This window comes from Taudactylus pleione, unplaced genomic scaffold (genome assembly GCF_031769625.1).
Source record: "Taudactylus pleione unplaced genomic scaffold, aTauple2 ptg000211l, whole genome shotgun sequence".
NCBI classification, from domain to species: domain Eukaryota; kingdom Metazoa; phylum Chordata; class Amphibia; order Anura; family Myobatrachidae; genus Taudactylus; species Taudactylus pleione.
The window spans coordinates 4,941,130-5,013,218 of NW_028284613.1; the positions used below are offsets into that span (position 1 = coordinate 4,941,130).

General features: G+C 43.7%; 1 protein-coding gene across 1 annotated transcript; it reads left to right on the forward strand.

Annotated features, from left to right (window-relative positions):
• The first annotated feature begins 23,042 nt into the window (after positions 1-23,042).
• On the forward strand, positions 23,043-44,737 carry ZBTB33 (zinc finger and BTB domain containing 33). The gene is made up of 2 exons (XM_088478198.1): positions 23,043-23,209; positions 38,948-44,737. Exon 2 carries the CDS (start codon positions 38,950-38,952, stop codon positions 41,017-41,019), a length of 2,070 nt encoding a protein of 689 aa, XP_088334324.1. The 5' UTR covers positions 23,043-23,209; positions 38,948-38,949; the 3' UTR covers positions 41,020-44,737.
• Positions 44,738-72,089: the final 27,352 nt, after the last annotated feature.

Sequence of the window (72,089 nt, forward strand, 5' to 3'; positions counted from 1 at the left end):
ACCTGCCATGCTTATGCCAAACCTGGCTTGTTTTCTTTCTTTTTTTTTTCAATTAAAATTTTAGTTTCCATATTTTTAAATGTTTTTTTTATAACCTTTTATATTTCAGTCATGGCTGGTAGCAAGGAATACTGGACAGGATTTCTGGAGCTGTACCAAGCCAATGAGTGTCTGTGGAATTTAAAGATGAAAGAATACTCAGATCGGGGCTTGAAAAGCAAGGCATATGACAAGCTGCTGGAGTATTGCAGGATCATGAAGAAAGGTGCAACCACTCAGTGGGTAAAGCAGAAGATAAATAATTTCCGAACCACGTTTCTGCGGGAGCACACAAAATCTGAGAATGCCAAACGTTCAGGAGCAGGGGCAGATGAGGTGAAGAAACCAACATTATGGTATTATGACATTCTGTCCTTCGTCATGTCAAAAGAGCCGGAGATTGGGTCTGTTAGCTCACTGGATGAGGACGTGGAGGAGGTTCCTCCTGTTGAAGTATCGGAGACTCCTGATTCCGTAAGTAGATAGATTATTATATGGTATTTTACTTATTTTTTGGAACGTTTAAATTTAGTTTACAGATTTAATGTAATGATGTTGGTACCACTAGAAATTTTTTTTTTTTTTCAACCGCAAACGACATTTTCTCCAGCAAGTTTTTTGTTTTTTTTTAAATAGATAATACTTTTTTTTATCTCTCCTAGCTTCATCCAACAGAGGAAGTGGATCCTGGGCCTCCGGCCAGTGAGCTAGTGGAACTTGAAGCGAGCACTGTGGAGGCACCACCATCACCACCACCTCCCCAGCCACCGGCCAAGAAGCAGAGGTTGGGTGGCAAGGCGGTGCAAGCCTCAAGTTCCAGACTGAGTTGGGCTGAACATTTTTTAACACGTGCTGAGGAGGTTCTTCAGACGAGTTAGGACGATTTTACAGTTTTTGGACTCAACATGGGCAATGAGTTGAGGAAGATAAAGCCCCGAACCCAACATCTTTGTTGGGTTCGGGGCTTTATCTTTGGGGTTATCTATCATGGTATAGCAGATGAGGTTGATGAAACCACGATAATAAGCCCATACATACCCCAGCAAAGTGTTCCCACGGAAACCTGTACCAGTCACCTCCTTGCGCCGATTCCCCTAAATCCTCCTCTACAAATCTCTCCCCATTCAGCGACGGGATCCCATATGCAATCTTCCAGGCCCTTCCTCATTTGGCCTTCACTCTGCTGATGGGAGTGCATTGGCCACCCTTGCCCATGACGAGTCCTAATTTTTTTACACACGTTTTTTATGGCATGATTATTTAATCATTTTTAGCCCGATTTCTCCTTCTCTTTTGCCAGGATGTTGGACACTTGGTCATAATATCATAATGTTGGACTTTCTTCACCTTATTTTTGCCCTTGCTTCAGAATGTTTGGCATTCCATATTTTGTGTTGTCTTCCGCTGACATTGTTTGGAATATTATTCTATCTTCTGCTTTACCCACTTATGGTTTATTTGTTTATTGGCCCCTGCAATACTTCAGCAGCAGCTGATGAAGCCTTGTTGCCCCAATCTGAGTATTCTTTTTTTACAAGGCACTCATTAGCTTGGTACAACCATGAAAATCCTGTCCAGTATTCCAGGGCTATTTCATTGTTTTCGATAAATAAACGAAAAAAAATTTTGGAATGTATAAAATTGTCTGTCTTTATTTTGTAACATATTTTATTTAAATGTTTTTATGTAAACTATTAATGTCTAAGGAATGTAAAAATAAAATAAACAAATTGAAATCAGTGACCAGACAGTGGGGCAGATTCAGACCTGCTTGCGAGCACACAACGCTTGCAAGTACATTGATGTTCCCCCTCTGCGCATGTGCATCCCAGCAATGGGCACTCCGTTGCTCGGGGTCTCACACCAAAACGGGCCGGCTGTCGTTCTTGAACGACAGTTTGCACCATTTTGGAAGCGGCAAGGGGGGGGGCTGTTCAAACGTCGGCGTTTTTCAAGGAAAGCTGAACGTTTGTGGGCGGCTACACTTACATTGCGACTGATGTCAGTGGAGAACTCCCGGCTCATTTTGAGCCGAAAGCTCACTGCAGCTTGCAGGAACGAGACCCTACCACAAAAGTTTAGTTGCAAGCCCCGATGGTCATCATCCTGGCCACTCGCTAAAGCTGTGGGTGGTCACCCACAGGTTAATGAGCGCACAGGAGGCCAGGTTAAAAAGCATTCACAAAACAAATCGGAAGAGCACAAAAAATTACAATTTAATTTGAGGGTGAAAAAAAACATTGTTGGGGGACAAAGTTAAAAACTAGCCAACTTGACTCTGGGGGGTTGGCCAAATATGGACCAGGTTTTTTTAATAATTGCATCTGGTTGCGACAGGGGGGATTTTCCTTTTTTTTTTTAAAATGACTTTACGAACTTAAAATTTACTGATCCCTAATTTCAAGTTCCCCAAATATGATGCCCATAGTTTTATTATCCTTATAATAATAAAATTAGTAATGCTCTTCTGCTTCACCTTCTTCAAAGCCACATTGATGCACCTGGCGCTGCTATTAGAAACCCTGTCTTCCTTCAACAGATAAACACGGGGGCACCCATAGTAATCCTCTATGTCTACACATCTTTAGGGGGGTCCATAGAATATTTTTCAAAAATTCACACTGTGTTGTATCTGTTAAAAAAAGCTAAAAAAAATTACAAAAAAATTATATAGGGCCCCCCAAAAGCCAAACCAGCCCCAGGCTTGGCAGCCAGTGGTGGTTTCTAAAAATACGGGGAACAAAATGTGTAGGGTTCCACCGTATTTTAGAAAACAACACCAGGCTGCAGGGACCAGTTCTGGTTTTAAATAGAGGATTAAATAAATAAAATGTGGGGATCCCCCTATATTTAAGACCTGCACCAGACCCAACTGACTGGGGTGTAATGCCACAGGCCAGGAGCCCCAATCACCAGGGCTCACGGTCCAAAGCATTAGCACCCCATGTCAGTCAGTGCAAGCCGGTGATCTCGGGGGGAGTCGGGGACCCCCCAAAGAAAGGTCCCCCCTCCCGAGCACCCCAGGCTTACGCTGAAGCCCGGGGCTCTTCCCCATACCCCTGGTTCGGTGAGTATGGGGGTAATGGGGGACCAAATAATGTAAGACTATTGTACTTTACAGAGGAACGACAAGTGTCAGCATGCCTGCCATTTTGCACTTGTGGAACTACAAGTGCCAGCAGATATGCGGCACTTGTAACTTCACTGTAAAATAAATAGTTAAAAAACGCAAAACATAAACACCGTGTCCACTATAACTTTATTACAAACACCTACCCATTCACACATACTTACCTATACCAGATGGATTATCCATAATGAATGGCCCTGCCAAAATAAAAAAAAACATACTGATCTATGGCCCTCATTCAGATGCGGTCGGAGGATGCAAGCGGTCGCTCAGAAACTGGGCAGCCGCTTGCATCCTGACCGGCCACCTCTGTTTCGGTCGTTAGGCTGTGGGTTAACACCCACAGCTCTAATGACCGCTAGGGTGATGGTCGCGATGGTCATTGACCATCGCGACCATCGGGGCTTACGATGAGACCCTAGGATAGGGTCTCACTTGTCGTAAGCCCCGGAGAGCTTCTGGCTCTGTCAGAGCCGGAAGCTCTCCACTGACATCACTAGTGATGTCAGTGGGGCCTCCCCCAAATGGTAGGTGTTCCCATGGGAATGCCTCCGTTTTGGCTGCCACCCCCCTGGCCCGCCTTCCAAACGGGGCAAGCTGTCAATCAACATCGACAGCTCTCCCCCTTTGGAAAGAGACCCGCTACGACCGGCGCTGTCGGTCATAGTGGGTCTCACACATGCGCACGAAGGAGCCGGCTCCCTCGCGCGCATGCGCACTAGACAAACATCGAGGCGGCCGTGCGGTTGTAGACTGTACGGCTGCCTCTGAATAAAGCCCTATATCCTTGCACTGGTCTCCGTAGCATCCCCGGGACTTGGCAAAACAAAAAACCTACTCTATTTACCAGACGGACACAGGATGTGTATGTGTGGGTGAGTCACACCACGTGGGAACTGGCATACGCCGGAGCCAATCAACGGGCACTCTACAGTCAGCACGGCCGCTGATTGGCTGACGGGACTGCAAAACCCCGATCAGTCCCGTCAGCTGGCATTCGGGAGGGATGTGCATGTGTGTTTTTCCCAAATTTATAGACACAGTTTACCATAGGGGGACTATCTGAAAGCTGCATGGGGGGACCCGCAGTGTTGCACCCCAAAATCCCAAACTGCACTTTTTAATGCCTGCTATTCATAGGCGAGACTTTTCCACCTATTACATTGCATTAACTTTCCGCGTAGGCGGAAAGTCTTTCTAATTGAATACGGGTTAAAATGAAAACAGGCAAAAATGACTTCGTCATTGCTAAATTACCGCCAATACGGACTTAATGCCTCAAATAGAATACGGGCCTTAGGGTGTTAATGGTTTGCACCTAGGGCCTGATTCAGACCCACTCGTGAGCGGCTGTCCGCTCGCAAGTGGGTCGATGGTGTGCACTGAGCATGCGCATGACGGAGGGAGCTCCGTCGTGCGCATGCGCCAGATGCGACGAGCGAAGGACTTTCCTTCGCCCGTTGTGTCTGATCAAAGGGGGCATGCTGTCGATGTTGAGGCTGGTTGTTGCCGGCAGATGATATATATAAAAATCAGGTTGGCAACATCTGTCGGCAGAATATTCGCACGTTTGAATACTTATACGTGTATCAGTAAGGTCAGCAAAAACTGTAGGCAGATTGTTGCTCTAAACGAAGTCTGGGTATTTGTGAATGCAGTCTCCTTCTCCTCCACTTTCCTCACCACCTCAGAAGAGGAACGCAGTATCAGAGTGACAAGTATCACAGATTGCAGTATTATAAGGTAGGAAAATGGTGACTTACCTGACCTTGTAGTCTGCTGGTCCTGTATCAATCTTTGTCCATAATCACTGCATGTGAGTGTATGGGAGGAGACTATGTAGTAAGGATGACTGAGTAATTAATAATAACTGTTTATTCAACAGTATAACAAAGGAAGAAATACCCTTCAAACAGGGATTGATAATTAAAAATCACAAATGGGTATAGGTGAATGTCCCAACGCGTTTCATCTCATTATGAGACTTTTTCAAGGGCAAAATGGTGCTTGTGCTCTGGGAATAATCTGGCAGGTTTTTTTGGGGGGAAAAAAATTGACAGTAGGAAACTGTTTGAATGACATCCTTATATAAGATAAAACTTAGTGACCAAATAGTGTATCGAAAAACAACCACTTAGCAAGGCCAGAATAATGGTGGGGGAGAGGGGTGGTTGTACATGGGCCCCCAAACACAGAGGTTCCCCAAACTAGCGGCTCATGTCTGCACCTGCCACTAGTGTCCCCTCTGCTTGTGTGGGGAGCACAGGCCACACAAACAAAAGATTACATACACCCAGCCACCAGCTGCCCCACAATCCAGCTTCTCCCAGAAACTGATAATGGGAAAGACGTCATGAAATTTCAACCATACTGTAGTGCAAGAGAAGAGTTGAGTTTTGCAGCGGTCATTTACATTTGTGTCAATTGTGCAATTAAGGTCAGTTTATGTGAACATTTTTTTTGATCTGTGTGATAGGGGGCACTGTCATTGCATTAGGGGGGTGCAAAAACAGGCATCACATGATAGGGTGGCCACTATAGGCCTAACTGTATAGGGGGGCCATTTCATGGGGGCACAGTATAGGAGGGGGAAAAAATACTGTGGGCACTGAATAGGGGGGACTACTACTGGGGGCACTGCAAAAGGATCACTAGTACTGGGGGCAATGCATAAGGTGGCCTACTATTGTGGGTACTATATAGGGGTGGAATACTACTGTGGGTACTGCATAGGGGGTACTAATAAAGAAGGCACTACTTATTAGGGTGAACCATGACTAGGGACATTGCCAAAAAAGGGCCACATGTTCTGTTGTTATTCAGGTGATTGGAAATACAACATATTTCTTTTGTGGCTCTGCCGTAAGGCTGCATGGGGGTTCCCTAACATTTCTAACCCCCAAACAAAAATACAGCACTTTTTGCATAACTCCATTGATACACAAAGGAATTAATGCATTTTTAGTGCAAAGAGTTACCTCACAACATAATTATCTAAAGTTAATTAATATGTGGATACATTTTGAAAGTGAAAATTACGATCACCAAATAAAGTTTACCACACAAAAACAAAAAAAACAATACTTTGCCAAAAAAAAGCCTCAGTGTGTCATTACATGCAATTAAGTTAGTACAAAAATTACTAATCTAAATTACCTTTAAGTAATGAGGGCCTGGTATATGGCCTTGCACGTCTCCGGTATGATGACGCCCAAAGCCTGTGGTGAAATGAGGGAACCAAATTTCAGGTCAGCCAAGGATCTTCCGGTAGCCAAATATCGTAAGGTAACCACCAGCCTCTCCTCAGCCGATATGGCCCTCCTCATATTTGTATCCTGTCGCTGGATAACAGGAGTCACAAGCCGCAGCAACTCCTGGAAGACGACATCGTCCATCTGCAAGAAATTCCGGTAGTCATCCGGATTATTCTCATGGATTTCCATCAACAAAGGCATATGGGACATGGTATCCCTCCGCAGTAGCCACTCCTTTGTCCAGCAAGAGCGAGGCCTCCTCCTCCTCCTCTTGGCCCTCTCCCTCTCAGACAAAATTGTGACTCCTGCGTAGGCCACCATCATTCGCTGATGAATGGATTCCATGTCACAATTGCACAATAAACACACTTTGTAAAAGGCAAGCCAAAAACAAAGCGGAGCAAATTAGCAATGCAATGATGTTTAGCTGGTATAAACCAAACCAAACTAGCCACAGAGCAAGAAATGCAAAGTTTTAAAATGGCCCCCACCTTTTTATTCCCTCAGGGTAGCCACACCCACCAAATCACACACACACCTGTCAATCATTGTGGTTGGACCAATCATTCTCATTTGATTTACCCTCATTAAAATAGTATCAGATTTGTCCAAAATCGTTCAAATCGTCCATCGTTCATAAAAATCATTCAAATCGTTGACAAAATCGTTGACAGAATCGTTCCAATCGTTCAAAAAATTGCTCAAATCGTTGAACGATATCGTTAATCTGACAAATCTGACCATTTGTATACTCCTTTAGGATACAGAGTGAAAATTGATAAGGTGCCAGCCAATCAGCTCCCAACTGTCATTTTTTAAACACAGCCTGTGAGCTGGCAGTTAGGAGCTGATTGGCTGACACCTTATCACTTTTCACTCTGTCTCCTAACACTGCTTAGTAAATAGACCCCAGAGACTGAGCGTGTCCAGTGATATGTCAGTCAAGTGACGCAGATTGGACGACAGATCGTGCGATAGATCGTTAGTGCCAAAACATGAATGATCTGCACAAAATCATGTATGATATTGGCTATTCTTGCCTGCTGTAGTCAAGATCTGAAGACGCGAAGTACAACCAGTGTCGGACTGGGGCATGAAGGGCCCACCAGGGAAATACAATCTCAGAGATCCACCAAGAGGCATGGCCAGTTGCTGGAAGGGGTGTGGCCAAGAGAGGAGTGGCCAGCCATTATAGGAGCGGTATTTTATAGTATATAAAGACAAAAAATTACCCTTCAAATAAGTTCAGTATCACTTATACTACTGTATTTAAAAGAACTACAGAGATAAAATGTGTATCAATCACCATAAAAAAACTTTATTTATACTGATAAACATATTCATGAATGACTAGAAAAATATAAAATAACAGAAAATTAAACAGCAGCATTTGAATATCAGCACATATATTAACCTTCATATCTGTTGTATCTCACAGTTATGGACATATCTTTATTTAGTTTAAATCTGAATGTTTGATGCAAACAACAAAAAATAAATAAATACAATTCCTTGATACTGAAACATCACCGTATATAGCAATAACTTTAGAAATCAGTAAACAACCTTTATAGTGACAAACATATGCATGAATAAATATATAATTATAAATAAGAGAAATTGAATCTTCAGTGTATAAGTGATACCACATAAACTAAATAACTTGTGATTCACAGATATGAACATATTTTTATTTAGTTTAACATAGAACATTTGATGCAAACTCAAATAATATACCTCAAATTCTTTGATATTCAAAATTCACACTACACAACAAATTAAATAACTTTTATAATGACAAATGTGAATAAATACAAAATATAATTATAAATAACAGAAAATGAAACATCAGTGTTTGAATGACATACATTAGCCATCGTAACTGTTGTAACTCACAGTTATAAAAACAATTTTATGTAGTGTAAGACCAAGAAAATTTTTTGCAAACAACACAATATAACTCAAGTACCATGATTTTTAAACTTCACCCTACACAGCTTTCAGTTTAAAATACATGTAAATAAACATGTTGTATTGCATCAAAAGGATTAGCAAAATACCCGTGTATACTTCCTCCTTCAAATTTTTAAGTAGTATTGCTGAAGTCTTATACTGTAGGTAACAGTAATTACAACTTAAAGAAGCAGCTTTTGGAGAAGGGAAGATGAGCGTGCAAATGTGACAATGATCTCATCAAATACAAAGCTGCCAGCAATGTCCCTTTCAATTAGGGGTGAGTGGGTTCGGATTTCTGAAATCGGAACCCCCCTGAGCCCCCCCGATCTGAGGCCGATCCGAGTCAGGCTCGACTTTTCCCGCCTGACTCGGATCTGAAATCGAGGCAAAACGTCATCATCCCGCCTTCCGGGTCTCGCGGGTTTTGGATTCTATATAAGGTACCCGCGTCGGTGCCATTTTCTCACTCGGCTGTGGACAGTGAAGAGGGAGGGTGGGAGTTAGGGCTGGCTGGGCTGTGTAGTGTAGTGTAGTGTTGTGCTGTGCTGCGCTGTGCTGTGCTGCTGTTGTCCATAGGGGCTGTGTCCACTCCTCCAAAGTCCATAGGGGCTGGCTGTGTTGTGCTGTGCTGCTGTTGTCCATAGGGGCTGTGTCCACTCCTCCAAAGTCCATAGGGGCTGGCTGGACTGTGTTGTGCAGTCAGTTGTCCATAGGGGCTGTGTCCACTCCAAAGTCCTGTGCAGTGTCCCAGTCCTAAAGGGGTGCTGTAGTGTTGTCCAGGGGGTGCTCTGTCCATCAGAGGTGCTCCGCCCAAGTGCTAAAAAAAAAAAAATATTTTTTCTGTGTTTGTGAATTGTGTGCGCAGTAGCCGCACATGCATCAACAAAGTAGTGACAAACATGCGCCTGTGTCATAAGTAAAGGGCCGGCTGGCTTGACCATTAAAGGGTGCTGTAACCCCCAAAGTGCACTCCAAACAAAGTAAAAAATATATTTTCTGTGTTTTGTGAATTGTGTGCACTGTGGCTGCACGTGCATCAACAAAGGAGCAGCGCCAAGCGTGCGCCTGTGTCCCATAAGTAAAGGGCCAGCTGGCTTGTCCGTTAAAGGGTGCTGTAACCCCCAAAGGGCACTCCAAACAAAATAAAAAAGTATTTTTTTTTGTGTTGTTGAATTGTGTGCGCAGTAGCCGCACGTGCATCAACAAAGTAGCGCCAAGCATGCGCCTGTGTCATAGGTAAAGGGCCGGCTGGCTTGACCGTTAAAGGGTGCTGTAACCCCCAAAGTGCACTCCAAACAAAATAAAAAAATATTTTCTGTGTTTGTGAATTGTGTGCACTGTGGCTGCACGTGCATCAACAAAGGAGCAGCGCCAAGCGTGCGTCTGTCTGTTAAAGGGTGGTGTAACCGCCAAAGTGCACTCCGTCTCCAACAAAAATAAAACATTTTCTTCTGTGTTTGTGAATTGTCTGCACTGTATGTGCATCCTCAAAGCAGCAGCACCAAGCGTGCGTCTGTCTGTTAAAAGGTGGTGTAACCCCCAAAGTGCGCTCCACAAAGAATAAAGAATTCTTCTTTTTTTTCTGTCTTTGTGAATTGTGTGGGCTATAGCTGCACGTGCATCAACAAAGGAGCAGCGCCAAGCGTGCGCCTGTGTCCCATAAGTAAAGAGCTGGCTGGCTGATTTCTTAAAGGGTGGTGTAACCCACAAAGTGCACTAGTCTCCAACAAAAATAAAAAATTATTTTCTATGTTTGAGTGCGCCTTAGCCGCACGTATATATCAATAGAACATAAATGGAGGACCAAACTTTCTCCAATAAAAATAAAATAGGGAAAGATCAAGAACCACTTCCTCCTAGTGCTGAAGCTGCTGCCACTAGTCATGACATAAACGATAACATGCCACATGCCATCAACGTCATCTTCCAAGGCCGATGCCCAATGTCATAGTAGAGGGCACATACAATCCCAAATGACAAAGTTCAGGAAAATGACCTTGAAAAAAACATTTAAATCATCTGAGGAGAAACGTAAACTTGCCAATATGCCATTTACGACACGGAGTGGCAAGGAACGGCTAAGGTCTTTCCCTATGTTCATGACTAGTGGTTCAGCTTCACATGACGATGGAAGCCCTCCTCCCGCTAAAAAAATCAAACGAGTTAAGCTGGCAAAAGCACAGCGAAGAACTGTGCATTCTAAGAAGATATCACAAATCCCCAAGGAGAGTCCAAGTGTGGTAGCGGTTGCGATGGCTGACCTTCCCAGCACTGGATGGGAAGAGGTGGCTCTTTCCACCATTTGCACGCCCCCTTCAAGTGCTGAAAGGAGCACCCACAGTCCACTTGCTGATATGCAAATTGAAGATGTCACTGTTGAAGTACAACAGGATGAGGATACTGGTGTAGCTGGCACTGAGGAGGAAGTTGGCGAGGAGGATTCTGATGGTGATGTGGTTTGTTTAAATCATGCTCTGGGGGACACAGTTGTTGTCCATGGGATGATAAAGCCCATCACGGTCATACCTGGGCAGAAGACCAAACATTCCACCTCTTTGGTCTGGCAATATTTCTATCCAAATCCAGACAACAACTGTCTTGCCATATGTACCATATGTAAAGGTGAAATAAGTAGGGGTAGGGACGTTAACCACCTAGGAACATCCTCCCTTATACGACACCTGCATCGCGTTCATAAAAAGTTACTGTCAAGTTCAGAAACTTTGGCTAAGACCGTAAGCAGTCCAGGGACACCTAAATCCCGTTGTCCTGTTGTATCCAAGCACCTGCAAACCACACCGTCAACTCCCTCCTCATCAATTTCCTCCTTAGTCAGGATCGGAAGTAGTCCTGCAGGCCATGTCACTGGCATGACTGACTCTCCTATCTGGGATTCCTCCGGAGGATCCTGCATTGCTACGCCTCCTGCTGCTGCTGTTGCTGCTGCTGGGAGTCGTTCATCATCCCAGAGAGGAAGTAGGAACACAACTACTTTTACTAAACAATTGACCCTCCAACAGTCCTTAGCGAGGAGGATGAAGTACAACAGCAGTCATCCTGAAGCAAAACGTATAACTGAGGCCTTGACTGCTATGTTGGTGTTAGACGTGCGTCCGGTATCTGTCATTCGTGCAGTGGGATTTAGACAATTGATGGAGGTAGTGTGTCCCCGGTTCCAAATCCCGTCTAGATTCCACTTCACTAGGCAGGCGATACCGAGACTGTACAGAAACATCAGAAAAAGTGTCCTCAGTGTCCTGAAAAATGCGGTTGTACCCAATGTCCACTTAACCACGGACATGTGGACAAGTGGAACAGGGCAGACTAAGGACTATATGACTGTGACAGCCCACTGGGTAGATGTATCACCTTAGGCAGCAACAACAGCAGCGTCACCAGTAGCAGCATCTCAGAAACGCCAGCTCGTTCCAAGGCAGGCTACGCTGTGTATCACCGGTTTCAGTAAGAGGCACACCGCCAACAACCTCTTAGAGAAACTGAGGGAAATCATCACCCAGTGGCTTACCCCACTTAGACTCTCCTGGGGATTTGTGATATCTGACAACGCCACCAATATTGTGCGGGCATTACATCTGGGCAAATTCCAGCACGTCCCATCTTTTGCTCACACAATAAACTTGGTAGTGCTGAATTTTCTGAAAAGTGACAGGGGCGTGCAGGAGACGCTTTGGGTGGCCCGAAAAATTGCTGCCCACTTTCGCCATTCAGCGACTGCGTGCCGAAGACTGGAGTGCTAGCAAACACTCTTGAACCTGCCCCACCATCACCTGAAGCAAGAGGTTGTGACGCGGTGGAACTCAACCCTCTATATCAGTGATTCCCAACATCGGTCCTCAAGGCACACTAAGAGTCCTGGTTTTAGTGATATCCATGATTGTGCACAGATGGTTAAATCAATATAACTGAGGTACTAATTAAGTCACTTGTGCTCAAGTATGGCTATCCCTAAAACCTGGACTGTTAGTGTGCCTTGAGGATCGTAGTTGAGAACCCCTGCTCTATATGCTTCAGAGGATGGAGGAGCAGCAAAAGGCCATTCAAGCCTATACATCCACCTATGACATAGGCAAAGGAGGGGGTATGCACCAGACTCAAGCGCAGTGGAGAATGATTTCCGTGTTGTGCAAGGTTCTCCAGCCCTTCGAACTTGCCACACGTGAACTATGCCAGCTTGAGTCAGGTCATTCCCCTCATCAGGCTTTTGCAGAAGCAGCTGGAGAAAGTGAAGGAGGAGCTAAGATGGAGCGATTCCACTCGGCATGTGGGACTTGTGGATGAAGCCCTTCATTCGCTTTGCCAGGATTCCAGGGTGGTCAATCTGTTGAAATCAGACCACTACATTTTGGCCACCGTGCTCGATCCTAGGTTTAAAGCCTATGTGGTGTCGCTCTTTCCGGCCGACACAAGCCTGCAGAGGTGCAAAGACCTGCTGGTGAAAACACTGTCAGCTGAGTGGAACGTGACACGTCAACAGCTCCTTCTTCATTTTCTCCAGCAACTGGGGCTTCCAGGAAAAAACTTAGGTATCCTAAGCAACCCGCTGGCGGTGATTCAGGGCAGGCAGGACCAAGTTTGGACATCTGGTCAGGACTGAAGGACCTGGCAACAATTTCTGACATATCTACTGTCACTGCATATGATACTGTCACCATTGACAGAATGGTGGAGGATTACATCGGTGACAGCATCCAAGTAGGCATGTCAGACAGTCCGTACCTGTACTGGCAGGAAAAAGAGGCAATTTGGAGGCCCCTGCACAAACTGGCTCTATTTTACCTGAGTTGCCCCCCCTCCAGTGTGTACTCCGAAAGAGTGTTTAGTGCAGCCGGGAACCTTGTCAGCGAAAGGCGTAGAAGGTTGCTTCCACAAAATGTGGAGAAGATGATGTTCATAAAAATGAATTACCAACTCTTCCAGGGAGACCAGCCTCCAGAACGTACAGAGGGACCTGTGGTGGCGGATACCATCGGGGACGAGTTAATAGTCTGTGAGGATGAGGATGTACACAACACTGAAGAGGGTGAGGAATCGGTGGATGAGGAGGATGAGGACGATATCTTGCCTCCATAGAGCCAGTTTGTGCAGGGACAGATTAATTGCCAGCTTGTTTTGTGGGGGCCCAAACGAACCAATCATTTCAGCCACAGTCGTGTGGCAGACCCTGGTGCTAAAATGATTGGTTTGTTAAAGTGTACATGTCCTGTTTATACAACATAAGGGTGGGTGGGAGGGCCCAAGGACAATTCCATCTTGCACCTCTTTTTTTTCTTTGCATTATGTACTGTTTGGGGCCTAGTTTTTCAAACTGCCATCCTGTCTGCCACTGTAGTGCACTCCTAGATGGGCCACGTGTTTGTGCCGCCCACTCGTGTTGCTTAGCATAGCCTTTTGGACATAAAAACACTATTGTGAGGTGTGAGGTGTTCAGAATAGACTGGAAATTAGTGGAAATTAAGGTTATTGAGGTTAATAATAGCATAGGAGCAGAAAAACCAACACATTCTGTGATTTTAGCTGTTTTTATTCTTTTTTTTTTTTTTTAAATACAGATCCAAAACACAAAACCCAGAACCCAAAACACGGAAGGGTGGTTTTGGCAAAACCAATCCAGATCCAAAACACGAAGAAAGATCCAGATCCAAAACCAAAACACGAAAAGTGGCCGGTGCACACCCATACTTTCAATATTGAGAAGCAGAAATTATTCCAACAGTTCCTGGCCTATCATTGATCGCAGTCGATTTTTTACTATTTTAAGCTTCAGAAAAAACTCTTTCACAAGACACCTGTATGCAAGCTAATGTAAGTAGAGTTTTGTAAACTACAAACAAATTTGTATATGCAGCTGAGTGTAAATTGTGATTATATAAAAGCCGGTAGCAGCATGTTAGGCAGTTTTCACAGGCCATATTTTTCATATACAAGCACATTGTTTCCTCCTCATCATTTTCTTCTTCAGTAACACTTGTTATTTCTGGATAATCTGGATTTTTAAGCACAGAATAATTTTGCACAAAATTTACAAGCTCTACTTTAAGTTGAACAATGTCTACCTCAGCCAAATCGCAACTGTTCTCAGAGCTTCTGTTGGGATCTCTCTCTGACCCTGCTTCACTCGGGCATTCTGCATTGGGTCAAAGTAGGTTAAATCCCGAATGAGGCTTTCATTTTTTGAAAACCTTCTACCAACACTCACTAGTGCTTGATCAAGTACAACATAAATTGTCTGAATTTCAAAACCTTTTAGGGGGTCTTCTATAGGCTCATCCTGAGATAACTCACCAGGCATCATTTTTTTCCTTGTTCTCCTTTTTTCTGGCAAACGTTTTTGGACTTCTGCACTAACAGAAAGCCCTTCAAGAGAACTATCCACTTTTTCAGTAAATGCATTTACTAATCCATTGAGTTTGGAAAAAGATGTTCTAAGCTTTTGAAGCAGACTTTTGGCATTGCCAACCATTCGCCAAGCCTGTAATATATCCAGGCCAGCAGTCTGCAGATAATCTGAAACTGGAGTCACAATTTCAAAGATTTGCATGAACAGAAATGAGACAAGTAGTGTTTCATATCTTGTCCAACCGTGAAGCAAGTACTTTGCCTCACTAATAATTTTACTTTCAAACTGTGGAGACAGTGAAATGTACTCCAGGCAATAAAGCAAGATGCTGTACAATTCATTAGATTGGTCAGAAAATGAACCAAAAATTGTACTTAATGCCCTTGGTTTGCTCCACCAGCGTGTGTCACCAATTTTCTTTAGCCTGGGAAGTTTTTTCTGCCCATTTCACTGTTTGGAGACCTGTTCTGTCCACACAGATAATCTTTGTAAGACTCAGAGAAAAACATGCTGTTTTCTCTAAAAGACCAAATAATGACTTTACTGGAGTAACACATTGAGTAATATCTACAATATCTACAATTACCAAATTGAGAATGAGTGTAACACCAAGTGTAGACAGACTTACAGGATTCATTTTTTATGTGTGCCTGTAATCCATTGAAGCACGCACTCATGTTAGCAGCACCGTCAAAAGAGCAACCAATAATGTTACTTATGGTCAGAGAGAACATCTCTAGTCGCTCCTTTAGTACCGAAAATAATGCTGCCCCAGTTGTACTTTTAACATCAACTAGACCAAAGAGTATTTCAGAAACCATACCATCTTTGTTATACAATAATATAATGCTGCATTGTTCCACAACACCATTATCCTGTGTACTGTCCATTTCTACACTGAATTTAACAGCATCTTTTACATCCTGGCTGATTTTCTGCTTTATCTTCCCATGATTCTTATCAACTTGTTAATTGTGGTTTTGCTCAAAAATGTTACCAGTCCACCCCTCCCTATACTCTTTTGATGGCGTCTTTTCCTGGCCTTGCTTTTTGCTGAGCTTGCTCTATCTATTTTTCAAGAACAGCATCATATTTGCTCAGAAGCAGAACTAACTCGAGAAAGTTACCGTGGTTGACTTCATTGTTCAGTAATGTATGAGCAGCCTCATCCTTCCCTCTATAAGCAAGGCATTGCTTAGCAATATATAAGATGATGGCAATCAATCGACTGATTACCATGCGATTGTGCTGTACTATTTCTCTTTTTTTGTTAGCCAAATTGACATTAATTAACGTTTCTATGTCACTTTTTTTTCTGCAGCTAAGTATTCATGTGCAGCTTCTTGATGCTGGTTAGATTCTTCATGTTTCCTAACTTTGTCATACACATGGTCTTTATGAACCTGCCAGCCAAAAATAAAATTACTTTTCCGACTGCTACAAAAGGCCATACATGTCGAACAAAACATTTTTTGTCTGTCAACACAATAAGACAGCCATTTCCTCTGAATGGCACTTCCACCAGGTACATGTCGATAGTAGACCTTATGAGCGCTAAAAGGCCATGTATGAGTAGCATCTGAGGATGGCTGAATGGGATGAGCTCTCATAAAATTTTATTTTACAGAAACACTGCATAATGCTTCCAACAAAAACATTACATTTTTCACCTAATGATGGAAGAGGTGAAACCAATATCTCACATTCTGCTGAGCTGCCTGTATCGTCACCATGGGTTTCAGTGACACTGGCACCACCAATGTTTTCTTCTAAGGATTCTGGGTCACTTAATGTAGTTGATGGCCCCTCATCTGCACTAGATACTGTTGCTGAAGCTTCCTTCTGCAATGTTCCTTCAGGGACATTTTGAATGGTTAAGTCCTCTGGCTCTGTAGTGATGTCCTTTGGTTGCCATAGCTACTTTTGGCCTGGCGCATTTCCTGCTTCCCTCAGACTCTTTTGTGATGCCTGCAGTCTCTTTACAGAGCCACTTTTATATTTTTTCTTTTTAGCCACCTCCTCTCTTTTGTCATCTGAAGACGAACTTCTCTTTGAAGACATTTTACAGTGCCTACCAATAATACAAACAGTGATTTTGTCATATCTAATGGGCATTGAAGATTGATGCACTCTATGCAGATTGTACCAATGCTGTTCCCCAAAATATGCATACTAATTATTCATATCTTCTAATTATCCAAATCATGCCATTTTATAAATTTGTTAGACTCAATCTTAATGTTAATTATGCCGCTTTGCTATAATCACAAGATTACCAATATACCCATACCTCCATATAATGCAGCCATCCCATATGATGACCACAGAGAATCTATTATAATGACCACACAACCTAGCTCATAAAAGAAAACCATCCTATAAAACCATAATAGTACACATATCACTGCCAACATGGTATTCCTTTCAATGATGGAAATTCCATTTTAAGGGTATTATGTGGCTGGGGTTTACTAGTGTAACCTTTTTCCAGTGTGCCCTCAGGTAGGACATGCTCTACCTTGTAGTTCCACAACAATGCATCGGGCTTGCGACGAGACCCTTGTGGTAGGGTCTCGTGGCCGCAAGCCCCAGAGAGCTTCTGGCTCTAATAGAGCGACAGAGCACCCGTCGCTAGCCAGGTCTCGCGCATGCGTACGATGGAGCCGGCTTCGTCGTGCGCATGCCCAGTGGGCAAACATCGACCTGGTTGCGAGCGCTCAGCGCTTGCGACCGGGTCTGAATCAGGCCCATAGAGTGTAAGCGCCACTGGGCAGGGATTGATGTGAGTGACTGCAATATTCTCTGTAAAGCGCTATGGAATATGTGTGTGTTATATATATGTTAAAATAACTAAACTGACACTGGGGACCATTATATTTCTTCTTTTGAAAGCATTATATTTTATTTGTAAACTTTTTATTTTTTTTCCCCATAGTATTGGGATCCTTAAATTATCTATATAAATTTTAAACATAGTATATGCAAAAAAGAATATGTGACAATAAAATAAAGGCAATTGGCAATTTTTATACTTAATTCTGTATACATATTTAATCATTTGAACAAGTGTCAGGGGCATAGCCAGAACTTTGTAGGCCTCATAGCAACATTTTTAAGGGTCCCTAGAAACACCTCTCTCCACAGCAGTTGGTCATTTTATGTGCTATAGTATTGCCTTTGTTAATTGTCCCATGGTAGTGCCCTAGTTCATTTTATGAACTATTTGGTTTCCCAGTTAATGTTATGCCGCATAGTCGTGCCCAAGTTCACAGTGCCCAAATGTTATTTTGTCACATTGTAGAACCCCAAGTTAACTATATGTTACATTATACTGCTATCAGTACACATGACAAAGTGGGTCTGATTCAGCAAGGATCGCAGTTGCTAATACGCATGCAATCAGCCGATTGTTGCGTACTGCGCATGCATAAGTATCACAGTGCACGTGAGCAAACTAGCTATTGCAGTCGGGACTGTGATTACAGAGGCTATGCAGACCCAAAGCAGAGTGATTGACAGGAAGTGTCATTTATGAGTGGTGACGGGGGAGGTGGTCGGGCAAACGCAGGTGTGCCAGTGCGTTTCAACAGCGTGCATAAATTATTAATTGCGTAGCCTTATGCAGCCATAGCACTGATAGCATGCGTGGCTGTTAGCAATATCTGAGTAAGGTCTGGGCTTGTGCAAGTGTGCATATGGGTCCGATCTGCTCATCAGAGCAGATCTCCCAGGCAAATTACATACACAGATCCATGAGACAGCTGGCATGGAACAGACGCTTTGCAGAAAAATAAGCCGGTTGAGCAGAAAGAAGACTATTTTTACTAGAAGGCCTTTGAAAAATTCACATGACCATTGTGACTAAATGCGTTAGAAGGCGGGACCTGTTATCATGCTGCTGCTCTTGCACTAACGTTTCACCTAGACTGCAAGCAGGTGGTCATTGTACACAGCTATTGCCGCTAGCAGCTATTGCCGACTCTGCTTTTAACAAGCCTACACTGCATAGTGAGATGCTGTTATCCACCGGACAACTCTGACATTGAGGGGTAATGGTGTAAAAATCCAGTGGAGACCAGGTTCTTATTGTACAGAAGAATTGGAAACGGAATATATACAAGTGGACTAAAATCAGTGACTATTACCATAAGACTTAATTTTTGCACACTGATGGGACATATGATACTATTTAACCTGCACCCCAACCAGAGCGCTATTTAACTATTTATATTCTATGTGATCTGAAGCTGCCAGGCTGTAGGTGACACTGGCTGCTTGCATTTTTCATAACCAGCCAAGAAAATATAAATCCATTAATTCCAATCATTACCAACCTTATTGGCTTAAGAATAAGATGTCTTCGAGTCTGCTGGTTGTGACTGTGGTCCGTTGATGCTGTGTCCCAGGCTCCTCTCTGTGTCTGCGCTCCTCCCCCTGCTGATGTCATCAATGGAAGCAGTGTGCAGCTGCTGTCAATCGCAGTCTTCACAGATGGATCAGCCCGCCTCTTCCCACCCCCTCCCGCACCCCGCCCCCACCACTGCTGGCATCAGTGTATGCAGGTGAGCATGAGCAACAAGTGGTAAGCAAGATGCCCGCCCCCTCCAGCCCCCCCCCTCCTCCCGCCGCCGCATACAGACAGGACAGTCACAGGCAGCGGAGCTTAGGAGGGAGGAGCCTGTGATAAGCTCCGCCCCATGACGTCGTCACCGCTGATTCCGAATGAAGGAAATGGAATCAGTGGTTAGAAGCCCCGCAGTTCACCACGTACCGCCCGCTGCCTGCTGCACACAGCCCGCCGCAGCACATCACCCGCGGGTCGCGGCTGCCGCTGTCCTCCCCCCGAACACCCACCAATCACCTTCCACAGTTTAAAAAATACAGCGCCAGTTACCGGAGCTAAGCCACGCCCTCCCGCAATAGTGGGCATGGCTATAAATCACCGGGGCCCACCGGGGAATACCCCGAATCCCCGGCAGCCCAGTCCAAACCTGTGTACAACCCAGGATACGCATCGGCATCGTTATCGCGAGTAGACACTCATTATTTGGATATATTTTAAACGATTTGTTGTTCCGATGCGTCGAAATCGGGCAAGTTGTGCAAATTATCATTTAGTGTGTAGGCAACTTTTGCATCCGAATTCTTGACAAAAAATAAATATGTAAGATGTTGCAGTACAGTACTTCTCCCATAATGAGTCCATCACAAATGAATGATTGGTCAGAGTGTAGAAGCTGCCATGGTTGCTTCTACTGTGGCATACTCATATGTTAAAATGGTAAAATAAAAGAGATAAAGAACTCTATATACAAATGTGTCCACATACACCCAGCATCAATATGCCATATGAGGCGAAACGATCAGCATGAATGAGCCACTCCAAGAGATATAGCTTACCATTTTCTTTACATTTTACGTCTTATTCGCATCACAGATGTAGCAAAACACCTCTCAAAGTATACTACAGACACTGGGCTGCAACTTTAACTGCACAGTTTTAAACATGTACAAAGTAGCAGATGAAGCACAACGGAACTTGGTGTGAGAAAGAGCCGTAACTGCTGCCTCCTAGCACTTTGTACAGATTCAGACTCATTGGCACACAGATGTACAAATGTTGCACATCAAATTGATCAGTGCACTCTATCAAAGTAGTTTTGTTACTTCCTGTTGTTTTATTTGTGCAAATAAAATGTACATTTTCAGCTAAAAATATGCTTGGCGTGGTTAAGTCACCTGGGACCTGGCACGCCGACAGGGGCTGTTTGGCGCAACTGAAGCCAGAGTGTATGAAGACATCTGTAATAATGCGCTATGACCAGTCCCCCCCCCCCTGCCCCAACAGCTTCCACACCAGAGACATAGGGCCGTATTCAATTTGAGGAGTTAAGTCCGGATTCGCGGTAATTTACCACCGATGACGTCATTATCGTCGTTTTAGTTTTACCCCGTATTCAATTTGAAGGACTTTCCGCCTAGGCGGAAAGTCAATGCAATGTAATAGGCGGCAAAGTATCGCCTATGAATGGCAGGCGGTAAAAAGTGCAGAATTGGGTTTTGGGGTGCAACGTTTCAGGAACCCCCATGCAGCCTTCAGACAGTCCCCCATAGGTAATCTGTCTCAAAAAAAATTTACTGCGGAGACCAGTGCCAGGATATAGGTGAGCATGAATATTTCTTTGCAGAGCCATTGATTAAGGATATCCTACTGGACAAGGGGACAGACACATCTGGTATAGGTAAGTATGTGTGAATGGGTATGTGTGTGTAATAAAGCTATACTGTCACGGTGTGTGTGTTTTGTCTTTTTTTATTTTACAGTGAAGTTACAGGTGCCGCATGTCTGCTGGCACTTGTTGTTCCACAAGTGCAAAATGGCACGCATTCTGGCACTTGTAGTTCCACTGTAAAACACAATAATTTTACATTATTTGGCCCCCCCCATTACCTCCATACCTACCAAACCAGGGGTATGGGCAAGAGCCCCTGGCTTCAGTGTAAGCCTGTGGTGCTCGGGAGGGGGGGGACCCTTCTTTGGGGGTCCCAGACTCCCCCGAGATCACCGGCTTGCGCTGACCGATTTGGGGTCCTAATGCTGTGGACCTGGAGCCCCGGTGATTGGGTCTCCAGGCTGTGGCATTACACCCCAGTCGGTTGGGTCTGGTGCTGGTCTTAAATATAGGGGGATCCCCACTTTTTTTTACCCCTATATTTAAAACCAGAACTGGTCCCTGCAGCCTTGGGTTGGTTTCTAAAGTACAGTGGAACCCTACACATGTTTGTTCCCCATATTTTTAGAAACCACCACTGACTGGCAAGCCTGGGGCTGGTTTGGCTTTTGAGGAGGAACCTTATGTCATTTTTTTTGTAAATTATTACCCCGCTTATTTACAGGTTAAACAAAACGGGAATTTTCGGGAAATATTCTAGGGACCCCCCTAAATATGTGTAGACATAGGAGATCACTATGGGTACCCCCATTTTTAACTCCTGAAGGAAGTCGGGGTTTCAAATAGCCGTGGCAGGTGCATTTTTGCAGAATTTTAAAAGAAAATACGTTTTGGGACTTAAAAATATGCTAGTACCCATTTTCATTTACCCCAAATTTGATGGGACCATTTTTAAAAACGAAAAAAAATAAGCTATATACTCTTCTGCATCACTTCTTCAAAGTCGGGAAAAAAACCACCTGCTGCAGCTATTTAAAAACCAGACTTTCTTTCGCAGCCAAAAACGGAGGTACCCATAGTGATCCCCCATGTCTGGACATCAAAAGGGGGGTCTTAGGATTATTTCCTGAAAATTCACGATTTTTTTATGTCGATCCAAGTAACACCGGTCACGTTTTCGCCTACTTTCAAATTGAATACGGGGATACGTGGGCACGCGCGCGATACTTTAACGCCTACAAAACAGGCGAAGGCAGTGTTAAGTCTGGGCCGCGTTAAATTAACGCGGCTCAGCTCAAATTGAATACGGGCCATAGATGGGACGGACCTGGAGAGGAGAACCCTGCAGCAATGGCACAGGGTAAGTAAATTGGGACGGGGCGGACCTGGACACAGCATTCACCAGGTCCAAAACTACTGGTACAATAAAACATTTTTTTACCCATAACTCTGTTCCCCATCTCAGCCCTGGTAATATCAGCTAGCGCAGCCGCATGACACTCATTAGGTAGCATAACAAAAGTTTTTTCCTCATTGTCTGTTTTTTTACCACATTACAAGAGGCATGTGTCTTACAACTACACTTGTGTATGTCCTATTGCAACATACAGGACAGGAAAGGAATATAGAATATTAAAAATATAGAGTGAATGGGCTAGCATCCCATGTGGCAACGACTGGCAGCGGCCATAGGGAGGGTGCACACAGCACAATGAGGGGGGTGGGTGATGGTGAGGGGCAGAACCCTGGACAGCTCAGCTCGGCGCGTGCACAGTAATAAAGAGTCGCGCTCCCGCGGGTGCGGCGTCACGTGACCCTAACACGGCCCACAGCTGCGCCCAGCAAAGGCTGCACGGTGGTTCATTCCCAGGGCTAGCCGCATGGGGGCGCTCGTCGCTTTGTCCGTCTGCAACATTGTGTGCAGCGTCTCAGGGAACAAAGGATTTTTTATTTATTTTTTTAAACCAAAAATAACAATTAGTGCTATTCCTCTATGTATGATACAGTGTGCGCTGCAAATGACTGACTACAGTGTATTACGCAGAGACAATCAGTCGGGCGGACGGTATTTTATATTTGTGCAGAGGAGCATGTGTGTAATTTAGTCTCGCGATATCTTGTTCCTGTGCACTAGCGGAAATTGCCGATTTTCTCCGAAAGCGCTTCGGCCGCTGTGCGTACGGGCTCCCTCTGGCGGTCAGTAGTCGGTACTGCGGCGGCGCTTGGTGGCTGCGGGAGGAGCCTCTGATCACTCGTTGTCTGCGGAAGCCGAGGCACCGGGCGGCCCCGGGGACAGCAGGTAAATACGGCCCAGCGAGGCGCCACGGCCTGGGGTGGGGCAGCGGCTGTCTGTCACACCGGTGTGGGGGAGAGGTGATAGGGTGACGTCGGGGCTGCAGTACCGTACCAGGGGCCTAGCCGCCTCACCGCCAGCCTGGGCCATTGTGCGCCCCGTCCCCGCCGTGTGCGGGCTGTGTGTGCCGTAGGAGGCAGGGGTACACGGCGCAGGCAGCGGGGAGACCACGGAGTCCTCGATCAGTGAAGCCGGCCCGGCGGGGTGTGTAGGCCACCGGCGAGGGACGGGGTCTCCCCGGACCTGTGTCTCCCTGCTGAGGGGGCGAGTTACCCGCTGAGGGGAAGGCCCACGGGTCACATCGTTGCCGATTATGTGTCACTGCGGCGCATCCCTGTTACACCCCACTAGGGATCCGTCACACTGCGCCCGTGTGAGAGGTGATTGTGGCGGTGTACTGAGGGCACATGGGCCGGGCTGCTGCATGTTACAGAGGATAATAGGCCTCGGCTGGGCCTGATTGCAGTAAGAGCCTTTGCAGTGCTGGCTCCCCAGGCAGTGGGAGGAGGGGTGGGGGAGCATGTGGCTGCACAATGAGAGCCCAGTGTGGGCTACTGTATAACACACAGCTGGGTGATGTGTCACTGCTCTCTTATGTCCTTCTAAATTACATGTGCTGCTAACTGTCCCCCTGAGCCAATGACAGATCTCACTCCCTAATTAGGGGCTGGGAGATAGAAATGTTTTTGATGTCATTTATTTCATTTGTAAGTTCTTACCACCTCCATTCTGCTGGACGGTCATGCATGACAGTCATATAACGTGTGTCTGTGTTGATGATCGCATGGCATGCTCTTTGTTGTGTTGGGGAGGGGTTAGGCAGTGCTTCAGAAATTTTACTTGCTTGTGTATGTAGATCTCTCTTTTTATTTCGTGATAAGCAGTCTATTTCCGACACTACTAAATTGAGATTTAAATCAGCTTGCACCCCATTGAACTCTATCGTGTCCTCGGGGCCCCTAAGCTACTGCTGTGCAATTCTTTATTAATTTACAGTTTATTATTTAATGGGTATATTCCTGTCAGAGCAATAGATGTTCACATGGAATGTGTCAGTTTATAGAATGTCAGTAGGGTTAGATTTTAAACATTCATTGATTAGGCGCAGGCTTTGGAGCTTATTCTGCCACAAATGTCCATTTAAAATTCTAGTTTTAAACTATTGAGTTAAGCAAACATCTGTACATGCTTTCTCTTGTATTAGTGACTAATACATAAAAAATAAAATAAGCACTAGAAAATGATCAGGGTAGACATCTGTAGGAGCTTCATTCTGCCACAGTTCCATGGCACCACATGTTTTGGGATGCTTTACAGTCTAGGGGGTCAATCCAATTACCTGTAAATACACAGCAAGTGCACGTTAGGTCAGCAAAAATTTACGGCAAACTGAACTTTCTCAAAACTGGAGCAAAAAAATGAGCAAATTAGGGCCGAGAGCAGGCTATAAGGTGTATGAGATGCGGTGATGTTGCCTGCATTTTAACACCGTGGCGACTCGCACATTTTGCAGGTGATTGGATTGACCCCTTGCAGTTGAATTTTACCTTCCACTCGAGTCATTGTTGCTGGTCAATCGCAGTATCTGTCTGAAGCCAGCAGGAGGACTTATGCATAACAACCATGTTGGCGAGATTTACTACAAAAGACTGCTGAAAATGGCTGCCTAAGACAGAAATTAGAACTTTTCATATAGATCTTTCCACTACTTGCTTTAACATAAGACAATTGGATTGATAACTGAATGCTAATTGCTGACTGATTTATGCAAATATTTAAAAAGTTTGCAATTAAAAAACTATTGTAAAAGTAATAGACATTATTGCAGTACGTACACCAAAGGCCTTCTTTGGTCCATCATTGGATCCACTTACTAAGACCTACATATATGTATTATTAAAATTAAAACCACACTTGTCTTTTAATATTGGATACATAGCATGAACTGCATATTATTTGCTTTGTCATGTTAAATAGAATTTGTTATAGTGAAAGTTAAGTTAGTACAGGCTTCCCTGTACCAAATGATCATACTACACGGTGAAATGCTAATCTTGTGTATACAAATTGGAGTGTGTAAAGAAAGACACACATACATTCCCTTAGAAAAGAAGCATCAATCCTATTATTATAGGGTACTGTAAATTGAATAAAGCTGCCCACACACATAGCGATCTTTTACCCGATCTGGACAATTTCGACACATTGGAACGACAGATTGTGTAAAATATGGCCAAATCGTGAGTCCCCACTCACAATGCTATGTGCGTCCCCGCTGGTCGCACATCGCATCGTCAGATCTGCTGTGCAGTAGCGCAGATCTGACAATCTAGGACGCGATGCACTGTGAAAGTCTGGATGCAGGAGAGATCGTATGAAGATTGGACACCAAATCGTGTGCAGATCGTGTGGAGATTGTGTGCAGAGCTGCCGGGGAGAGTTTCAAGGGAAATCGTACACATCGGCTGATCGTGTGCAGATTGCTATGTGTGTGGCACCTTAAGACACCTATTGAAAATTTATTTATTCCACTTCAAAAACATGTAGACTGTGAGGTGTATTCAATTAGCTGCAAGGCCCTGTTGGAGCCTCACGTGATATGCGACTGTGCTCTTCCAGTTCTTACCATAGGTGAAATATCACTTATTTGTGCTCTTATCTTTTTGAGGCATGAGTAAAAAATAAGCAGTGCTTTTTACCTGCCATATACTTTGGCCCCCACAGGAAAAAATAAAACATAATGGCGCCTGACAGGGAAAATAAAACACATTGGCCCAGATAGCAAAAATAACAAACACATTGGCCTCAATAGGTAAAAAAAAACAACCATGGGCCCAAAAGAAAAAAAAAATGAAACTCATTGATTCAAATGAATTGCACTGCAGCCTGCCCTGCTGTGTCACTGCATCACTGTGGCGGGGATGGCCATATGACGTTGCGTCATGACCTATGACGTCACATCGTCGCATCACCGTCTTACGGCCACTCCTGGCCCAGGCTGCATCTGAGCCAACCATCTAAGCACAGCGCTGCCAGGCTTCAAGAATGGAGCACGGTGGGAGCAGGCAGGGATGCATCAGAATTTGTGAGGTGCTGTATAAATGAAAGTAGGGCCCCCCAATCAGCGATACACAGGGGGAAGCAGGCAGATGATCTCAAATGCTGTATGGGCAGAGGCTTACATGTGTGGGTTGGGGGGAGGGGGCAGAGACACATGGTTAGAGAGTGAGACAAGTAATTAAATTAACAAAACTGTGGCCATCTACAGGCCTACCTGGGAGGGGGTCAAAGAGCTGCAGATACAGACTTTGTACACACCCAGCGGTAGGGAGTGTGTTTGGGGCAGCTCTACATACTCGCCAGGGTCCGGCAGCAGTGACATCAGATTGGCTGCCTGCCTGTCTTTACAGGGAGCTCTCGGTTGGCTCTGCAGTACTTTGTACATCAGTACATGATAGGCAGCCAATCTGATTCGCTGCTAGACTGCCTGTCACAGTTGCTGGGCCGGAGAGTATGGACAGATGTCTGGCAGTTCCCACTCCCCTGGTACAGACACCATCAGGCACCCCAAACCCTCATGATCCAGCTTACCAGCTACTGCAGGTGACACTATAGCAGGGAAACCCACAGTGTGGAGTTCTTGCCATAATGTCAAGCCAGCTCTAGGCTGGTCACCACAGGGCTGTGGTTTCCTAGTGGTGTGAAGAGCACTAAGGTTATTCCCAACATCGCTAAGGTGGGTATTGGGTTCTTGTTGTAAAAAATAAAGAAAATCACTTATCCCGGTGAATTACAGGTCCCATCATTTCTAGGCTGCCTTTAGAAGGTTGGACATGCTTATACTTGTACTACAAGTTCCAGCACACTCATGGAACCACAAGCACCAGCATGCCCTGGCATTCAGGGATCTATAACTAATGCGAAGCAACCCTACTTAAGATATAGTTGCCAAAATTTGTGCCACATGCATCCATCCATGCTATTAGGAAAGTTGGGGGTGAGAGGCTGTACACAATTATACTGATTACTGTGACAGTGGCTCTTTGAAAACAGGAAGTCAGCTGTGCATAATAGGAAAATCCCCATTGCAATACACTATATTATTTACAAATATATATATATATATATATATATATATATATATATATCTGCATTTTTGTAGCCTTTTCTAAAAGAGAAATTGTAGTGTAGGATTGGGCTACTACATTTATTAAAGTCATCTATTTGGGTAGTGGTGTTCATGATTTACCAATAATCCTTCAACATTTTCTATTTCCTGCCTCACCAACTGGAAAAGCACAGAAATACACACTAAAGGTGGGTATCCACTACCCGATTAAATGGAGCCATTGAACGATAACCACATTATCAATCGCTCGTTAATCGGGCACAAATTAGACATGCAAATGTCGCAAACGAACAGGGATGCGCGCTCCCGCTGGTCGTTTCCTACATCAATCATCGCCTAACATGTTGGTCAATCTGCCGATAACGACAGATTGGCCATGTTCGGGTATGATGGAGGGTGCCTATACGGAACGACTGATCGTTCAGTGTAGGCACTGCAGGGGAGGGGGAACAACTGCCCGATTACGATGTCGTAATCGTACTGTCTTTCTCTGCATGAGGATGTGCGCCTTAAGATGTGCAAAACTGTCATTGCAGTATTCACACTGCATGCAAAGTTGTAGGTCCCATTAGTAGGGGGGTCATTTTCTTGTACCTTACTTTAGGGGGCATTTGGGACAATATGTTCTCGATATGAAATGTCAACAGAAAGTAAGTCCGACCATCACACGTTGTCTTTTCTTTAAAATTATAGTTGACAGTGAAAGTGATGTTAAATCTATTGCATGTTTATGTATTACAAGGGTACTCATCAGTAGAAGCTTAACATTGTATACAAACCATTCACACAATGAAATAATTTAAACGTATATCTTATTTTGTAGTAATGTTGATAGACTAAATGACTAGTCTTGTTAGTAAGCGGTCAATCCGCAACTTTATTTGGAATCGGAGGCCAATTCTACTACCTGCAAGTTACTGCAGGAATATGTTTTGTGTTTAGTTGATTCTGCGCGCAGCCTATGGAGAAAGCAGGCTACCGTTATGGCACTTATGAGTACTGCAGCATCTCTCGTCTAATTGAATCTTCTCCATAGTACCAAAATGGCTAATTATCCCTTTTCAATTTTGTATTGTTTTGCAGCCCACACACTGAATTTTCACAGCTAAATTCTGGATGCTTGTCTTCTATCACAGAATCTGTGGCTGAAAATATGAACAGTGTCGATTTGAATCACTATTGGGCTTATTAAGAAAAAAATATTTGGAAGATGAGGACAGATGACTGCACTGACAGTCCCCAGACGTGGGCCAAACAGTCAGTCTAGTCTAGAAACCACACTGCTGAAACATAACCAGGAGAGGTTCTGTCCACATTGCCTGTCAGAGTCTCTCTCTGCTTTCAGGTAGTGTTTAGGCCCTCCACTGATCTGCATAGGGAAAGGATTTATACAAGTGGTCAAGTTATTTAAATAATTTATTCATAGATGATAAATGATAAAGCCCTACATAGAATATCTTATACAAAGTAAATCTGTCAATTGAGCAGTTGACTGTAATGTTTAGCCCATTGAAAAATATATGGGTCAGTCTTTACTACCACATGGGTTTAAAGCTGCAAACCCCAAAACAAGGCTTAACATTGCGCTCCTGTAACTCTGTCTTCTCTTTGGGAGCGATTTGATTGTCTGTAGCTCCAGTCTAAAGAGCCAGGAGCTCTTCAGTTGTTTTGCGCGACCAGACCTGCGCGAGAATACACCGGATTAGCCGCTTTAAGCAGCATCTCCGTGCAAAGTGCCAGGCATGCTGCTCTAAAGGCTCGCACACCACTCGCGACCAGCTCCGAAGCCTTATCGCAGATTTCTGCTCGCACCTCAGGAGGGTGCAGGCAGGAATCCACACTAAGTGCAGCCTTGGGGCTGGTCACTCAAAACAAATAGCTCCTGGGCTCTTTAGATGGGAGCTACAAATAACTGAATCGCCTCCGTTGTGTGCGATATTCATATAGTTGCAGGGCCTATTTGATTGAATTTGCTTTTCAGCACTTAAACTAATTCCTAACTGTTAAGTGATCTGAGTCAGGCTTACCATCATCATGTACATAATGGCAGATATAGGAGGTGGAACCATAGCCTTTCTGCTCACTACATCTTATGTCATGTAGCTTTTGTTGCTATGGTACTTCATTGACACTTAGCAAACTAAAACTAAATCCTAAAGGTGAGGAAGAAAGAACACTTTACATATCCTCTTAAAGTAAACCAAAGTGGCTTATTCCAAAACACACACACATTTTTTTTGTCATGGAATTTCAGTTTCACATAAACTTTTAGGGGGAAATGCAATTCTTTTCACTTCCCGCAGCATTATTGCGCACTTGACCGCTGCTATTTAATTGTTCCTGCCAACTGGCACAATATCAAGATTTCTGCTTGCCGCCTACTGAGGTGGCGAGCAGAAATTGGAGAAAAATCCTGGTTTTGTGGTGCCAGGACTTTAGACAGGTTTAGCTGCTTTACGCTGCTAAACCTGGTCTAGTTGGGGTGCGACATTCCCTAAAAAAAATAAAATATTGCCCAGTCAGTTTAGATGAGGGATAAGGCGCAATTGGGCATGAAAAGCAATAGAAATCCCCCCCCCCCCCCCCAAGATGGTTTAAGCCTAAATGTTTCAGTTGATACAAACATCTAATCTGCAAATCTGACACTGGATCGGTTATATAGAAATGGGCCACTAGATGGTGCACTTATTCCCTATTTAAAAAAAAAACTGCAAGCACTGGTGCTTATATATATATATATATATATATATATATATATATATATATATATATATATATATATATATATATATATATATATATATATATATATATATATATATATATATATCCAGATTCTCTCATTTGTTACCAGTACTGGTTTTTGATATTTTCAGTTTGTTGGAGTATAATATTAATAACAACTCCTACTTTTAGAATCTGACTTTTCGATAGCAATTACTAATTTGGAAATACTGTCTTTTTCAGAACAATCCTTTTAAAATCTAATAAAAAAAATAGATATTATTTGTTTTTATCTTGATTGATAGCCTACCAATATTGAACTAATACAATTTTATTTTTTTGTGCGTTTATTTTCTCATCAATAACTTTTAACATTTTCATCTAAAGACGCAGTGTCTTCGAACATACGCTTTTAAATTGTCAACATTTTGTGGCCTTATACACAAGCATTTTGCCATTGGTGTACATCTAATGATCTAGTCTTGTTGACAGGAATTGTTCTGTTTGTCCACTGATGTGTTTTCTAGTATGTTATACTATGTTACATTTTTATACCTAATTGTCATTTATAAAATCCCCCAATTATTTTCATACAATGGGTGGTAGAGCGGCATACTACAAATTACACAATGAACAAACGGCAACAAGTTACATATTACAGCAAAACAAGTGCATCTTGCATAATGGACAAATCATAATTTGCATAACACAAAGGGAAGAGTTCACATGAAGGATCTGGATAAAACTGTAAGGCAAACCTAAGCCCGAAAGCATAGGTGTAACAAACCAGGCCAGCGATGCTGCAGTTCAAACCTAATTGACCAGTTAGAAGATGCCTGATGTTGTGCAAGTAGATAGTGTACAATGCAAGGTAGAGGGCTCTGCCCGTGAGGCTTACAATCTACAGATGTGTCCTCATACAGTATGCAACAATACACCATGCGGCAGGAGGTGCAAAGCGTCTTTTCCCAGAAAATGCTACTTAGTCACAAAACAGATGTGACAAACCGCTTTTTGGGACTGCAGTGATTAATTTGATATGCAACACTTATCTGTGTGCCACTTAGTCTGTATACAAAGCACAACAGACCTTGGCTTGGAAAACAGTTGTTGCATTGCAGCACTTTGTATACTGATTCAGACTCAGTCGTACACAGATATACAAGTGTCAGTGTATTTAATCAGTGCGCGACTAAGACTTAAGATTTTTTGGGGGTGAAAGAAGCTCGGCGCAAGACTGGAACTGGCACTCCAGGAAGGGCTGTTTGGCGCGCCTGCAGCAATAATGTATGAGGACACATCTGTATATGGAGGGGCAACCACAGAGGGCAGCAAGGAGTGCGTGAGTAGGTGTGCCTGGCAGAGCATTAGAAGATAGTGAAGTCTGGTAGCCTATGATGAAAATAGTTTTAGGTCACTTTTGACGCTTGCAGACTAGTGATTAGACTGACTTGACATGGAAATGAGTCCTACATGGGAGATGAGTGGCCTTGGCCAGGCGAAGAGGATGGGAGGGAGTGTGGATGATGTTGTAGAGAGGAGTTTGAACTGGAGCAAGCAGAGGCAGAGCAGTGAGAGGAAAAGTCAGGCGGCAGCGTGGAGGAGGCCAGAGAGGAGAAGGTTGCAAAAGACCAGGGGAGATATAATGAGAGCAAGGAAGCAAGTTTTTTTTTTTTGTTTCGTTTTTAACCAAAGCGGAAGCAGCAGGATTGGGAGAGAGTGAATGTGGGCAATGAAGGAGAAAGACGAGTTGATTGCAGACTTGAAGAACAGAGGAAATGGTAGTGTCAACTAATTGGAATCATTGTCTTCCCTCCCCTGTTATCCCTGTCTCAAACGATGGTACATCAAGAGACAATGGGCTCGATTCTATTCAGCGAGATGTAAATAGCTCCGGGAGTGAGCTCCCGGAGCTATTCAATACACCGCGCTGACAAGTCCGACTAATGATTTCTTCTCTCATCCCTTCGGGGATGAGAGAAGAAATCCGACAAAATTCCCGGCGCAAGGCTGTTTTCTGCCCTTAGCGCCGGGAAAACAGCCTCGCGCCGGGAAGTTAGGTCGGGGAATGCCCGTTATCGCGCCTAAACACCCTGTTTAAGGCGCGATAACGAGCCTTCCCCGACCTAGCAGCGCGATGAATTGAATAGCTCCAGGAGCTATCTCCCGGCGCTATTTACATCGCGCTGAATTGAATCGTGCCCAATGGTAGTTAGACAACTGGAAACATAGAATAGGAAAGCTCAGAGGAGGAACGGTAAATGTAGGCATAATCACGTATTGTGGTAATGAACACTGAAAGACTTAAGTTCTCCAGTGAGGAAATATAAAGAGAGAAGAGAGTGGGACCCTTGTAATTTCCCTGTCCATTCACACATTTTGTACTGCTTTATATTATTGAGAAGATGCTTATGTGGGAGGTAGGGCACAGAGCTAATATAAAGTACAGCGTCTCTGTGAGCCACATGTTTACTGTGGTTTTATGGATTGAATATTTTCTTTTCAGTTGTTTAAATTGCTGTGTCATATTTTCCACCAACTAATCTGTACTCCTTAGTAAGCTTTTAGAAGTCTTTTTCTAAATTTAGTAAAGGTGAGCACCTCTGGATCATGTTATGTATGTATGGCAATGGTCTCTCATCCTGTGAGGTCTCCTACGGAAGGGTATGTTCTAAGACATGTATGAGGTATATAGTAATAGTTATTGGCTATTATAGAGTCACCTAAAAATACAAGTAGTTATTTGAGGAACAAAAGTATGTACGTATAAAAAAAAGGTACACATACAATATATATATGTCCTATAAGGCAACCTACATGCCAAATTGGAAGTATCCTATGGTGCACAGTTAGTGATGGTAGAAGATGGTGCATTTTGTCTCTTGGTCCTCCTACATCTGCATTTTCAGTGATAGGGATTGGTGTTCTCTATGGGGGTGATTCAGTTCTGTGCGATGTTGGGAATTTGGTTGCACAAAATGAAATTGCAGTCATCTCCGAGATTTTTCACTTCAGTCCAAACATGCAGACATTTGTCAGAGCAGTATCGCTTTTTTTTTTTTTCTCCCACTCGCCCCCTTAGCAGGGGAAAGGTTTTTATGGTAAAAATGTTGGGACACAGTGTAGAACCTCTGATACTGTATACATCTCCCAATAAATTATGCATTTGGAGAGGTGTAAATAGTAGACTTTTGCCAATAATGACGTGTCCCGTTTTCAGGTGATTTTCTCTAAAAGCTCATAAATTAGTTAAATGACGTGGTAGATGTAATGGTGCCCATACATTAACAATCTATAGGCCCCGTTTTGCCGATGGATTGTGTAAATAAAATAAAAAAATTGTGAAATCCAATATATTTTTTTCTTTTGTTTTTGATTTGCTGATTTAGACCCACAAATTATCAAAACGACGAGTTGGGGATTTCTAACTTTATTTGATTTCAATTGTCAAAGAAACAGAGATCTGGAATTATCTGATTGGGAAATCGGGCATTTGATATATGGACCCCTTAAGTTGAGTTGTTGTATTGATGGCAATGTTCTTTTTGATCTTGCAGATGGGTGCTAAATTATTTTTTTTCCCAGCATTTTACCAACTTGCCTGAAAACACTGAAAAACTATTAAACAAATATTTTTCTGTGCACAAAAATACTGGAAAGGCTTAAATTTGCTTTAAAACACTTGCTGGCTTTAATTTTTCTACCATTTTTAAAATATGTACAAAATTAACAATTTTGCACCTTTTTAAGTACATCCAATGTTTTGCTTATACTGACAGCCTTCTGATACTGTTCTGCTTTTATTTTCTCACTCTTCCATGCACTTCTCCTAGGTTAGCATAATACACAGCAAAGTGTGCCACTTTAACATGTCTGTCCACCTCCAGTACTCATAACAGCTGCAAGTCAGTCACCCACACACCACTAGTAATATACAAAGCACTACTTACACACTAGCACCTGACACTGAAGAGTCCACTCACATCTGTTCTGCACAAGCAGTACACCTGTCCGTCACACACGTTTTTCGGCTGCTATGGCAGGCAGTGAAATACTTAAAATAAATTATTTGACTTACTCCTGGGCGCTGATTGCTCTACAGCTGCGGGCCGCTGCTCCCTGCTTCTGATTCCACTGGCCATGAGTCTGGTGTGGCGCAGTTTTGTCTGGGTGGGGAGAAGTGATGACTGGAGGAGCTGTCACAATAACAAAGATCCTCCGAGCCGCGGGTATATATTCATATTTATATATATATATATATATAAACAATTGAGAGTTTAGAACGATACCATTGCCCAACAAATGAGTCCTAAAAGTGATTGCAAAAACAGTGTCTTATAACCAATTCCTCACATATGTAAGTGGGATTGTGAAGCAGAGATCCTATCTCTGAAATGGATCGGCGTCTTCCCCAATATAAGAATATAAGACTCCAGCCGGGAACAACACTAAAAAGAAAACATAGATTGGGGGCACTACATCGTGCTTAACAGTATAACAATATTTTATTGCAATCTTTACAAATGACAATGCGCGTACCAGAACAAGCGGTCAGGGCCACCGCTAGCGTAAACAACACAATAATAAGCAGAGGCAATCACCCGGTCTGTAACCTGGACTTCTCCGGGAACTGGTTCCTCTGCACAATCCAAAACGCCAAGCCATGCCACTACATGATTTGTTGTAAGACTTCGTCAGGAGGCTGGCTGGCGTTATACAGTCACCCTTTAAATAGCATCAATTATTATCGTTTATTTATATGGCGCCACAAGTGTTCCGCAGCGCCTTAAAAAGTACATAAACAGGTTGATTTACAGTACAGTACAGGACATGGATAATATACATTGCTACATTCACGACCATAACACCCAGATAAGCAACAATGCAAAGCAACCAAGTGTTAGGTGCCCTGGTAGAGAGTAAGAAGTAGATAAAGGTAGAGTAAGGAGAGAAGCACAAGAGGGTAGAGGGCCCTGCTCATAGGAGCTTACATTCTAAAGGCTCTCACATCTCTTAATTCATCACACTTAATTATTCACAGCTGTAGCTTGTTACAATTCTTTCAGTCTGTTCAATGGCAACATACAAATATAATATGTCTCATGGAAAACACATTAAAACTAATACAATACCAAAATAGCTTAATGCTATATTAAACAAGCATTTAGACATCTGAATCTCAGAATAATAATGCACACAATGTTAATATATTGCATAAAATGTCAAAAACAACATCAATACACCACAGATACAAATGCATACACACACTGTGGCGTAAGTTCATCCCAGACGCCCGGAGGCAAGTTATAATTTGGTGCCCCCCCCCCCTTGGTCACTGTGTCTAACATTGAGCTCTCCACTAGTGTATGGTGGCTTCTCAAGTCTCGGGAAGGGGTGCCATGTATTCCCAGGAAGGGGTGCCCATGACGGTACTCTCTGGGCACATAGTTACAGCCCTAAGTGGGTAGAATATGTTGTAGACAATGGAGGAGTTGCCCCTTTAAAGCTAAAGCCTGGCTGCAGGCACCTCCATTTCTATCCCTGTGTGTGTGTATGTTAAACAGGTGAAGGTGGGTTTTTGTCTCCAGGGGAAAAGGGGGATTTGGGATTCACTGCAGGGAAAGGTGGGTTTCTATCTCCAGGGGAGATGGGGGATGCACTTGAGGGGAGGATGGGTTTCTGTCTGCAGGAGTAAGGAGAAGGGGGGGGCGAATTCGGACTGTACTGTAGAGGGAAGGAGGCTTCTAGCTGCAGAGGGAAATGGGGTTACAGTTTGCCAGGGGAAGGGGGGTACAAGCTGCACTATAGGGGGAAGGGCTGTGTCCGGGTGCAGGGGGAAAGTGAGTGTCGGTCTACAGTGAGAAGGGGGGATTATTTTCCTGCACTGCAAGGGGAGGAGGGCTTCTAGCTGCAGGGGAAGGTGGAGTTCAGTTCAGTGAGCAGAGGGAAGGAGACCGAGGGATTTGAGACTGAGAGTCCTGGAAGAAGCAAGTCTCGTGAGATGTTGATACAGCATAAATCCGAAGAGACCTTAGACTGTAGCTCCATGGCGGCCAAACTGCTGATTGAGCCGGTGAGAGGACAGACAAGAGGCAGGGAAATACTGCCAGTTTGTGGCACTGCCCTCCATGTTGTAATCTCTGCCCTGCGCGACCACCCTGCGCCCCTATATGGTGGGTGCCTTTTCATCCGATCCACTCGAACGGTCCCCCCCTCCCCCTCCGTTCTGCTTGTTGTGTTGTGCGGTACCTGGATGTGGGCTGGGGCATCCTCCAGGTTGCTCCGCCTCCCAGTACATGCATCCGGGAGTTGAGCAATACCAAACCTCCTCTGAGCAGAGGAGTCTGTGTCCGGCCCGGGACAGGTGAGTTACTCACACACTCTATCACATGGCCGCAAATGCAGACAGTCACAAAGACTGTTGGATTAAGGCTGTGGCTGCATCAACCACTGGACCACCAGAGTTTTTTCTGCTGATGAGGTGGCCCAGGACACCAAATGACAGTGCGGCCTGGGAGGCATATGGCACCCTGCTACCCGGCCCACTCCGCCACTGTCCTTGAGAATGGTCGTTGACAATTGAATTGCAGGAGCTAGATTTATAAAAATTGTGCGTGATTTTGAAGTCACAAATTCACTCTTCTAAACTCACATAATTGAATCTGCTTATGTGACCCAAAATAATAAACCAAAGAATTGACCATACACTGATGTGCTTGTTAACATGTTTGATACACTTGCTGTATAGCTGCCATGTAAACGCATAAGATGCTGCCCGTGGACAGAAGTATTTATCATAGGAATGAATGCTTTTATTTCATCTGTTGGCCAAAGATCAATACTCATGAAACACTAGTTACTGGTGACAGGCCATGTTATCATAATTGTATGGCTGCCTTTATTGCGTGTAAGTGACAGGTGCTAATTACGTTCTGCTAGGGAAATAAAATCTGACCTTTGTTTCATAATATGATAAAGATCATGCGCTCCCAGAATATAGCGGCTCCTTTTTACGGTCACACTGGCCAATAAGAGGTTAATGTATATATTAAAGAAGCGCTTGTTTATAGATGGTATGGTGTTAAAATAAGGTAAGTGATAAGCTTAAAGTAGTATGCACTGAAAAGTGGTGTAAGGTGGCCGCAATGATGAAAGACTAACAGACAGACTCAATACATATAACATAACTAACATAAAATAAATGTATATAGCTCTTTCTGTGAAAATGAATGTCCTGAAATGAGCTTCTCCATCACTGCCGTCGGTGATACTGAGGGAAAGTAATCTGACCCTACCTTTCCCTGTAAGGATTCCGCTCCTTGCGTGGCCGACTTGCTCCGTGCTCCTGCTGCTTAGTCAGCTGTCTCCATCTGCCGCTTGTGATGATTGCAGCTCGTGGGGACGTCCTTCTTCTGCAGCGTTCTTCTGCACTGTGTGATAGCTGTCTGCCGCCCTTGTAATGAGATTCCAGTCTTCGTGCTTGCTGGATCGTGACGTCAGTGGGGGGTCTGAACACCAACGCGTTTCATCCCGTAGGACTTTGTCAAGGTGTCTCCATGTAGCACTTCTTCTCCTTTTATCTCTCTGATGTCTAATTAATTGACTATTTGATTGTGTCATTTACAGATCTAATTATTTCCACATGGTGAACTACCGGGTTTTGGGATAAAGGCGGAGTGGTAAAACTATGTGCGTTAAATATATAATATAAATGGGTGTCATAAAATCAAAATCTATGTGCTTTTCTCAAGATAGGACTACCACCTATTCAGCGCTTATATTTAACAATATTTAGATTGTATAACTCCTTAAATTGCCTTTACCCATTAATACTGCAACATGGGCCAGAAATGAATGAAAAATTCGAACACATTCTACTAATAATATATCTTAAGTGTTTTATTGTAGCAATCTGTGCTTTTTATTTATTTTAAAACAAACAAACCTTTTTTATTACATTTATTTTAAACCTTTTTCATTTAAAGATTTTATGACACCCATTTATATTATATATTTAACGCACATAGTTTTACCACTCAGCCTTTATCCCAAAACCCGGTAGTTTACCATGTGGAAATAATTAGATCTGTAATTGACACAATCAAGTAGTCAATTAATTAGACATTAAAATGAGAGAAAGTGTTACATGGAGACACCTTGACAAAGTCCTACGGGATGAAACGCGTTGGTGTTCAGACCCCCCCACTGACGATCCAGCAAGTGCGAACACTGGAATCTCCTTATAAGGGCGGCAGACAGCTATCACACAGTGCAGAAGAACGCTGGAGAAGAAGGACGGCCCCACGAGCTGTAATCATCACAAGCGGCAGACGGAGACAGCTGACTAAGCAGCAGGAGCACGGAGCAAGTCGGCCACGCAAGGAGCGGAATCCTTACAGGGAAAGGTAGGGTCAGATTACTTTCCCTCAGTATCACCGACAGCAGTGACTGAGAAGCTCATTTCAGTTCATTCATTTTCACAGAAAGAGCTATATACATTTATTTTATGCTATATGTATTGAGTCTGTCTGTTAGTCTTTCATCATTGCGGCCACCTTACACCACTTTTCAGTGCATACTATTTTAAGCTTATCACTTACCTTATTTTAACACCATACCATCTATAAACAAGCGCTTCTTTAATATATCCATTTATGTTTCATAAGGTTACAAACTGTTTTTTCATATTTATCAAGATTTAGTTTTAATGACGATTTAAGCTATAATACAGTAATGAAATACAAGATTATCTTTTTGCCCGTTTTTCACTGTTAGCATTGCAGTTCTAATTTCTTTGTTCTTTGATGTATTTAATTATTTTTTTATTGCAGACATGGAGGCGAAAAAATTGATAACTGCAACAGATACCCAGTACTCTGGCAGCTTACTGCAGGCTTTGAATGACCAACGACTGCAGGGGTTGTACTGTGATGTCACCGTCATCATTGAAGACCGCAAATTCAGAGCTCACAAAAATATTCTCTCTGCCTGCAGCACTTATTTCCACCAACTGTTCAGTGTTGCTGGACCAGTAGTGGAACTGAATTTTATCAGAGCTGAAATTTTTGCAGAAATCCTTAACTATATTTACAGCGCCAAAATTGTCCGTGTGAAATGTGACATGCTGGAAGAGCTGATAAAGTCTGGAAAATTGCTAGGCGTCCCTTTCATAGCAGAGCTTGGGATACCGTTGTCACAAGTGAAAAGCATTTCTGGTGGAGTTAAGGACAGCAGTCCTGATGCCCAGCCTAATACTGATCAGAAACCACGAGAGCCAACTAAAAACACGACGACTCCATCATCAAGTTCAGCAGCGCCCAAAGCTCCTGGAGACTCTGCAATGCCAGTCATCGCAGAAGCCTTTTCCTTATCCAATAAAGACGGGAAAGAATCCAAGACTGAAACTGATTCAAAGGCTGACGAGTCTGGTGATGAGTCCGATGACGATGTGATCTTTTGTTCAGAGACTGTGCAGCCCAAACAAGTGACTCCAGAGAAAAAGGAGTCTGTACAGCCCCCAGCTCTCTCTACCAATGACCAAGTACCCGACGCAAAGAAAGCTGCACCATCTAGTCAACCGCAGCAGTTCATCCAAAACACTAAGCCTCAGAGCCAATCCCCTTTAAAAAACATTGCTCCTGCTCCAAAAATCACAGCACCTGTTGCACCCATTAATACAAATTCAAATCTGCCAACTCCTAATCCACCTGCAAATGGGTCTTTTGCCCCAACTGCTCCACAAGTCTCAGTCTCCCCCGTTGTTCCTGTCCAGCATTCCCAAAGCGCCTCCTCTTCTGGTGCAACCATACCAGTTCAAAAGAGTAATCCCCCTACCATTAATCAAAATTTACCAAAACTGCAACCGATCGGTATTGTACAGCCCAAAAGAGAACTGATATTAGATGGAAATTGCATTTCTACTCCTGTTTCTTCAGTAATATCTTTGGGACAGCACACGATCACACACAAAAATGTTTCATTTGATGGAGTGCAAAAAAAACAAGTGGTTACCTTTAGCCATGGATCTTCAAAGCCAGGTGAATTCAAGATTAAAATTGCAGATGTCAATTCTGGAAGTAGCAAGGATTCCCATTTGTCTTCAGAGCCTCGTCGCATTATGGATGGTAAAAAAATCATTACATTAGACACAGCATCTGAAATAGAAGGGCTATCAACAGGGTGCAAAGTTTATGCAAATATTGGCGAGGATACATATGACATTGTAATCCCCATCAAGGAAGAAGAAGAAGAAGAGGGGTTAGTTAAACTGGATGAAGATGGTTTCCCTAACCGAAAACGAATGAAATTGAAACATGATGATCACTATGAGCTTATCGTGGATGGAAGAGTCTATTATATTTGCATTGTATGCAAACGGTCATATGTTTGTCTAACCAGTTTACGAAGACATTTTAATGTTCACTCCTGGGAAAAAAAATACCCTTGTCGTTACTGTGAGAGAGTTTTCCCCCTTGCAGAATACCGTACAAAGCACGAAATACATCATACAGGAGAAAGAAGATATCAGTGCTTGACTTGTGGTGGTTCTTTTATTAACTACCAGGTCATGGCTTCACACATTAGATCAGTTCATAGCATGGACCCTGCAGGAGATTCAAAGCTTTACCGTCTGAATCCATGTAAGACATTACAGATTAGGCAGTATGCATACATATCTGAGAGCACCAATAATGTTCCCGTTATCAACGATGGTGGAATTGTCTATGACATTGACCCTGATAAATCAGAGCCAGCATCTGAAGAGAACAACAACTCTAACGATGGCCCAAAGCCTGTAAACTGGGATGATATCTTCCTTCAGCAGTCCAGCCAGAACATGTTTAAACCAACTACATCTGAAGGCAATACTGAATTTGAATTTGTTATACCTGAATCCTATTAAATAACATACAAAAATAAAATACAATAAAATAGGAACATACTGTACATGACTTTCAGGTGAACATCTGTCCTTTTTTTTTTTTTCTTTATTAATATACAGTTAGAATAGCCTATAACAAGGCATTGTTTTTACTTCCAACCAGTATGTGAGGGCATCTTTTCAGCAATTACTTGAACATCTGATGGAATAGGATTTATATACAAAGAGCCTTCAAATTGTTAGTTTTGGTAATACTGTACTATAAAATTAGACCCAAACCTTGCTAATTTAATAATGCACATGTTTCTAATGTGCCGGTTAGTTTGTAATTATGCACGGATTAGGGACACTTACCAATACTGTAAGTATGTTTGCACTTTAAAATCCAGTCTTCAATTTGGCATTATTTTGGTAATTGTGTAGACAGGTAAGTTTATTCAGTTGTCTGATTAGCAAAACCAAGAGTCTTCTGAAAGCTAAGGGTCCATAATCTATGCTCTTCTACCTATTTTGTATGGCAGATCTGAAGCAAGATAATTGTAGCTTTATGAAAGGTGTATGCTCTATTTCCCATCTATCTTGAACGTGCATAACTCTTGTTGCACTAAATAATTGACCCTTTAAATATATAGTTTGCTGTTTGATCAGTATTGTTTTTTTTTTCTTTTTGCATACGAAACAACTAAAGGAGAAACCTCAAGAGAATCTATCATATTGTGTAAGATTAAATATAGTTGAACATTTATTTCTTAATCTTGTTTACTTTGTCATGCTGCCCCTTCTTTCACATGTTGGACCTTTCTATAGACTGCTAATGCCGCTGTTTTTGTATTAATTTGTTTAGTCTGTGACTAAATGCTCCTTATTGATAAGGGACAACCTAACAGTAACGTTATCTAATATAATTGTTTTCCAATTAAATTAAAATGTTAACGTGAAGTTTTAATTTTGTTCGTTATCTTAAAACCGCAATCCCATTACAATAATCAGGTGTGGTTTATTTTTGTTTTCTAGAACACAAATCACTGTGGCAGTCAGTATGAATAATGTTGGTTTTTTACATTTTCTTGGTTTGTTTCTTCAGGCGGCTAATTAATCTATAATATTGTATTGTCATGTACTACTGTGCACATGGTGTATTGAGCAAAGAGGCTTTGGAATGATCCTTTCATCTCAGTGGTACTGTATTATCATCTGCCTTCCCATGACAGGCTGACCTCAGCAAGCCTATGTGTAACTGGCAGCCATACTGGATGTCCCTCCAGAGAGATTTTGAAAATTATACATTCTTAAAAGGTGCTTAATTTGCTATTAAAAAAGAAACTGTGTGGGATTGCCGCTTTAAGTATGTTCTCCTTTTAACATGAACTTATGACATTTTATACACCTTTAAATAAGTATTTTAAAAAGTTACTTGATCCTTTTTAAGTCAATGCATTTATCTAAATGTAGTGCTAATAGAATGCTTTTTAGCTGGTGCTATGGATTCACATAAAGGATATTCAAAGAAAACTTCTATAACTAAAATAGTATATATTAAAGAGTTATTAATAACACTCCTGAATATCTTTGCAGACGTTTATGGAAAACTATTGGAAACAAATTTTCAACTGTGACAGAGCATTTTTCTACGTGTACATGATTTCTATTATGGAAACCTATTGGGGAGAAAAAGAAACAGTACTTTCAGAGCACAGTACAGTTGTTCTAACTATGTTAAACTCAAATTCATTTTATTAGAACTTTTACATATATATCTGTCCTTGTTACAAGATGCCTTCCCATATTGGATCAACTCCCATTTCATATTAAGTAGTTCTTAATGTGTATTTAATGTTTGTTTCCACTGGAGTTGAAGAACTGGAATTTTTGTGAATTTTCTTTTCTTTTTTTTGTACTCATTTACCCCCTTTTTATACGTAGGCTTGTGGATTCCAGTATTTTTACACATAGTTCCTTTTAACACTAGTCCTAGATATAAATATAGAATTCATCTTTACCAAACAGTTCACTGGTAGAAATTGGGTTTCCCAATCTTGCAGAATGTTTAAGTAGTCCGGCATTCCTAATACATGCTTGATGTAAATGATCTGAAAGATAAAAAAAAAAATGTTCATAGAATACTGGGGTTATTGTAGCTAGCATAGTACGGTAGGATGGGATTTTTTTTTTTTTTTTTTTAAAGACTTGGTAAAAAATAGTAACATTTGTTATAAGACTATACTTGTTTTTCTATGTGTGGTAATGCCATTGTGGATACTTGCCATTGTACAAAGAGTAGGCACAAGTATCTGTACACATAACTATAAGCTACAATAAAGGATAATGGCTGCCTTTAATTAGTGGACTAGAGAGCCCCCCCAAACAATATGTTAGGGGAGGTGTTGAGGGAAGGGGAACTGTTACACAATATACAGAGTTTGGTTTTTAACACTGTAACTGCTTGGGAGACTTGTCGGAAAACTCCAAACAGGAAATACAATAAAGTGATGTAGTTATGACTCCCAAGTTTAATAAAAGTAAAATGTATTCATATACTTGGAGATTGAGATTTGTGAGTTCCTAGGCCATGGAATTTTACACCTCTAATACACTGTACTCCTATATGAGCGAACCTTGTACGACACTGTAGAAGTAGCTTTTAGTGTGTAGTTATTGGAGGCATGCTGATCATGTCCTTGTATGAAACAACAGCAAGTCTTTATCTTCTTTGAAACTACATTTTCAAGTTTTGATTTAACAATGACTTACTACAGAAGGAGCTGTTCACTATTTGGATAGGAGCTAATGGGTATCTTTTTGTAATGATAAAAGACAAAGCTTAGTTATTGCTAAGCCAAGTATAACCAGAAATGTACTATATGGGCTTGTTAGTAGAAGATGGTTTCCTGTATGTGTAAAGCTATTTTGATTTTACGCATAAACATTTATGGAGATGAGAAACATGGTCAATTTCCCTTTTGAAACCGGTAACATAAGTGTTTGCATTTTGTCTAAGTATATTGGTGGGCTGATTTGGGTATTCAATTCCCTACTTGGTTTTTATGTAGCCTCTGTAGCTTGTGCTACAAATCTATTACTCATCAAGGCAAACGGACTAGAACTGGTGGCAAGATTACCATAAGATAGTCATATCTCAGACTCCTGGAGGCACCTAAAAGCATGGAGTTCAATTAAGCAACCTTTTCTTGCATTATTTATTTGGCCCATTGTACTTTATTGAATGTTAATATTTAATAAATATATTAATGCTAAATTGTGAGTAAACAAATGCAGCTGCAAGTCCATTAACCATTGCGCAACTTTTTTTTTTTTTTCTTATTGAGACTAAAGTAAAATTTAAAAAAATAGTGCAGATCTTTCCTTTCTCAGTCCTTGCAATAAGGCTTTTCAGCATAGCATTCCTATCTGAATTATATGTAAAGAAATAAAATGGTGTCAACATGCCTGGTCGCTCATTATCGTGTCACTAGCTGTCATGGAATGCAAATAACCGCTGTATGTTTGTCATTAAGAAGTTGGGTTGTATATCTTTTTTTTTTTTTTTTTTCCTCTTTAATGATCGCATTCTGAAATGGTTAATTTGTACCAATTGTGTGTATATATTATACTTGTACAGCTTTTCCTTAACTTTTTTTTTTTTTTTTTTAAGTCGTGTGCTACTTTCCACTAACCAATACTTGAGCCTTTAGACTTTAGAGCTTTCTATGGCAAACCAATAAACATTTTTCAATCTTGATTGTGTAGCATTATTTATTTGTAAACTATCATGAAGGAGCCTCCTCGCATTTTAAAGTATTCCTTGGAAAATATCACATACAATTGAATGATATTGTGTAATAAATGTAAGTGATTGGTATCTTAGAGAGAGTGCCTGGTAAGAGGGAGCAAATAATCTAGATTTATCTATTTGAATCATTAGCTGGCTTCTGGAGAAAGATTTTGGGTAGTGCTCCAGGGTTAGGATGCCTGTTCAGGTAATTGGATAACTTGTCCTGAAAGTAATTGGAGGACAGAGAAATTGAACTTCATGTTTAGACTTCGGGGACAGAGCATACCACAATAGTGTGATTTGCAGTACAAAACGATACAACTCATGGTGTTGTAAAGTATCACTCTTGCTATTGTTTTTGAGTGACTGTACCATAAAGTGCATCACTCATAGGGTTCAATCAAATTACTGTAGGTGCAATGGGGGCGAGTTGCTATAGAAATGCCAGCAACTGAACAGCAATTCACCCCCATCGCGGCCAGATCTCACATTTTTGTGTGCAACCCTATGGGGCTGCAAATAAAAATCTGCTAGTCCAGCCATAACGTAAGTGTAGCATACAGCCACACTAACTCGCACTGCAAATATCTCGTACCTAATTGGATCAAGCCCTCAGTCTATAATAGGTATTCTGAACTGGTGTGTAATGCACTTTTTGTATTTAGGAGATGGGATTTGTTTCTATACAGCAATGAGCACCGTGTATACAGGATAATAAAAATATAAATATATATATATATATATAGACAAAAACTGGTTTCCAGTTGCAATTTCTAAATATGAAAAACAGTACAGAGAGCTCACCATGGTTAGCTCTAGATCATGAGAGCTGAAGCCAGAAATGGAAATTGAGATTTAAATTTCTATAACCAAGCATCGATATAGGGGCTTCTGTAATAGAGTCTGAAGGTGGGTACACATTAGACTATCTGTCGCCCAATCCGGATTAAATATCGTCCACATCGGGAAATATGCACCCACAATGGACGACCATGCGTGCTCTTGCGGGGTTGTTCATTGCATCGACTGCATGCATGCTCAATCTGTCACTTTGATGAACGACCCCATGCTACTAGATGCGGCTGGTGAACGGCATGTCGTGCGGTCTTCACATCGTGCCGTGTCAAACGACTGCACGATATGTCTGTCGCATTGTGGGTCGGCTGGGTACACATGTCATCTAATGTGTACCCAGCTTGAGTTCGGTGAAGCAGCACACTTCCGGCAATCGTGGCTGCAGACTTAAAGCAGCCTGTTAGAAACTGTTGTGGACCCGGGGTGGTAACAGGAGTAGACACCAACAGGTTTAAACTGAAAGGTGGGTTATTTAATGTGAATGTTGGTAGACATGAACAATAAGATAAATTAAAGTCCAGTAATAAACAAACTAATATATGTGGCAGGAGGGAACTGTAGTGAGTGTGAATAAACGAATGTCCAGTGACAGAGATAAATCAGGTAAATCCAGATAGACTGTAAGGGTGAAGTGGATATCCTGGTATGCTGAATAGAGGCTGAGAGGGATATCCGGAAATGCTGTGATGATGGCTGAAAGGGAAATCCGCTAATGTTGTGATGATGACTGAAAGGAGAATCCAGTAGTGCTGTAATGTTGGCTGACAGGAGAATCCGGTAATGCTGTGATGATGGCTGCACATCAATGGGTTAACTGAGAAGCCAGGTTCAGGCAGGAGTGGGTCTGGTGGAAGGTGCAGGGCTGATCCCAGCGGAGTGCGAGGCAAGGCAGAGCAGTGCAGGCTATGCCGAAGGCTGACAAGGAGCTAGGGCAAGCATCGGAGTATAAGTCTAAGCAACAGGAGCACAAAGAACTCACAGCTGAGGCTGTGAACACGTTGCACTGACAACTACAGGGCGCCCCCAACACCCTTAAATACCCAGTAACAAAATGTGATAAGCCAGAGAGAGCAGGTGACCCACAGACGATTGGCCTGCTATGTCACATGGCCATAGACAAGATGGTGGCGCCCAGACAGCCGTGACGCGGAGACTCCACTAGACTTACCTTTGCAAAGATGGCCCAACGCTGGCAAACCTCTATGTACATGCAATGCCAGTCTTCACATGCCAGCTCCCCCGCCAGAAGGACCACGTCACAGCGCCCTCACTGGTAAGGACAGCAAACCTCCATGCCGCGAGACCCTGGTCGTGACACAGCCTAGTTTTGCCTTTGAAATTATTGCTGCTTTACATCAGCAACTGAGTTTGCTGGTATTGTACTGCTTCACAGAACCCTCTTACATAAAGCCTATAGTGTGGTTCACAGGGGGGGGCAATTGAAATGTTTGAACCGGCGGCTGTCAGTGCCAGGAGCCCAAAGGAGTAATTCAATTGTTGCTCCGTTTTTGGCACTACTGAGGAGGCAAGCAAGAAATATGTAAAAAGTCTGTGGTTTGGGTGCCCTAACCTGGACTTTAGATGGGTTTAGCTGCTCTACATGGCTAAACCCTGTCTGCTTGGGCGTGATAATTAATGGGGACCCAAAACAATCGAATTGCTACATTGGTCGCCTATTATTTATCACTGACCCAAAACAATTGAATCCCGCCAACAATGTGAGGGCTTTTGGAAAATCTACGAATGCAGCAGTCAACTTGACCATATTACATTCCACCAGAAACTTCAAGATTACTGTGGAATGATTTTTTTGAAAGCCAAATTAAAATGGACAAAGGAAATTTGTTCTGCTGATTTGGAAAGGAACAACTCTCCATTACTGGATAATAAAGGAAATAAAAAGCAGTCTATAATTCGAAACAATGCTTCTATAGCCATTTTTGGGGATCTGGATGACTAGCTGTTTTCCATGCCTTTGGAACTTAAGCAGGAAGATCAAATGCAGTTTAGTTATGAGGCAATAGGTTTAGCTATGACAACTGTGATTGCAACAAATCAGGATCACATTGGTTGTTCAGCTAGAGTGATCTAAGCTTTGTGCCTAACCACCTATTCACACATTGGAGTGAATGTGAAATTGTGATTCTTTTTTGATGGAAGAGATGTAGTAAGAGTGTTCTGAACCAGTGCATTTGAATTCATGTAACCGTTATGCCTCATCAGTATCTATAAAGTATTTATTAGATGCACTGTTAAAAGTGTAGTCAAAAAGCATTGTGCCATTCTTATTGATACTAGCATGTTCTTGACAGCAAGATGACTTAAAATCCTGCAAAAGGTCATTTAGAATTTTAACTGCTTTGATAAATCATCAGTTGATGAAACAGAAGACCGTACACTCAGAATATCGTCCCATTGTGAGAGTATGTCCCCTTGGTTCTATAATCTTGAATTTAAGGACTCTGATTCAAAGATGGACTCTATGCCTATGTTTGCGCAGTTGACCAATGATTTTTGTACTCCACATGCATTGCGATGGTTTACAGACTCTGCCTGTAGTGTGAGTATTTGGAAACCAGAGCGATTGACAGTCAGTTTGCATTTATGGGAGGTAACGGGGGGTGGTGAGTCAAACACAGGCATGTAGCAGCCAGCGGCTGCGCCTTTTGTACAGTTTCACTGGCCCCTGGGGCTTAGTTCTGATGGACATTCTGAGCAGCCATAGGGTTATTCAGAAGTTCAATGTTGCATCTTTGTATGCACGTGGTGGATTAGAGATGCAGCTGGTGGGTGTTTCTGTACAAATTGCTGCTGTGTTCAAAGATGCATTTGCAACAGTATTAGCATCCATTTCTGAATCCGGTCCTCAGACGGGTTGGGTACAGGGTGCTACCATAACTCTAATTCTCTTCAAGGTCCACAGGGAGACCTTGGGGATGTCCCAAAGCAGTTATTCAAGGGTGGGGACGCTTCTGAGCTGAGTAGAGAACCCGGCATCCAAATTAAGCATCCTGAGAGGCAAATGTATCGAAGTCATAGAACCTAAGAAAAGACAGAAGACCACGTGGCTGCCTTGCAAAGATGACTAAACACCCGCGATGGCCCTACAGACCAACTATAATGTGCTGTCGCTGTGCTTGGTACAGGGAGATCACCTGAGAGAGAGTCATGCTTAGCCTTCTTGCCAGAGTCTGCTTATTAGCTGGCCATCCTCGTTTGTGAAAACCATATAATACAAAAAGAGCATCTGATTTTTTTAAGAGTTTGTGCGCTCCACTACATCCAGGGAGGCTTCACCTACAGAAAGATCTGGAACCTGAAAAGCTGGAACTACAATTTCTTCATTCACATGGAAATGGGACACTACCTTGGGAAGGTAACCCTCCCGTGTACGAAGAACATCTCTATCCTGGTGAAAAATCAGAAATTGGGAGTGACAAGAGAGCGCTGCCAAATCAGAGAGACTGTGTGCAGAAGAGATAGCGAGGAGAAAAAGTGTCTTTGCTGTCAACCATTTCAAATCTACAGAGTCGAGGGGTTCAAATGGGGGAGCTTGTAGCCCCTTAAGAACCATAGACAAATCCCATGGTGCTACTGGTGGGACAAATGGAGGCTGAAGTCCTTGAAAAAAAATTCTAACATCTGCTAATGCGGCAATCTTCCTCTGGAACCAGACTGCTACCTCAGAAGCCTGCACTCTCAAAGTGGCCAGGCGGAGACCCCGGTCTAAACCTGCCTGGAGAATAGCCAGTACCCTGGAAATTCTAAACACCTTTAGGATCATACTTTCTGTGGGAACACCATTGCCCAGCAGAATGCCAAGCCCTGTAATAGATGCAGGCAGAGGTCGGCTTTCGTGCCCTAAGCATCGTTTGAATTACCACGCCGTCAAAGCCAGACGAGGTAAGTCTGGATGCCGTCAGGGACCGTGCATTAGAAGAAGAGGATATGGACTGTCTATGGGTAGATTCTCTGTATGTCGGTGAACCAATGACATCTAGGTAAAAGCAGGAGCAACCAGTATTACTGTTCCGTCTTCCTGCTTGAATTTCCTGAGCACTCTTGGGAGGAGGGAAATCAGTGGAAAGAGATACGCCAGCTTGAAGTCCCATCATACTGCCAGTGCGTCCACAACAGCTGCTGATGGGTCTGTTGACCTGGACCCTTACCTGGGGACCTTGTGGTTGTGATGTGATGCCATGAGATCTATTTCTTGTAGACCCCATTTGTTTACCAGGAGCTTAAACACTCCCGGATGGAGAGAACACTCTCCGGTGTATATGTCCTGGCGACTTAGGAAGTCTGCTTCCCAATTGAGTAACTCTGGTATGAATATTGCCGAGATGGCCGGAAGATGACGTTCTGCCCAAATCAGAACCTTTGTCACCTCTTTCATGGCTGCATAACTTCTTGTGCCTCCCTGATGGTTGAAGTAGGCACTGTACTCGTGTTGTCATATTGGATCTGTGCCCTGATCAGTGCATTGTATACTGCTCGCAGTTCCAGAATGTTTATTGGCATATTCTTGATTTGTCCATCTTCCCTGAAAGGTGTGATGACCTGTCACTGCCCCCGAGCTGCGAAGACTGGCGTCTGTGGTGAGAAGCACCCAATTTGGAATCCAGAATGGGCGCCCTTTGTTCAGATGGTCCTTTTTCAGCCACCACAGGAGGGAGTGATGAACATCTGGACTGAGAAGTATCCTCTGGGACCTTATAAGATGATACTGTCCGTTCCACTTGGAGAGAATCAATCTTTACAGAGGCCTGGAATGGAACTGAGCATATCCCACCATGTTATGGATACCATTGATCTAAGGACCTGCATCACTGATAGAACTGATACCCTTCGCTTGCGTACTCTCAATGATGGGGCCGCAATCTTGTCCTCTGATAGAAAGATCCTTTGTGTCTGAGAGTATAGGAGTTCTCCCAGATGTACCATCTGCTGTGTTGGAGAGAGAGGGGTTTCTTCCAATTGATGATCCAGCCATGCTTCTGTAGGCAGGCTATGGTCAGCTGAAGATGGTGGTGTAAAACAACTGAAGATTGTGCCAATATCAGAAGGTCTTCCAGATATGGTAGTATTCTGACGCCTGAGAGAGGCCGTTGTGACTGCCATTATCTTGGTAAATACCCGAGGGGCTGTTGTTAGGCCAAAATGAACATACACTGAGGATGGATGGTCCCGCGTTAGATCCTGGAGAAGAACCCTGCGCATCATCTGATCCGTCTGAATCCATATGCTGAGCTGACTGATAAAAATAACTTGCGTTTAGGCATCTGCTTGCAACTGCTGGCTGAGCCATACTCTGACTTGAGTGGGCATAAGCATCCCTCCAGGAAGGATGTATAGGAGGTGTAAACATAGCATTCTGTGGGTACCCTATGCAAGGAGGCATTATGGGAGTAGCCATACGATCCACAAACTGCTTCATAACCTAAGACAAGGAAGACACCCAAGATGGCTCTTGTACAGGGACTGGTGAGGTGACTCTTTATCATAGACAGCACACAGACCATCCTTATCCAAGTCCTGAAAGGTCAAGCCCGTTAAACAGGGTTTCTTCTTCAGGGTCCATAGGGCTCCACAGGGAGACCTTGGCGTGTAGGTGGTGGTTGAGGACCGGGCACCAAACAGGTAAAGCCTTGCTCCCAGGATGCAATGGTCCTTCCTTCCCCTATACCCCGAGCCAGAGGCACTTCAGTTTTCATCGGTGCCCGGCCGGAATCGGGTCACCATTATAACAGTGGGCTGCTTCAACAGCCAAAATCTTTTATTTTTATGATTTTCTTTATTTTACGTTTATTCTTCTGAGCGAGCAGCAGCAGACTGGCCGCAGGACGTCTGTGATGCTGCTCCACTCCTCCGGGTGCCGCAATGCCAGCTCCACCTGGTGCTCTCAGCGGGCATCTTCGGGACCATGCTAGCTGACCCCGCGGATAGACCCAGACTGCAGCCCAATTTCTATGGGGACAGGTAAGGCGGGTCCCCGCATATGGGCAGTCTTGTCTCCAGTCTCAGGGGACAGACAAGAGGTGCTGAGGGTGGACACTGGCTCCAATCACGTGACCCACTAGACCACCAGTCTACAGTGAGAATCCAGTGTCCCGGTGGTTAACAATCAGCATGGGGAGGTCAGCTTTCCCTATTACATTACATTCCTCTGAGGTCTAGCTTCTCTGAGCTGCTCTCCTCTGACCACGCCCCCTTAGAGGACTGCAGTGGCCATTTTCTACAGGTTATGTAGCACTATAGCCTACCAGCCTTTAAGGACTGAGTGTTAGGATCTGCAGTTAAGCAGATCATATTGTTTGGAGTTCCAGCCTTTGTTGCTACTGAGGCACTGCACTAATTACATTGTACAACAAATTAATACTTTTAATTTGTTTCCTTTCTAAAAATAGTCATACATTACTAATTTGAGGTCAAGAAAAACTAAAATGATTTCAGAATGTTTTTACTAGCTCTATATTTTTGAGCTACACTACTTGCACTATACTGTATGTACATTAGTAATACATACCTCCCAACATTACAATGAAGGGAGGAGGGACAGTGCGCGCCTTCGGAAAGGGGGGTGTCTTCTGGGAAAATGGGGCGGAGCCTCGCGGCTTCCCCTGTTTTCGTCACTTTGGGAGCGTGTTCAGCACTCTCCAAGCTGCTGGGCAGCCCCCACACAAGAGAACAGATACCGTGCGCATGTGCACGGCACCTGTTCTCTTCCTGCACACCCGCTGCTCTGCTATGCAGGGCAGCGGCTTGTGCTTTCCCCAACTTCCTCCCGACCGCGGGACACTGTGGCCCGCAGGCGGGACAGTCCCAGAAAAACAAGACTGTCCCGCTTGGGAGGTATGGTAATATAGTCATAGTGAATAGCTATTTTAAAATAATTTGATATTTTCTTGATTGAATTAAAACAACTGTTATTTATTTTCTATCAATCACAAATAAGAACACAAAACGAAACAAACATACAGCATACGAAAGTACGATCTAATATAGTGGTCTATTCATGGGGGTGCTTTCTCTTTGCTTGTCACTTGTACTCTTCTGGGGCATCTCTTGTCACTGTCCAACAGTAGTGATTCACCTACCCTGATATCTTTGTTCCATTGCTGAAATGTCTTGGTGGAATCGCTCACAATGCTTGTCACTCAGTGCACCACAGTTATCTTGTGTGGGTAATCCTGTGAATCGCATATATTTGAATAGGGGAGGGGACAAATAACGGATTAATTTAATTGGGTCATTAGGTCCATAAAAAAAAAAAATACGCCCTGATTCAGAGCGAGTGCTCTATCAGAGCGTCCGGCTCTGAATCAGGGCCTCTGTCTCTGTTAAATTGTCAGTCAAGTTCCTGAATCTGTCTAGCTGTGTTTCGTGTGTGCCGTTTATTCCATCCAGGCGGCTCCACCTGCATCTCGTCCACACATGCTGCTTGTACCATCGGAGCAGCACGGAGCACTTCCTACCCCAGAAGCATCTGTCACCATCCAGTGGCTTGTGTCAACCCGCCAGCACCAGGCTCAGTTTGGTGTTCCAGGTGCGCAGTCTAGCACACCGTCGCCAGTGTGATCCTGGTGGCACTTGTAGTTACTCTGTGTTCCAGGTGCGCAATCTAGCACACCGTCGCCAGTGTCATCCCGGCGGCGTTGGTAGCAGCTCTGTGTTCCAGGTGCGCAACTTAGCACACCTTTGCCAGTGTCGTCCCGGCAGCACTGGTAGCAACTCTGCGTTCCAAGTGCGCTATTAAGCACACCGTCGACAGTGTCATCCCGGCAGCACTGGTAGCAGCCCCACGTTATTGTTGCATACCTCACCTGAGTCTCATCAGCCCAAAGGCTGCAACGGTACTGGGGCCCCAGGTCACTATCAGCCCTCAAGGCTGCTTCACACCATCAGTCCCTTGGCCACAACTATAAATGCCACAATCAGCCTCCAAGCCTGCTCCAACAGCCCCAAAGCTGCTTCACATCACCAGTCCCTTGGCCACGACTATAAAGGCCACAATCAGCCTCCAAGCCAGCTCCAACAGCCCCAAGGCTGCTTCACATCACCAGTCCCTTGGCCACGACTATAAAGGCCACAATCAGCCTCCAAGCCAGCTCCAACAGCCCCAAGGCTGCTTCACATCACCAGTCCCTTGGCCACGACTATAAAGGCCACAACTAGCCTCAAGGCTGCTCCTACAGCCCACAGGCTGCATCTCATATTCTATACTTGGCCACAAGTAGTCAACTGGTGGCAGTCCTCTGACAACTCTTGCCTGATTAACCATCCAATCCATAACACTGAGTAGTTGATTATAGTGCCATTTTTACAGTTATATGTATTTCTGCATTGTATGTGACATGCTAGCGCTCTCTTTATATTCTTTATACTGTCAGCATATCTTTCCATTTTTTCTCATCTTTGCCCTAACATACAGTTGTATTCAGGGGTTTCTGTACATCACATTTCTTGTATTTGTGAAGGTCCCATACAGTTACTTACTGCACTGTGCCATATTTTGTGCTGTGCGCTCCTGCAGCTTGCCCAAGCATAAGACAGGATCAGTATATGGTATTCCCATTTGTATATAACATACCTAGTGGTTGCATTACTCAGTGCCATATTTTGTGCAGCTATGTCTAGCAAGCAAGTAGCTAGTAGCAAGAAAGCAGCTGCACCCATACTGCTCTCATGCAAATTATGTGATGCAGGCTTAAAAGAGAAGGATTTAATACAGGATGGGCTATGTGCTAAGTGTGATACCCCATCAGACCCCCCAGCCCCGGCTCAGGAGCCCCCCTGGGCTTCCTTTTCTCAGGTGCTGGCCACTATTGCGGACCGCCTAGCAGTCCCGGCTGTAATCCCCCCTATGGGATTGCCACAACAGGAACAAGCAATACAGGTACCTCCTATGCCCCCTCCATGGGTAGACATACTCTCAGTAACTCAGTACAAGTCAGGCGGCTACCTCTACAGCCTTTCAAAATATGTAGCAAGGTGAGAAGCCCCTACCCAGTAAGACTACTAAGTGTCCTGTGTTATCTTCACAGACTACACAGCTCTCAGATTCTGAAGTGTCATATGAGGAGGCAGAAGATACTGATCTCTCTAATACTGAGTCTCCTTCGGGGGAAGAAGCAGAGATTCAGTCTAAAATTAATATACCTGCTTTGGTGCGAGCAGTTAGATCTATCCTACAAATAGAAGATGATGAGCCCGCCCCCAAATCAAAGCAGCCACTATTTAAATGACAAAAAGTGACTTCAGCAATTTCCCCTCTCGTATCAACTAGTTGAGCACATGGCACAGGCTTGGCAGATGCCTAGTAAAGAGGTTCCAGCCCCAAAAACACCTGACCCCTTGTTATCCTTTTCCTACAGCTTATTGTGCAAGATGGGAGACTCCCCCAGCGGTGGATTCCCATGATACGCATTTGATTAAAAGCGATACATTACCTATCCCTACAGTTTCCTCACTAAAGGACCCTACGGATAGAAAGATTGAAACTGGACTTAAATCTGTGTACTCTCTTTTAGGCGCCATTGCTCGCCTGACCATGGTTATTGGATGGGTGGCTAATGCAATTGAGAACTGGGCAGACTCCCTTGACTAATCTTTTCCCTCAGACGCCTCTCGGGATCAGATGTCTTATGTAGCTCACATAAGAAATGCAGCTTCATATATTGAAGAAGCATCCTTGGCTGCCAGTCTCCTAGCTTCTAGAGCTTCGGCCACAGCAGTGTCTGCCCACCGCTTTCTGTGGCTGCGGTCATGGAAGGCGATTGCAGATTCTAAGAAAGCATTAGAAGCATTACCTTACAATGGGGAGATCTTGTTTGGCCCAGACTTAGACAAGATTGTAGCCACATTAGCAGAATCAAAGACTGCCTTTCTGCCTTCAGCAGCTACCACAAAACCTAGGACAACATCATTTATGTCCTTTCATCTCCAAGGAAAGCCTTAGGGTCAGTGCTTTCCTAGGCAGTCGGCTTCCACTAGGGCCGCTAAGCCCTGGACCATCAGGCATCCTGCTTCAAAATCCGAGGACAAGCCTTCAGCCTGATGAGACGGGCCTCCCCCTGGGGTCCCCAGAGTAGGAGGCTGACTTCTTCATTTTGTCCAGTGCTAGCGCCAAACCACCACAGACACTTGGGTAAGAGAAGTGGTCTCCCACGGGTATACCCTCTCATTTCTAAGACTGCCACCACACCAATTTTTCTACACAGGCCCTCCATCAGACTCGAACAGAGCCCTGCTCATCCAGAAAGCCATTCACTCCTTTCTGCATGCAGGGGTTATAGTTCCAGTCTCGCTATCACAGCGAGGGAACGGTTATTATTCTACTCTTTCTAGTTCACAAGCCAAATGGGTCTCATCGGAGTATCCTCAACCTTAAATCCCTGAACAAGTTCATTAGTTTACCCAGGTTCAGGATGGAAACCCTACACTCTATTATCCTAGCTATGGAACCTGGGGACTTTATGGTATCTCTGGATATTCAGGATGCTTACCTACATATACATATAGCGCCCTCTCATCAGCAATATCTCCATTTTTCTATACTACAGCAACATTTCCAATTTCAGGCTCTACCCTTTGTACTGTCTACAGCTCCACGGGTGTTTACCAAGATTATGGCTATCATGGTGGCCCACCAGTGTGGTCAGGGGGTCCGGCTACTACCTTACCTGGATGACCTCTTGCTTTTAGCAAGCTCCCCCGTGGTGCTTCAATGCCATCTTCAGGTAACCATTGCCTTCCTACAAAACCACGGCTGGTTAATCAACTGGAAGAAATCCTCTCTGAATCCTTCACAAAGGATGGTTCATCTGGGAGCTCTTTTGGATTCTCAAGATCATATAATCTTCTTGACAGCAGACAAGATCTCCACACTGCAAATACGTGTGCGCAGATTCCTACGCAGTTGCCGAGTGTCAGTCCACTCAGCAATGCAAGTTCTAGGATCCATGGTATCCACCATCGACATGGAGTACGCTCAGTTCCACTTCAGACCTCTGCAACAGCTAATCTGTCCAGGTGGAACGGGTTGCCCCATCGGATCAAGGCTCAATTGATGGTTCTCTTTCCAGAGGTTCATCTGTCCCTCTTCTGGTGACTACAGACGTCCCATTTAACCAAAGGTTGGATCCCAGATTGAGTACTCCCTACAACGGATGTCAGTCTCTAGGGCTGGGGGACAGAGACCGGTCAACACTCCTTCCACGGGTGTTGGACATCACCGAGTCGACCTTGCCAATCAATGTATTGGAACTCCGAGCCACCTACAAAGCCGTCACAAATGATCAGGACATTCTTAAGGGCAATAAAAGGATAGAGGAGATATATTCCACACAGGTCAATCGTAGATAGAGAAGATTCCTATAAACCCCTAATGTTACATGTAGAGCATTCTCATTTATTCTTAATAGGGGGTGCTATCATTGACAACCGTTATAGCAAAGTCCACACAGATAAAGAAAGAGTTGTCTTTTTTGATGCACAGTTACTAATAAAAGTTAAATTTTAATACTATTTTAAAATATTATGCATATTTCTTTACAGCATGTGAAATATTAAAAGAAAGAAGAATGTGATCAAAGAATTAGAGATGGTGTATTAAAATAATTAATGTGACTAATACACATCTGTATATCTATTTTCCATGAAAAATTATATATATAATAGTGGTTTATATTGTTATTTTTATATATATATGTCAATCATTAAATAAATTCACTTATTTCTTCCCATCAGAGTTGTTATTTATTCCGCAGTCAGATTGTATCAGTGTGTAATCGAAAATGCATAGACAATTAGTAAACCTTAGATTTCCAGTTATACTGGATACATTTGCAATTCTTGTGCTTTTGACACAAAGAGGCAGTTCGAACACAAACTATGTTGCGAATAGGACTTTATTCCAAGGAGTCAGACAACTCTTCTCTTTTCCATAACTATGTGCACTACATTGGTTATTCAATCACATCCACTCATATGTCCCGTTTATAAGTGCACAGAATCCATATACTAATTCTATAAAATCAATACCTCAGATATATTAAATATATTTAGATTATTAGTTTGTTATTCTCTATGTATTGGGTTTATCGTTTTTATTATACTGACTTTAAAAGACTACTAATAGTGGCAGATGCTGCAATTCTATATAAAGTCCATGTTATTCAATCATATTAAACTGAAGGATATGGCTTTTATTTAGCCAATATTGACGCTATATCGCCTCTTCAGTGTTGTAATCATAATCCGCTTGTGTTAGTCTGGACAATGATACTGTTAATTCATTATTATTTAGTGCTGCAATTGTGTTGACCATATGTTAGCTTATACATAATATGAAGCTTATGAGCTATATCTCTCATTATATTTCCCACTGTTACACAGTCAGAATTGTATAGACAGATTCTTACAGACCAATCGTTATACGACCAGTGGGAACTTATAATACATAAGGTCTGTAGATATCTGACCATCTTCCTCTATATTAATGATTACATCATGAAAGGTAATACTTTTTGTATTATATTCAGTTGTAAGTTTCAAGTTCAGATTGTTGGAGTTTAGGATTTTCTCAAACTCCAGAAATTCTTCAATCTCTCCATCCCATAGGATGAATAGGTCATCTATATCTTGTAACCATAAGATGATGTTCTGTGTGTACTTGGTATTATTTTCTGTAAATACAAATTCCCTTTCCCACCAACCTAAATATAGGTTGGCGTATGTCGGGGCACAAGCACTACCCATAGCTACACCACAAATTTGTAAATAAAATCGCTCGTTGCACACAAAGTAATTTTTAGTCAGGACAAACCGTAGCAATGTTATAAGAAAATCATTGAGGGCCTGCATATTTAGAAAATACTGTACCACTTTGTACCATTTGCATGTCCAATACTTGTGTACAGACTTTCTGTATCACAAGTTATTAACCATGTAGATGCATTGATGATAATATCTTGCAGTTTACTTAGTACATCTAATGTGTCACGTACATATGATGGTAATGTATAAACATATTCCCTCAAATGATGATCTATAAATTTGCTGGCATTCTCTGATAAACTACTGTTACCGGAGAGAATCGGCCTGCCTGGTGGGTTTATTTCGTTTTTATGAATTTTAGGGAGTAAATACAAAGTGGGTATTTTGGGATTGTTTTACTCTAAGAAAATCATAATCATTATTGGATATGATACCTCCTTGTTTAGCTTCTCCAATGATGTTATATAGCCGTAAATAATTACTGGTGGGATTGAAGATCAGGCGTTCATAACAGTCCTGATCTTGTAATTCACAGTTTATTTCCTCAATATATTGATTTCTTGTCCGTAACACTATATTCCCCCCTTTATCCAAGGGCTTTATAATAGTGTCAGTCCACCGTTGGATTTCTTTCAATGCTGATCTTTCTCCTGGAGTCAAATTGTCCCATTGATTGGAACATAAGGTTGTTAACTTATCCAGATCTTTACTCACTAATTCCATAAAAATTTTAACCTGTGGGCATATTGACGCATCAGGAAAAAATGTAGATGGTTTCTTCAGTATTTTTTTAGATGAATTACTAGGGATGAAGTCTGAGAATTCTGGGCAATGCAGATCTTCCAAAATGGCAATCATTCTCTCATCTTCAGTAAAATGATTCATCATCTCTCCCCCCTCTGTACAAATGGTGGGATTGTTATTCCTAACCAGTATGTCATGATCCCTTTTGACAAAGATTTTCTTTAGGAGTAACTTCCTTCCAAATAATTGTATTTCCTTCTCACATTGAAACTGATCAGCACTATCCATTTACGACAGTATGGGAGTGATAAACCTAAAAGAGAGTGTCAGTGTATAGTGTTAGCGTAGCTTCACATGGCATAATAATAACAGGAATGAGAACTGTATGGCTTCCACAGTCCACATACTAGCATTTAGCATTTTGATATATTTGTGAATGTGGATGATATATCATTATAAGTTCCCACTGGTCGTATAACGATATGTCTGTAAGAATCTGTCTATACAATTCTGGCTGTGTAACAGTGGGAAATGTAATAGGAGAGATATAGCTCATAAGCTTCATATTATGTATAAGCTAACATATGGTCAACACAATTGCAGCACTAAATAATAATGAATTAACAGTATCATTGTCCAGACTAACAAAAGTTGATTATGATTACAACACTGAAGAGGCGATATAGCGTCAATATTGGCTAAATAAAAGCCATATCCTTCAGTTTAATATGATTGAATAACATGGACTTTATATAGAATTGCTGCATCTGCCACTATTAGTAGTCTTTTAATGTCAGTATAATAAAAACGATTAGCCCAATACATAGAGAATAACAAACTAATAATCTAAATATATTTTATATACCTGAGGTATTGATTTTATAGAACTAGTATATGGATTCTGTGCACTTATAAACGGGACATATGAGTGGATGTGATTGAATAACCAATGTAGTGCACATAGTTATGGAAAAGAGAAGAGCTGTCTGACTCCCTGGAATAAAGTCCTATTCGCAACATAGTTTGTGTTCGATCTGCCTCTTTGTGTCAAAAGCAAAAGAATGGCAAATGTATCCAGTATAACTGGAAATCTAAGGTTTACTAATAGTCTATGCATTTTCGATTACACACTGATACAATCTGACTGCGGAATAAATAACAACTCTGATGGGAAGAAATAAGTGGATTTATTTAATGATTGACATATATATAAAAATGACAACATAAGCCACTAATATAAATAAATATATAAATATATATATATATATATATATATATATATATATGAAAATACAAGAGGTGAGAACGAGCGCCTTATAGTATAGTAAGTTTTATAATTGAATGCACACTTATGTTAAATTACAAAGCGTACCGTGTGTGCCTAATAAACAGGCATATAATGATGTGTTCCTGGTCCGCAGTTATATGTTCCTTTTTAGTGTAGAACTTCCCTCCGGGTTTAGGATGGTTAATACAGCCACAACATTTATGAAAGTAGAAGAGGTGAGATCAAGCGTTTTATAGTGTAGTAACTTATACCATCAGCCGCACACTTATAATAATTTACAAAGCGTACCGTGTGTGCCTAATAAATAGGCATATATTGATGAATCCTTGGTCAACACCCTCACGTCCCTTTATAATGTGGCACAATTAATTCACTCCAGGTGGGATTTTGGTCGGTAGTTGTGTGTCAGAATCCTGGGATTGGGGCTGGCTGTGCTTTGGGAGCAGCAGGAGGAGGTGGTGTAGAAAGTGCTTGGATTGTTCTTTATAGGGGGTCCCCTCGTTTTTTTGTAGGGTGCTATTTCGGGGAGGGGGGGTCACTGAGTCCGCTGGGATCCCGCAGCCTCCCTCCTCCTGGCCACATTATAAAGGGATGTGAGGGTGTTGACCAAGGATACATCAATATATGCCTATTTATTAGGCACACACGGTACGCTTTGTAAATTATTATAAGTGTGCGGATGATGGTATAAGTTACTACACTATAAAACGCTTGATCTCACCTCTTCTACTTTCATAAATGTTGTGGCTGTATTAACCATCCTAAACCCGGAGGGAAGTTCTACACTAAAAAAACGTATTATTGCGGACCAAGAACACATCATTATATGCCTGTTTATTAGGCACACACGGTATGCTTTGTAATTTAACATAAGTGTGCATTCAATTATAAACTTACTATACTATAAGGCGCTCGTTCTCACCTCTTGTATTTTCATAAATTTTGGGACCGCACAACAACGATCCTTTTGGAGAACTGAGAGCAGCCACCGTGACAACGGGATTATAGTAGAACACTAACCAATTCATCAAAGGATTGTGATGTTTACAGACTCCATATAGGAACTAGCGCTACTATCAGTACCCTTTGTATACATATATATATATATATATATATAAATAATTTTTCATGGAAAATAGATATACAGACTTGTATTGGTCACATTGATTATTTTAATACACCATCTCTAATTCTTTGATCACATTCTCCTTTCTTTTAATATTTCACAGACTGTAAAGAAATATGCATAATACTTTAAAATACTAATAAAAGTTAAATTTTAATACCAACTGTGCATCAAAAAAGACAACTCTTTCTTTATCTGTGTAGACATTCTTCAGGGCAAGCCTGTACAAGTGCAGTCTGACAATGCCACAGCAGTGGTCTACATCAATCACCAAGGAGGCACTGGAAGTCGGTCAGCAATGGTAGAAGTATCACGCATTCTCACATGTGCCAAAGGTCACCACCCGGCCATCTCCACTGTGTTCATTCCGGGAGTCCTAAACTGGGAAGCTGACTTTTTAAGCCTTCACAATGTGCATGCTGGGGATGGGCTCTCCACCCAGAAGTCTTTCAACTCCTAGTGGATAAATGGGGCCTAATGTGGAAATCGTAGTCCCGGCCTTCCAATCACCAGACCTCTCGGTAGGTGAGGCCTCCTTGGATGTGGTCTGTGCTCTCAGGATCTACGTGGACCGTACCAGTTATCTGAGGAAAATTGACTCCCTATTTGTGCTCTATGAATTTGGCCAGCCAATAAACAGACATTGGCAAGATGGCTTTGCATGACTATCTCACAGGCTTACATGCAGACAGGCCTTCCTGTACCGGCTACTGTCACTGCTCATTCCACTCACTCTGTGGGTCCCTCATGGGCAGCTTACTATGGCACCTCAGCTGAAAAGCTTTGTAAGGCACCACGGGGTCGTGAGAGGTATGGTAAAACATACCTTCGTTAACTCTCTTTCTTCGAAGTCCATACGGTCCACAGGGTAACCTGCCCTGATGCACCTGGCTTCTATGGGCTATGTTTCCTGGTCACCTGTTTCCCGTCTCCTTCTGTGTGAGAATGTGATTCTCTCCTCCTCTGGCCTTAGGCTCGTCATGAACTGAAGTGCCTCTGGCTTGGGGGCGGGGTATAGGGGGAAGGACCGTTGCATCCTGGGAGCAAAGCTTTAACTGTTCGGTGCCCGGTACTCAACCACCACCTACACCCCAAGGTCTCCCTATGGACTTCGAAGAAAGAGAGTTAACGAAGATAAGTTTTACCATAACTCTCATTTTACATGATATCAGCACATGGGCCCCTCCTCCTGATGGCCTTTACTTATTGACATATCAATTTCAAAGGTAACATTGCAATGTAATTGTGAGGTTCTGGTTTTGTTGTGGGTACAGGGTGGTGATAGGAGCAGACACTGAATCAGGTTTAAATGAAAAGGTGGAACTTTTAATGATTATTTTGATAGACATGAATATGACAAAAACTAAAGTCCAGAAATAGCACTAAGTGCACTTGGGAGCTGTGGTGAAGTAATGGAAAAAAAAGTCCAGTTAGTGACAGGCAATGAACAATGTCCAGGAAGTGACTGGTTAATAGAGAATGTTCAGGTAGTGGCAGACAATGGGAACTGTCCAGGTAGTGACTGGTTAATAGGGAAATGTCCAGTTGATGACAGGCTGGAGAAATCAGGTGTAGTGGCTGAAATGAAGAATGCAGGCTGAGGAAGGATTATCCAGCAGAGTGTCAGTGGAGGCAAGGTGCAGGGTGAACAGCAGACTCAGGTACTCAGGCAAGGGGAAGGTAATGGAGGATGCAGGGTAGTCCAGTGGGGTTGGAGCAGACAAGCAGGCAGGTAGCGTATCAGAGGAAACAGGTGGTGAGCGCAGGGAACTCTCAGATATGCTGAGAAACACGTTGCACTGGCAATGAAGTGAGGCTCTGAACCTCCCTAAATACCAAGTGCTGTGCCGTGACTGGCCAGAGAGAGCATGTGACAAACCAGAATTGGACGATTAGGTCATGTGACCAGAGGCAAGATGGCAGCGCCCATGCCGGAGCGGAACGGAAGCACCACCAGGCCTCACCAGCCCAAAGTGACAATATGCCCGCACAGAACCATGCACAGCCAACGCCCCTCGCCAAACACCAGTGCCACCACCAGACACCCGCCACCATAGTGACCTCACAGGTAATACCCGTTGGCCACCATGCCGAGAAACTCTGGTCGTGACAGTACCCCCCCTACCTTATGGGTGGCCTCAGGACACTCACCAGGCTTTTCCAGATGAGCAGTATGGAATCTCCTCACCAGGGCGGGAGCATGGATATCTCGAGCATCGGTCCAACAGCGCTCCTTCAGACCGTAACCCATCCAGGAGATACTGCAATCGTCCTCTGCGGATGCGAGAATCCAGGACCTCTCTTCCCGCCTCTTTCAGTCTGGATGCGAGGGGGAACAGGAAGGACCTTGCGGAATTTGTTCAATATTAAGGGTTTTAGGAGGGAGACATGGAATGAGTTTGGAATTTTTAGATAAGCAGACAGCTGAAGGCGATAAGCCACAGGGTTGATTATTTCTGTGATGGAAAAGGGTCCAATGAACCGGGGAGCAAACTTCATCGAAGGTACTCTGAGACGGATGTTCCGGGTGGACAACCAGACTTGGCCTCCAACTTGCATGCAAGGTACCTTCCTACGTCTCCTATCTGCCTGAAGTTTGTAATGGGAGGACGCCTTCTCCAAATCAGAACATACCTGAGCCCAATTGGATGTAAATCTCTGTATAGTATCCTCCAAGGCTGGCACGTCAAAGGCAGGCAGGCTTCAAAACTCAGGAATACGAGGGTGAAGACCGTACACGATTTGAAATGGGGTTTGATTTGTCGAGGAATGATACGAGGCATTAAGTGCAAATTCTGCCCATGCTAGCAATTCAGACCAATTGTATTGGGATGACGTCATGAAGATCCTTGGGAAGCTCTCAAGATCTTGATTGACCCTCTCTGTGGATCTATTGCTCTGAGGGTGATAGGCTGTGGAGAGGCTGTGGAGAGGTTTAACTTTACTTGTAGAACAGAACATAAGGCTCTCCAGAACTTTGCCACAAATTGAGTGCCACGATCAGAAACTATTTCAATAGGAAGTCCATGGAGGCGAAATATGTGCTGGATGAACAGATGAGCCAAATCAGGAGCAGTAGGCAGTTTCTTTAGAGGTATATAATGAACCATCTTCGAAAATCGGTCTATCACAACCCAGATAGTGGTGTAACCCTGAGAGCTAGGTAAATTCATTACGAAGTCCATGGAGAGATGTGTCCACGGACGTGATCTAATTGGCAGGTGTAACAATTCGCCAGCTGGGGCTTGACGCGAAGACTTATGCTGAGCACATGAGGAAAAAGAGGAAATAAACTCCCAATACATCAGTTTTCATGGACGGCCACCAATAACTTCTCTTTAAAAGTTCCAGAGTCTTTCGAGCACTTGAGTGACCTGTAAAATGAGAGGAGTGAGCCCAGGTGAGGAGCTGCTTCCTTAACTCCGGGGCCACAAAAGTTTTCCATGTAGGGGGCTGTATCTGTACGGTGGCAAACACTCTTGACTCCAGGACAGGGGCACTATGCAGGGTCTCCGAATTGTTGTTACAGAGGAGAGATCTAGACAGAGCATCTGCTTTCTGATTAAGAGCTCCATATCGGAAGGTCAGTGTCAGGGCTCAGCCGTTGATCGGCGCCTACTTACCGCACCGCCGGCTTCCCCTCTCATCCTGGGTGGTCGGTCGGCCCGCGCGACGGCGGGGGAGAAGCTGAGTATTCTCCCCGCATGCTGTGGCTTCCTGGTGGGCTGGAGTCCGGCATCACAAATCCGGACATGGGCGCCGTCATGACAGTCGGCCCATGTGACTGGATCCTTCTCCCTGATAGGCCCATTTTCAGCTGATGCTGTGCACCTGTCTAAGGGTTCCCCTGGGTATAAAACTGTTCCACAGGTTATGGGAAATTGCCTGAACAACGGTTGTCTCCTAGCGTGCTTTAGTGAGTTCCCGGTCCAGGTTCCTATTCACCCGTACAGTAGCAGTGTTACCACCTTTACCTGTGTGCCTATACATCTCTGGAGCATACCCGTGCAACAGTGTTACCACCTTTACCTGTGTGCCTATACGTCTCTGGTGAATACCCGTGCAGCAGTGTTACCATCCCCACCTGTGTGCCTTACATCTCCAGTGAACATCCATGCTACAACGTATACCACCTCTACCCGTGTGCCTTCTATCTCTGGTGACATCTCAAGTAACCGTGAGTTGCTGCCCACTTGAAATCCTTATTGACATTTGATCTTCGTGTCAAGGTGTTTTCTATACAGTGTTTTAAGGAACTGTTTGGTGCCTAAGCAGGCATATCCTCGCTGGGCCACGGGTGTAGTGTCTCTATCCCTGCAGGGCTTGGGTACCTGGTCAAAGGACCGCGACCTGCTCACGGGGTGCAGCTAAGCCCATATCCCAATTGGGGGGGTCACTGGCGAACACCATCCTGTGGGTTAGACTCCGCACCTTTGCCCAGGTCTCGCCAACACTCAAGACCTGTGGATGAGGAGAACGTACATCCAGGCCCCTCGTCTCCGCTTCTTTCCCCAACTTAGGCCCACCACGTCCTCTTCTCCAGTCTCAGACGTGACAGTTTGTTCAGGCCCAATGGAGGCTGCAGGATCCCAAGGTACTGGGTCACTGCAAGAGTTGACCTCTCGGATGGACAACCAGGAGGCGCAACAACAACAAGTGGCTCAGTATTTACAGGAGCTCTCGAGGCAACTGGTTTCGATTCAAACCACGTTGGCTTCTATTCTCCCAGTTCCCCCGCCTGCGGTCCCTGTACCTTCTCCATCAGTCCCTCCACCAGTGGTTCCTACTCCCAAACCCCGACTACAGCTTGCCACTCCAGAAAGGTTTGATGGCGATCCCAGGCAGTGCCGCGGGTTCATCAACCAATGTGAAATCCAATTCGAGTCTTCCCCAGAACTTTCCCACGTCTCGGGCAAAAGTAGCATATGTGATTTCATTATTAACAGGAGCAGCATTAGACTGGGTCTCCCCTTTATGGGAATGGGCCGACCCAATCTTATCTACCTTCGAGGAATTCATTTCCGCATTTAAGAGAATTTTTGACGAGCCAGGCCGTTCTGCATCTGCATCTTCTGACCTTCTCCGAGTGCATCAGGGCACACGGTCCGTGGGGCAGTATGTAGTCCAATTTCAGACCCTGGCATCAGAATTAAAATGGAACGAGGAAGCTCTTAAAGCGTCCTTCCTTCATGGACTCTCTGAGAGGATGAAGGATGAGCTTGCCTCCAGAGATTTGCCAGAATCTTTCGCTGATGTTATCTCTCTTTGTATCAAAATTGACCTTCGCCACCGGGAAAGATGGGCTAGTAGGGGAAGAGGTGAACGTCTACCAGTTCTTCTGCTGTTAGTCCGCCTATACCCACCCTAGCTAGTGAAGAGGAACCGATGCAGGTCAACAGAACCAAACTCACCCCGGCAGAGCGCAATAGACGCTTCCAAAATAAATTGTGTATCTATTGCGCTGCACCTAACCATATTCTGAAAAATTGTCCTTTACTTGCGGGAAATTGCGAAACCCTGACTGAAGTAGGGAGCATTCAGTTGGGGGTTATTCTCAAGCCATCCCAATTATCTGAGAGTCTTTTAGTAGTGTCACTTTCCCATAAGTCCAGGACAAGAAAGGTTCACGCTTTAATTGATTCTGGAGCCGCTGGTAATTTTATTGCAGAGAGATTGATTCACACCTTGGGTGTTCCAGTCGTTTCAATACCTAATAAATTGTTACTGTCTGGTCTAGATGGTATAACTCTGGTGGGGCTACCCATTTCTTCGCTCTCTCATCCTGTGTCTGTTCAAATTGGGTGCCTACATCATGAAATGCTGGAATTTTTTGTGTTACCCGAATCCTCCTATGAGCTGGTATTGGGGCTGCCCTGGTTGAGAAAACACAATCCTGTGTTCGACTGGGATGCTATGCAAATCCTATCCTGGGGTTCACAGTGTTTCCAAAATTGTTTGACCAAGGTCGTTCCAGTATGTAACCAAGCGACGGTTTCCAACCCGGCTAAGAAGTCCCTTTGACCAGAGTCTTCTAAATATTCCCCCCAGCCGGGGTTGCCCGAGGCTTATCAAGACTTTGCTGATGTATTTTGTGAACAAGCTGCAGAAAAACTTCCTCCGCATCGACCTTGGGATTGTGCTATCGATTTGCTTCCCGGAAAAATTCCTCCACGTGGCCGTGTTTACCCTTTGTCCGTGCCTGAGACCGCGGCCATGGAAGAATACATTAAGGAAAACCTTGCTAAAGGATTCATTCGGCCTTCTTCTTCTCCTGCAGGGGCAGGTTTCTTTTTTGTAGGGAAAAAGGATGGTGGACTCCGCCCCTGCATAGACTATTGAGGATTAAATCAAATCACCATAAAGAATCGGTACCCTCTACCTTTAATTTCAGAACTTTTTGGCAAGGTTCAAGGGGCTCAGGTTTTCACTAAGCTGGATCTACGTGGTGCGTATAATCTGATTCGAATGAAAACCGGGGACGAGTGGAAGACCGCATTCAATACCAGAGACGGACACTTCGAGTACCTCGTAATGCCCTTCGGTCTTTGTAATGCACCAGCTATTTTTCAAGGTTACGTCAACGAGATCTTCCGGGATATTCTTCATAAATTTGTTGTGATTTATCTCGATGACATCTTAATCTTTTCCAGAGATTTACAGAGCCATCGTCTTCATGTACGGGAGGTATTGTTCCGCCTTTGCACTCATCACCTCTTTGGGAAACTTTCCAAATGTATGTTTAACCAAACTTCAGTACCTTTTTTAGGCCATATTATCTCTGGGGGGAGTCTCCAGATGGATCCTGATAAACTAAAAGCAATCTCTGAATGGCCCCTGCCTACTTCTTTAAAAGGTACTCAGCGTTTCCTAGGATTCGCAAACTATTATAAGAGGTTTATTCCACACTTTTCTACGCTGGTAGCACCCATTACCTCCCTCACAAGGAAAGGAGCCAATCCTTCTAAATGGTCTGTTCCAGCAGTACAAGCCTTTCAAAACCTAAAAGGTGCCTTTTCTCGAGCTCCCATTCTCGGTCAGCCTCAAATAGACAAACCATTCATTGTGGAGGTGGACGCATCCTCCGTTGGAGTAGGCACGGTATTATCTCAGTCTGCTGAAGATGGGAAGATGCATCCCTGTGGATTTTTCTCCCGTAAATTTTCCCCTGCTGAGAGGAATTATATTATAGGCGACCAAGAACTTCTAGCCATGCGCCTAGCCTTAGAGGAATGGCGGTATCTTCTGGAGGGGGCCAAATTTCCTGTCACGATTATTACAGACCATAAGAATCTGATCTATCTGCAAACTGCACACCGGTTGAATGCCAGGCAGGCACGATGGTCACTTTTATTTTGTAGGTTTGATTTAAAACTCCAGTTTCGTCCTGGTGTGTTGAACAAGAAAGCCGATGCATTATCTCATTCCTTTATGACTAACTTGGAGGAGGAGGAGTGTTCTCAAGTTCGTTCCATTTTTGACCCAATTGTATTTGCTCCTACTCAAGTAGTGTCCTTGCCACCTGGGAACATTTTTGTACCTCCTAATTTACGTAAAAGAATTGCTGGTTTGGGCTCATGCATCCTTGTTCGCAGGTCACACTGGAATCACCAAGACCTACCAGTTCTTACTTCGATCTTACTGGTGGCCGACCATGAAGAAGGATGTCATGGAGTTTGTCCGCTCCTGTATCAAATGCGCCCAACATAAAACTCTGCGTAGACAGATGGTTGGTCCGCTTCATCCCTTGTCTATCCCAACTGCTCCATGGACCCACATCTCAATGGATTTTATTTCTGAATTACCTCAGTGCAAGGGGCATAACACGGTATGGGTGGTCGTGGATCGTTTTCTAAAATGGCACATTTTATCCCGCTCATTGGCCTTCCTTCTGCTCCTCAATTAGCAAAAAATTTTATTTGAGACATCTTCAGATTACACGGTCTTCCCAGGGAAATAGTCTCTGATCGAGGTGTTCAGTTTACAGCTAAATTCTGGAGAGCCCTGTGTAATACCTGTGGAATCAAACTGAACTTTTCCTCAGCCTACCACCCACAGTCGAATGGTCAAACGGAAAGGGTCAATCAAGAGCTAGAGACCTTCATTAGGCTCTTTGTGTCATCTTCCCAGGATGATTGGGTGGACCTCCTGCCATGGGCAGAGTTTTCTCATAATTTTAAATTCCATTCTTCCTCTAAATCCACTCCTTTTTTTACAGTTTTTGGTTGACACCCACGAGTTCCAGATTTCCAGAAGCTTCCATCTATAGATGTTCCGGCTGTGAATCAAGAGATTCAATCCTTTTCAGTTTTATGGAATAAAATTCACCTATATCTAAAGCAATCTTCTAGGAATTACAAGAAATTTGCGGACAGAAGACGTTTGGCTGTTCCACTGTTGAGAGTCGGGGACAGGGTCTGGTTATCTTCCAAAAATATTCACTTAAGAGTCCCGTCCATGAAACTCGCTCCACGTTTTATTGGTCCATAATCAGTCCAGTAACTTATAAATTGGAACTTCCTCCTCAAATGAAGATTTCAAATACTTTTCATGTTTCTCTCTTACGACCCCTGGTGCTCAATCGTTTTCAGAATTGTTCCCCTAAATTGCCTCAAGTCAAGACATTACAAGGCACTGAATTTGAGGTGGAGAAGATCTTGGATTCCCGGCACAGATTCAACACCCTTCAATATATCATCGATTGGAAGGGCTACGGCCCAGAGGAAAGGGCCTGGATCAGAACCTCTGATGTACACGCTCCGCGACTAATCCAGAGTTTTCATAGGAGTTTTCCAGATAAGCCTGATGGGTGTTCAGTGCCCACCCTTAAAGGAGGGGGTACTGTCAGGGCTCAGCCGGGGATCGACGCCCACTTACCGCACCGCCGGCTTCCCCTCTCATCCTGGGTGGTCGGTCGGCCTGCGCGACAACGGGGGAGAAGCTGAGTATTCTCCCCGCATGCTGTGGCTTCCTGGTGGGCTGGTGTCCGGCATCGCAAATCCGGACATGGGCGCCGCCATGACAGTCGGCCCATGTGACTGGATCCTTCTCCCTGATAGGCCCGTTTTCAGCTGATGCTGTGCACCTGTCTAAGGGTTCCCCTGGGTATAAAACTGTTCCACAGGTTATGGGAAATTGCCTGAACAACGGTTGTCTCCTAGCATGCTTTAGTGAGTTCCCGGTCCAGGTTCCTATTCACCCGTACAGCAGCAGTGTTACCACCTTTACCTGTGTGCCTATACGTCTCTGGTGAATACCCGTGCCGCAGTGTTACCACCTTTACCTGTGTGCCTATACATCTCTGGAGAATACCCGTGCAACAGTGTTACCACCTTTACCTGTGTGCCTATACGTCTCTGGTGAATACCCGTGCAGCAGTGTTACCATCCCCACCTGTGTGCCTTACGTCTCCAGTGAACATCCGTGCTACAACGTATACCATCTCTACCCGTGTGCCTTCTATCTCTGGTGATGTCTCAAGTAACCGTGAGTTGCTGCCCACTTGAAATCCTTATTGACATTTGATCCTCGTGTCAAGGTGTTTTCTATACAGTGTTTTAAGGGACTGTTTGGTGCCTAAGCAGGCATATCCTCGTTGGGCCACGGGTGTAGTGTCTCTATCCCTGCAGGGCTTGGGTACCTGGTCAAAGGACCGCGACCTGCTCACGGGGTGCAGCTAAGCCCATATCCCAATTGGGGGGGTCACTGGCGAACACCATCCTGTGGGTTAGACTCCGCACCTTTGCCCAGGCCTGCCAACACTCAAGACCTGTGGATGAGGAGAACGTACATCCAGGCCCCTCATCTCCTCTTCTTTCCCCAACTTAGGCCCACCACGTCCTCTTCTCCAGTCTCAGACGTGACAGTCAGGGTGAACTGAAAGTGAGCAAAGAAAATTGCCCATCGGGCTCACACACTGGATGTTTTTGAGGAAGAGAAGGTTCCAATGGTCAGTGAAGACAGTGAAGGGAAATTTAGCCCCTTCCAGTAGGTATCTCCACTCCTTCAGCGCCAACTTCACAGCCAAGAGTTCTTGTTCACCTATAGCATAGTTCCTTTCGGCAGGAGAGAACTTCTTGGAGAAATACCTACAGGGATGGACTCTGTTGTCTTCATATCGCTGGGATAGGACTGCTCCTACTGCTTCTGATGAGGCATCAACCTCTAACAAGAAAGGTCTATTCAGGTCTGGTTGTCTTAAGACTGGAGCTGAGATAAATGCTTGTTTCAAAAGCTGGAAGGCTGTCTCTGCCTCGGGTGACCATAGGGCAGAATTAGCACCTTTACGGGTCAGGGCTGTAATGGGAGCCATCAGTGACGAAAATCCCTTGATAAACCGTCTATAATAGTTGGCGAATCCGAGTAGTCTCTGGATGGCTTTCAAGGTTTGAGGACAGGACCAATCCAGGATTGCCTGCACTTTTTTGGGATCCATTTCTAGGTTGGAGCCAGAGATGACGTAACCAAGAAATGGCACACTGGGTACACCAAAGACACACTTTTCCAGTTACAGTAGAGGTGGTTCTTCCTCA

Bases quoted from the DNA above. Each gene is read 5' to 3' on its own strand.
- ZBTB33 (XM_088478198.1), top strand. From the start codon at position 38,950: ATGGAGGCGAAAAAATTGATAACTGCAACAGATACCCAGTACTCTGGC.